General features: G+C 40.1%; 1 protein-coding gene and 1 long non-coding RNA gene across 11 annotated transcripts; both read left to right on the forward strand.

The window, feature by feature from the left end:
• The first annotated feature begins 9,959 nt into the window (after window positions 1–9,959).
• LOC308691655 (uncharacterized protein) lies at window positions 9,960–49,373 on the forward strand. 10 transcript variants are annotated; one of them, XM_081367106.1, is made up of 18 exons: window positions 9,960–10,163; window positions 11,134–11,160; window positions 11,286–11,339; window positions 15,814–15,872; window positions 16,571–16,631; window positions 16,883–17,068; window positions 17,623–17,676; window positions 17,755–17,911; window positions 18,338–18,396; window positions 19,102–19,162; window positions 19,520–19,678; window positions 20,079–20,125; window positions 20,216–20,282; window positions 20,498–20,701; window positions 20,818–21,011; window positions 21,090–21,126; window positions 21,286–21,344; window positions 25,550–26,324. In XM_081367106.1, exons 7-17 carry the CDS (start codon window positions 17,662–17,664, stop codon window positions 21,339–21,341), a joined length of 1,056 nt encoding a protein of 351 aa, XP_081223232.1. In that variant the 5' UTR covers window positions 9,960–10,163; window positions 11,134–11,160; window positions 11,286–11,339; window positions 15,814–15,872; window positions 16,571–16,631; window positions 16,883–17,068; window positions 17,623–17,661; the 3' UTR covers window positions 21,342–21,344; window positions 25,550–26,324. The 10 variants fall into 10 exon arrangements, with proteins under 10 accessions (XP_081223232.1, XP_081223227.1, XP_081223234.1 ...); XM_081367101.1 differs by having other exon boundaries at window positions 10,022–10,163; window positions 17,623–17,911; window positions 25,550–26,459; XM_081367109.1 differs by having other exon boundaries at window positions 10,051–10,163; window positions 11,286–12,250; window positions 17,623–17,911; window positions 20,672–20,701; window positions 25,550–26,410.
• Window positions 49,374–53,196: 3,823 nt separating this feature from the next.
• LOC308690960 lies at window positions 53,197–57,679 on the forward strand. The gene is made up of 4 exons (XR_014030218.1): window positions 53,197–53,519; window positions 55,294–55,369; window positions 56,111–56,216; window positions 56,843–57,679. It is a non-coding gene; the product is annotated as an uncharacterized lncRNA (long non-coding RNA).
• Window positions 57,680–64,898: the final 7,219 nt, after the last annotated feature.

The following is a 64,898-nucleotide window of genomic DNA, read 5'->3' on the forward strand; positions in this document are numbered from 1 at the left end:
CTTCTTTGCAACTAATTGAATCAAAATGTTTGTATTTTGTTAGTCTAATAGAATATATTCTTATTCACTCAATGTTGGTGAAGTAGGCTACTTCAATTCAACAAAATTCTGCCTTGTTACATCAACTTGTTAATGTCTAGTTCATGTATGGTTTTGGTAGTTTAATGAATATCTATCTTGTTGTTTCAATTAGATTTGTTTTAGATGACAGCACTAAGAAGCATGACATTACCAAAACTTAAGTAATCTACAAAAAAAGCACAGAAAACATGTAAAATTATTTACAAAAAAATTTAGTAAAAATTATTTTTTAATTGGGCTTTAACATGCACCAATTAAGTTTAAACAGCTTTCTTCACTTTAAGTCTCTGTAACAGAAAAGAAACATTTAGCTAACAAAATCTTGGCTCTTGAGAAAACTGATCCCCAAGCAATGCTTGTAGGACTTTAACGCCCTTTTGTTCTTAAAACTTCAAAAAATACATATACATATACATAAGAAACTCCAAGTGCATTTTGTTCAACTTAAAAGTCTTGTTCAAGGTTACTTGCTCCAGAAGCTTGTTTTAGAGAAATTGTGCTATTAATAACCTTTGTCCACATATCTACGGAACACCAGAAACTGCAGAACTCCAATAGTGCTTTCTGTTTGACTTTTCTGTCTTTTTCAAGCTCACTTACTCCAAAAGCTTGTTTCCGAGAAACTGTGCCTTTGATGACAACATCTGTCCATTTAGCCTAGATTTAGAAAGATCTTTTGCAAGACTTCAAAAATGCATTTGAGCTCTGGTGGGTAGCTCAGGTTCAAATAGTATCAGTCCAAAAAACAGAGCACAAGCCTGTGCAATGCTACTCAAGTCACTGAGGACTTAGAACCACACTTTCAATTAGGACACCAATGTCTGCTGGGTCATCGTCAGGCAGCGCTCCCTCCTTCAGTATGACATACACTCCCATCTCAATTTGCTCCATGGTACTTTGTGACTCAATGTCTGAATCCTGTGGGACGAAATACATGAAAGATCACAAACTCAAATATTTATTACAAGAATTGCACACTTACACACTCACTGGCCTCTTTATTAGGTACACCTGTAAAGTAAACTTCAATCCAATACAGGAGCTAATTCTACTGTACAATGTTTATTATTGAGGTCACAGTGGGTGCTGGAGTGTTATTGCAGTGCATTATATTATAAGATCGTTGCCTCTGAGTGAGTTCACTTAATGTAACAGGCATCACACACTTGCCCAGCGTTGGCTAATAGTGAGCCTACGTTCTGACGTACAACACAGAAGCGCTGCGCTGTTACACTGAACTCACTCAAGAGGCCCACATAGAAGAAAATTAATAGTTAAATAAAGTCATTTATTTTTATTTTTTTGTGCACAAAAAGTGTTCTTGTCGCTTGATAAACTTTCCAACCTGATGACGTAATGCGTGGCGCATCTTAGAGATGGTACAAGACGAGCATTTGTGGTTAAAAAGTATATAATTATCTTTTTTTATTTAAGAAAATGACCGATCGTTTCGCTAGATAAGACCCTTATTTCTCGGCTGGGATCGTGTCGAGCCTTTGAAGCTGCATTTCTACTGACATTTGGACCTTCAAACCATTGTTGGTTGCCATTGAAGTCCATTATATGGAGAAAAATCCTGGAATGTTTTCCTCAAAAACATTAATTTATTTTCAACTGATGAAAGAAAGACATGGACATCTTGGATGACATGGGGGTGAGTAAATTATCAGGAAATTTTAATTTTGAAAGTGAACTAATCCTTTAAAGGTGCTCTAAGCGATGTTGGGTGATGTCACTTATTGTTGACGTTCTAAGTATTGTCAAACAAAACCCTCCCTCCTCCTCATCCCGTCCCCACCCTCCCGTGCTTCTTGAAACAGTCATGAACCATTTAGAAAAACCAAACTGGATTTACACACCTGTTCAGCAAAAACAGATTCACCTGAATGTCAGATTGGAAGCCCTTCTGCCAGCAGAGTTCTCACAACGTTTTGAACGCGTTTCCGATGTAAATTCGGGACTTTGCGTATTCCTTCTCCTTTTCCCTATTCTTTGTTATGTGTTCATCGGAACGTCTTCTCTTTGGTTGTGTGTCGGCCATATCAAAATTCTCAAGAATATAAAATTTTGAACTGTGAGAGGTTCAACCAGGCACTCAGGTAGAGTCAGAGGAGTTTAAGATAGCTGCTCTTGGGGTAGGGAAAAAAATCCAAAGGAAAACAAAAGCAGGTCCCAGGCACTCAGTCAAAATAATCAGGAGAAGGATCAGGTTAAAAAGCCTTTAATGAATGTGGCTTAAGTCATTTTAAAAATATATATATGCACCAATATAACATTTTAACTTAAGTCGTTTTCGTTGTTTAGGACATCTGTCCTCTAGTTAACTTCCCTCTTCATGCATCTCTCTCCTCCAACGCCCCCTCCCCCTCCCCCTCCCCCTCCCCCTCCCCCTCATGTGCATGCGCACTAACCCCACAACCCCTATTATTGGCTGGAACACTGTTAGTTATGTTTCGTGGTCCAGGCTGGGCCAGTTTGTTTTTCTTGCCGTTTGTGGAGCCTGGGCTGTCTACAGAGACCGCGTTTTTTTACAGTGTGTTCAGGGGGACAGGCAGCTTGCGGATAGTGAGGAGATGTTTGCTGTATGCGACATGTGCTTCGGCCTAAAAAACACGTGACATCGCTAAGAGCACCTTTAATGGACATGACTCATGACTGCTCAGGCTGTTTTCTCCCAGTCAGCAGGAAATGACTACCATTATCATTCAGTCCATCTTACATTTTCTAACAGCCATGCATAAGCTAAGAGTGAAATGAATAATTTAAACCTAAAAGTATTTATTCCAGAAAAGATGTTTCGTATTACTATTGACCTGCATTATTTTGACTGTGATTGCAATCACTCACACCATTTAATATGCATCATTTGCATTTATATGACAGACTCCTCTAGATTTCTTCTTTGTCCCCATCTATCGAAGATGACAATGCATGCGCCTGGTTATAGTCATCATTTAGAGCAGCGGAAACTGAGCATTCTTTTGTTTATAATGGGCTACATTTAAATGATCTGCCAAATAGGAGGCTCCACACAAATAAACCCATAACAGCTTATTGCTCTCTAAATGCACCACTCTAGCATTTGGGGGTGTTTATATGTTGGTTTCTGGTTATTTTGGGGTATTTAATAGCACAATTAATGTCTGCTGTTCTTTGCATTTAGTGATCAGACTCATACCTGGTCTCTATGTGAACATACCTGGTCTGTACTGCCATCTAGTGGTGTGGGGAAGCATAAAGTAAAACAAATTCTTTGTGAATGATCACATATGGGTTGGTATTGCAAAACCACCAGTGTGTTTATTTGTATTTTATTTGGTTTAACCACAGTGCACATCATTGCTTCATAAATGCAATCCCCCCCACATTTTCTTCATTCACAAGTGAACCACTACTCTGTGCACCTATGCTGCGAGTTGCCCAATGATCTGTGACTTTGCTTTAGAAGTTTAGCTGGCAGAAAAAAATTAAACATTGTTCTGTGTGACATTAATGTTAATACTTAGTGTTAATGAAATAAACTCAGTGTATTGCTCAAAACAACAGACTGCTGCTATGAACTTCACTACAATGTAAATACATTCTCTCTGCACTGTGACAAAACAGGCGGTGTGCCAAATATGTAGGCTATGGGTAGTTGTGACAGCAGATGCCACGTATTATTATTGAATACGATAAATAATATGCTCTTCTCAGTAGGCTACTATCTAGATAAAGCCTCCAGCATCCACTGCGGCTTATCATAATAATGTTACTGTCATAATAATCAACCTGATGTCTATCCACTGTATTTACAACTGTGAAGTCAGAGAATTCTGGACTAAATGACACAATAATAACATGACACAATAATAATAACAAACATTTTATTTACACAATTACTCTGAATATAAATAAAATAAGATTCATCCTGCCTGAATTGCCACAGTTTGACGTCTTTTTGCAAAAAGGGTCAAAGAGTTAGTGACAGTGGCACTCTAAAAAACACTCTGAAATCATTGAAACATATGATAGCCATGCAGGAAAAGGATGAGAGGTGTGTTTGACAGGTCTAGATTTAAACATAATTTGAGATAGATGAATTTTCTGTAGTTTTTACCTTTTACTTTGTTCCTGGTGGTTCAAAAGCAATGACAGGAATGTGCTTTGCTGCATTTTTGGCAATGTTCACATTTTTAGGTTATGACACATCTCATGGGCCTAATCAGTTGACAAATACCTTATTTTTGGGGTTGGGCAGAGTGGAGATATAGAACATGGATGTTGGATGCATAGAAGTCATACACAGAATTAGGTCAACTTTAAAGTTTTTCAAGTTCAATCCACAAAACAGTTTCTGAAACATAAACTATCCAACAAGGCAAGCACACTGAAGATTAAGCAACATATCAAACCAGGCATCCAAATTCATTTTGAGTTGGCTAACGAAACCCCTTTCATTCTGATGAAGGACATTCAAATAACCTGATGAAAAAACAGATAAATAGAAAATCTCCTACAATGAATGTGAGGATATAAACAGCTGAAGCAAATTGCTGTTTTATATTCTGGGAGTGCAAGTGAAAGTAAGTGTACTTTCAGTAAAAGTGAAAGAGATTTGAATGCTTAACTAGTGTGACAGGGTTCACAGTCAACAGCAGGAAAGGCGAAGACTACTCTGAACAATTACAACAAAATCACATACAGAATATATAAATTATATAAACAAAACTCAAAGTTTTTTTTTTTTTTTTTTTTTTTTTTTGGACACAAAACTTGTGAGAGCTTCAGGTCCTCTGCACATTATTCAACTGAGACTGGAGATATTTCGACAGAAAAGGTAAAGCAACAAGCCCTGGGTCTGTTCACACACACGCACACACACTCACACGGTGTTCTGTTTAAAATATGAACGAATGGAAAAGTCTTTAAAAGCAGACACTATACAACATCTTAAAATGTGGCGTAATTGTGTGAGACACAAAAAAACTATTCTGTCCATGATTCATGATACAAACATTCTGCTGTTAACAATATAATAAGACTTATTGTGTTACTGTGACAATGATGTACATTTCAATACTTAAAGACTGTAATAATAAGCACAAAACCGGTCATAAGCAGACAATTAACTGATTTTATTACTATAGTTGTTGATATTAGTCGTTGATTAATTCAACAAATGTCAGTATTCAGATCATTTGAAATATGAAGTAATTTTTTTGTGATGCTGTGATTTTGCGTGGTTGGATGGAAATGTTTTATTTCTTCAACAGCTTTGTTCTCCCTATATTTAGGAGAGAATAATGGCATCTGCAAGCAGCAGTAAGGCTTACTATTCTGTCACATGATATTATTTCATTAACACACAAAATATAGCATAATTTAGGTCATGTACACAAGTCCATGTGTTTCTCTCTTCCTTCACAGACGAGTTTCGTCTTATTGTCCCTAATGATTCTCAGAGTGCTGAGGTCAAACTGGGGTTTGATGTCACCATACCATGTCATCTGTCTCCTGAAATCAGTACTGTTGACATGGAGATCAGATGGTTTAAGGAGACAGACTGTGCTTGTCTCTATAAGAACAGAGAGGTGATAGAAGGAAGGAACTACGAGGGCAGAACAGGTCTGTCCACTAAAGAGCTAAACAGAGGAAATGTTTCCTTGAACTTCAGAGAGTTCAGAGAATCAGACATAGGGGTTTACCTGTGTCAGGTCATCAGTAAAGACAGAGCAGAGGAAATAACAATAGAATTAGAAGGTGAGCATCCCATAACTTCACACATCAGCTCAATGTCCTCAACATCTCCTACCAGAAAGAAATGAATCTAGAGGTGATCAGTCAACTGATACACCAAATCCAATAAAACACATGCTCATGCTTTAAATTGTGTCTTGTTCCCTCAGCAAGGGAAGATTCTGATGGCAAACAAGTAAATCAGCCATCAAAGACTCAAGGTAGACAAGTTCATCTGACACTTCATGAGGTAAGTCCACTTAAGAACTACTGTACATTAACCATTAACATATTGTAATTGCTTTAATGCATTACTGTTTCCCAGACTTATACTCAGTTTTGTATAGCTTGATTTGATTTAATGCACAGGGATCCTAAATCCCACACAAAATCCATTATAAGCAGCTGTTTTGCTGTCCTTAATAGATTTTTATTTAATTTAATTGTATGTGCCCAGTATTTACATACACTTTGTATTGTAAGCAAGTGTAAATCAGGTCATAAATGTGATCTAATAAGACATGATTGTTTGACATGATTGTCTAAAGTACCAAAAGTAATATGAATCAACTCTAATCAGAAGTGACTCTAAAATCAATAACATCAGCTCTATATGGTCATCATAGTATGGTCAAGACATTTTTGGTTACTGATTCCATGCGTAACTGACACAATGGACTCTTAAGACTCTTTTTTTCTTTACTTCCACAGTCAAATAGAAAATGTGGGGAGAATCAGAGAATGAAAATGGAGGAATCTGCTTTAATGACAGGTGAGTGTTGTTAAAGTTCACTATGTTTGTGTGTTATAAATCAGGACAGACACATTAGGGAGTGTTACAAGGTCTGACAGTGCTGCTCCACCACAGCTCTCAAGAAATTAAAAAGAAGTTTGGGTTTAGAACATAGAACCCCACAGACAGGACAGAGGTACCCAGAGTCCCATCTCCCACTCTGAAACTTATATATACATAAACCTCCAGGCAAGGAGTACAATTAAAGAATACGTTTATTTAAACATAACTTGATTAGGAGTTCAAACGGAAAAGCTTTTGGAGAGGGAAAGGCAAAAACAAAAAACAAAAGTAGCCAGGTAACAATGGTTACACATCTTTACTACACATATGAGAGAATAGGAAAACAAACAACATGCTTACCTCGCTGGCTAACCACATAACTGGAGAAAGCATGGTAAAAAATAAACAGATAAACAGGCACCCTTCTCACTATAGTGTTCACAACACCGGTGTTCACAACACACTTTTTTTTCCACGTTTTTTTTTTTTTTTTTTTTTGACATTGCCTGAACTAGTCATATACATTTAATAAGTTATGTATCAGGGATATATTAAATACCATCTGGTAGATAAATGTAGACGTCATTATGTGATTTCCTTTTTCAGAGCTTGAAGTGAATTATGTGAAGGTACTTCACCAAACGATATTCAGGCTTTTCAAAAATCAAGGGAAAAAACTGGAACAAACTGAACTACAGTTAAAGGCATCCAAGACTGACTTGGAAAGAGTCTTACAACAATTAGAAACAATCAGAGAAAAGTCAGGTCTCCAAGAAAATAAAAAAGACCTTGATATGAAAGAATCACAGATGCAACAAATAGAAAAACAACTGCTACAAATAACCAAATACATTGAAGAGAAACAGAATCAGCTTGAAGAGAAAGACACACAACTGGAGGATATGAGCAAACAAATTAGCGAGAAAGAGAAACTGCTGGAGAGCACAATCAAAGAGATGGAAACCAGTAAACAACAACTACAGACACTGAGACAGGAGCAAATGAGACAGCAGGAAATGCTGGAGAAGAAAGAACAGTTGAGGATTTCAGGTAAGAAATTTGATCGATATTTTACGTTTTAAAATTTTATCAAGAACATATTAATATGGGTGTTTAAGGACAAAACCTTTTTGATCTAACATATGGGATTGTGTTTTTGCTTCTCTCAGAGTTTAATGAAAAATCCAAATGTCTTGAAGAAACAAAATCTCTTCTAGAAGAAAGAGATGGAAAGATTAAAGATCTGGAGAAGGAGAAAGACAGACTTGATGAAGAACTTCAAGACAAAGACAGACGTCTTAAGGACATTAATGCCAAACTGATGCAAACAGTCAGAGAGGTTGAAAAGAAACAGAATCAGCTTCAGGGGAAACACACACAACTGGAGAACATGCACAAAATGATGAGTGAAAAAATGAGACGCCCAGAGAACTAATCGAAAGACCTGGAAGCCAAAAAATGTCAACCAGAGGAACAGGAAACTAAAAGCACACATCTGGAGAAATGACAGCTGTGTTTGAGCCAGATTTTTTATTTTTATTTTTAATACTACGGTGGCAGCTCCATTTTAAGGACATGCATTTGGGGTAGTGCTTTTTAAAATAATGGCAATAATTGCAATGTTTCTGGTTGTGTTTATTCTGGTGGTGTGTATTTCATCTGTGGGTTGTTTTCATACTTTATCTGCTATACTGCGTCTTTCCTATAAAATCTCAGTAAATGTGGTGTATAATGGTAAATGTGTGTGTCAGTGTCTCCCATTGATCTATATTAATGACAGTTGTGTGTCTCCTTTTATTTTACTTTTGTACATGTAACATGACATTGTACATGTACATGTAACATGACATTGTACATGTACATGTAACATGACATTGTACATGTACATGTAACATGACATTGTACATGTACATGTAACATGACATGTACAGGTCAGATGACATTCCTGAATTCAGGGCATTCATGCAAGTCACTGGGGTAGCAGCTGTTTAGTTTAATTGTATTGCACATTTATGGAGCAACAGATTTTGTGTACAAATAAACCCTAAAAGTGATTTATTTTGTTTACATTTTTTATAAATGGAAAACCCTCACCCTCACATGGGGTGAAAGGCTCACCAGCATGGGTCAAAAGGCACACAGTATTGATACAAATACTTTGCCTAAAATAATATATTTTTAATAGCTAATGTCTTAAGTTAATACTTGTTCAAAACAATCACTTTTGCAAAGTTTGTACTATTTTCTGTTTATTTTGAAAAATAAAATGATTAATTTTTGTTCAACAAATATATACTGTCAAACCTAAGTAAAGTTTCTGAAAGCATTGATGGAGAAAGATCCCATAATAATATAATAAAGATTTACAGCAACAATAAATTATATTTTATTATATGATATGATTAATATCATTTTTTGTGTGTGTGTGTGTGTGTGTGTGTGTGTGTGTGTGTGTGTGTGTATATATATATATATGTATATATATATATATATATATATATATATATATATATATATATATATATATATATATATATATATATTATGATTTCATTGTAAATATGGTGATTATCTCTAAGGTGGACACCCATCTTAATATATTATTTACCATCTGAATGTAACCATGTCATGTCAACAAATGGAAAACTCAACCAGCTATTTATTATCATGTGGATTATTGTGCCCTTCGCACCAACAGCAGGTGTGCGTTTTAACACAGTTACTAGGCCTACTTTAACATACTCTTCTGTTATTGAAAAACTGTTGCTTTAATTACTTTGAATAAAAAATACTTTGATGAAAATCATGAAGACATTTGCCTCAAAATATATTCAATAATTTTAGCAATTCTCATTTGACTTAAATCTATAACATTTTTAAAAACACCAAATATTAAAAACTGATGTTTTGGAAAGTGCTGCGGTAAATTTTTTGTTTCATAGTTTAGAGGGAAATAAAATCAAAGGCGATCAAAAATTAAAAAATCATCTTTTATTTTCAAATCATTATATGATACATGTTATTGGTAGAATGAAGCCTAGTAGTTGTCAAAAATACTGTATGTGTTATTAAATGCATGAGTCTGTTTCATCATCCTTCTTGCAGGGTCAGGTTATAGGCTACAAGGATGATACCAAATGTCCAAAAACGGAGGGTGAATCCATTGGACCAAGTTAACTTGTTTTTTTAGTGTCATTCATTCCATATGTAACAGATGGCAACATCTAGGCCTATGCTTTATTATTCATATTAAACATTTCTCTCTCTATGCCCAATTTATTTAGTCTTAATAATTCATTTTAAAAATGCAAATGTGTTGTGCTGGAGTCTGACAATCTAATAGAGACACCCAGGATAAAGTTATGTTGATATAAAAAGCAAAAGCTATACGTGTCGGTTTGCAATTGAAATAGTGCGTGGGAGGTGTTTAACAGTTACAAGAAAGTGAAAGTGAAAGTGAAAGAATTTTTCCTCTGCGATCAGACCAGTTTGACGGGTTGTTCCCATAGGGTTGTTCCGCTCAGAATCAGTTCTGCACTGCACTTCAGCTGAGAAGATTTGAAGATGGGTAAGAATGCTAACATACATGCTAACCATACACAACATGTCAATTAACAACCGAAATCTACAAGATAGTTTTCGTTTCATCAACTGGTGTGAGGATTTTAAAATACACTAGGCCTACATCTGGCACAGTTTCAATCCTGGCTGGCAGCATCAGCCACTGAAAGTTTGGTCAGTTAAATAATCCTATCTATCAACAGCCTCGTGTAGCTGCAATGCTAGGCCATATATGGTAATATGGGCTGCAAACAAAGGTCTACTTTCGATTTTCGATTAGCAATGTCAAATCGTTTAGATGAAGCGTTTGACCGATTCACAAAACCTGTCTGAAATTATTACGAGCGCATCGCCAGTCGTCAACAACTCAACAGTCAACAAGCGGGTCTCTGCAATGCAGTGTCTGCATGTGGTTTAAAGGTGCAGCCAGTCGACTGTTGATATTTGAAATCGACTGTATTGTCCACATAAAATAACCCCCCAAACAGCTTTCAATATCAAACAAAAATAATTATGTATCATCATCAAGTCCTTTATCACTGTATATTAATTGTCAATCATCAGAGATAAACCACTTAAAAGTAGTTTTTAACAATTCCATGTACAATTCCATGTATTTGTTTTTATTTATTTGTTATGGGTCAGATAGGGGTCTGACTGAAAATAACTTAGTGTCTGTCCTTTGAAAAATTAGAGTAGCCTATGTCAGTTGTCAAGTGTATCCGTTGCAAGTTCACATTGTTTGACTTTTAAAAAATCACTGTGTGAACTGGTACCGACTATTTTGATTGTTCAGTCTGTGTAACTTTTAGAATTAGAATTCTATTCATAATAAAACATGTGAAATTAAAACGCCAATGCCAAATCAATATGCTCATGTTAGAAATCAGGGCTTCGCACCTCTTCTCATTACCCTTCATGGCACTTAAAGCTCAAAGCTCATTCTGTGTCACTTTGTGTGTCATGTTCCTGTTTAGGAGAACAAATGGAAGTTGATAGCAACAGTAAGTTCTGTTAAAATGTATTTTATTTTATTTTCCTTCATAAAAAAATAAATAAAATACGATTAATATGATATAAATATTAATTTATGTAAGTCCACATTTTTCTCTTTTTTTTCTCAACACAGATGAGTTCGAGATAGTTTTGTCTGAGGCAGCTCCATCAGATGGCACCATTCTGTGTAAGCTGTCTCCTGAAATCAGTGCTGTTGACATGGAGATCAGGTGGTTTAAGGAGACAGACTGTGTTTGTTTCTATAGAGCTGGTAAGTCCCGCCCCTTCCGCTAATCCCCCTGGACCTCTAGGTTGAAAAATCGTCAATGCAAGTGAATGGGAGAAAATAATTATTTTCTGGTCCCGATTGAATTTTGCCATGAATGTGAACATATGTTGTCTGTGAATTTTTATATAACTTTTCGTGTAAAGAATGCTACAATTTAGCAGGTAGAAGTTTGATACGGTTAGACTTTGTGTGAGAGCACTTTGTGGACTACAACTCTTCGCTGCTTTCGACGCGTTTGAAACGTCACCACCACTCGCACACGGACACTTCCGACACTAGCTCATGGATCCTGCTAAACATGGCTGTGTCTTTGGTGCACTTCACCGCCTTCTTTCAGGGAGAGGACAAAATCGTTGAGGTTGGCGAAAACCACGGGTAAGTCAACTTTATGGGGTGACGTCACATAGGCGACATGTAGTCTTTCTTGTTATGTCTTTTCCACAACTGCTAGCCGAATAATCATACCATGTACTATCAAACTCGTAACAGGAAAAGTTATATTAAAAATTCACAGACAACATATGTTCACATTCATGGCACAATTCAAACGGGACCAAAAAATAATTATTTTCTCCCATTCACTTGCATTGACGATTTTTCAACCTAGAGGTCCACTTGGGGTTTTACGAATGGGCGGGACTTACCAGCTCTATAAGAATAAACAGTTGATAGAGGGGGTGGGCTATGAGTGAGCGAGACTACCCAAGGAGGAGCTGGAGAGAGGAAATGTGTCTTTACAACTAAAGAAATTGGATGTTTGTGATTACCTGTGTCAGGTCACCAGTAAAGACAGATCAGAGGAGATAACAGTAAGAATAGGTTAACCTCATTCTACATCAGCTCTAATCTGTCAGAATGAACTGAAATGTAGAGGATTGCCAAGTGTTGGTTTGTCATGAGACCTATTGATCGAATGTATTTTTAAGACCAGAGTCGATCAGCCCTATACGCACATTACGCAAGTTGCGTAGGGCCCCGCCTCCCCCTCGTATCAAATCGCGTCAATAGACCTTATCAGAGCAGCGCCATGACAGGTTAAAGTGAGGCTGTGAGCCGGGATAGACTTGCCGTAATGGCATCCGCTGTAAAAAGCTGTAGGCTATAAAGCTCCTAGAATTTTTCTAGCTCCTACAATTTTCCACAGTTTAAATGTCGGGAGTTTTTTGTCAACTGAAATTTCTTGGAAAGATATTTTTCCAGTTTTTCATGAGCAGAACAATCCAAAAACACATTAAATAACAGTACAGCCAATTGAAGAGATACATGTCTGTCCCTCACAGCCCCGCTTTCATTCCTATTAAAAATCAAAGATGGCGTTGCTGTGAATAAGCATAGTGGTCTCAAACCGGTTCCACGGAGGGCCTAGTGTATGCAGGTTTTCTCTTTTACCTTGAACCAAACTGATTGAGTAGGTCACTAATTGGTTAAGATCTCCCCTCACCTGGTAGTCTAGGTCTTAATTGGGCACTAATTGAAGGGAAAGACTAAAAACCTGCATACACTAGGCCGTGTTTTTAACAAAAAAACGTGGAACTCCGTGGAACCGGTTTGAGAATAAGAAGTGGACAGAGCCATCTCATTGGATCTCAATTGAGACAAGTGAAGCCCATTTTTAGCGATTTCTTAGCACTTCCTTTCCTGACGCGCAGACTCAAACCGAGCAAAGCGTTACACGGACCACGTGAGCAACCCGTCTGTCTTCTAGTAGCTGTGCCAAGAGAAATCTGAATCATTCTCTTCCGAATCTTGCAGAGACGGAGAGTGTGAGTAGGAGCTGTTCATGAGCTTGGAGCAGGAGCAACTTTTGCTAGATATTCTGATTAATTATTTTGTCATTTTGGCTCCACGTCCCCCCGATTACCCGCAAGCTTCTCCTCCCGTCCATACGGTAATCTCTCTACTGTGCGACAGAGAGTTGCGTGGTTATGACGCAATCGTTAGCCTACTTTTACAAAAACTGCTTCTACGGGGCCATTACGTAAGCTACAAGGTAATGGAGCATTTTATACATTGTCGTGTTTCTTTAGAAATAAATATTGGACAAATGGAGTCTTTAAACTCCTCAGATGTAAAGTTATTCGCTGTCAAAGTGACGCCAAAATAAATGGGAGTCAATGGGATGCTAACAGCAGGTGAAGTTCTGCTACAAGATGGTGGCACGCGGCCGGCTTCAACTTCCGGTCGACTTCCTTCCCGCTTGTGAATAAGGTCTATCAAAGTTTACAACAGCGATGAGAAAATTAAGCGGAACTATCCTTCTGGTCAAGAAGAGAGAGAGAGAAAAAAACACAATGAGAGTGAATTGCGGGAACAGCAATCAGGACTAATTCTCTCTTCAAGTTTGATGTCGGCAAAGAACAGTTAAAGGTGCAATATGTAGTTTTTTTGCTTTAAAAATAGCAAAAATCACTATATCTATATTATATATTTTTTTTAGTTGTGTACTTACATTATCCCGACTGTTTCCAATAACTTTCAAACCAGGAGAAATTTGTAATTTAATTTGAAGACACGGACCGTTTCTTTATTTCCGTTTTGTCGCCGTCAATGGCGTCATATCCGCGTTCTCCCTGGTTTCCGCTTGTACTGCCATAGTAACCAGAGCCCTCTGATAGTAACCAAGGTGACAGACGTGGACAACTGTGTCTATCTGCACGCTGTTGTTGTTTCCTTCAAACATTATGGACCATGGCAAGCAGACTTTGGATAAAAAAGGAGAACTAAAACGAGAATCAATATTAGCGCGGTGTTTTCTAGATGCCGAGAGCTCCACGTCCGAGACTTCGACCGCTCCTATATGTACTTTATTAAACAGGTGAGCACATTTACATAAAACTAATCAATGTTATATAGTTCAACAATGATAAAATGTCAGAATATGATCTGTATGTTATTCTAATGTTGATCTAGCTTACTGCTAGTCTCATACAGACAAACTAACACATAGAATAACACAAATTTCAACACATTCAAATGCAGTTTAGTGTAGTGTAATGTTAGACCAAGTGAAACAGCGCTGCGTTACCTCACAAGTTTAATTTGTCTAATAAACTGACCTGTGAGTAGTAATTCTGCACTTGCGTGTAGTTCGGTAGAATGAAATGTCCATATTCCTTTTATATCCACGGGACTCGCGTCGCGTGTGGAGCAGATAGCTGTCTCTTAGCAATCCCGAACTGCTTCATATCACAGTAATGATAAAAAAATTGATGTATTTACTCATCCATAAACATTATTAGATTGGTCGGCTTGACGTTGACGACAAGATCCATAATTCTTAGCAAATGTTGCGTCATCAAACTACGCCTTTGTTATTGTAAGAGGTTAGCAACCCCTAGCGGCAAAAAAATTCCATATTGAACGTTTAAGTTGATGTGCTTCTCTCTCTAGTAGTCTGTCTGTCTGTCTAGCCTAGCTGGGCAGTGCATCTTTTGGTCTTTCTGTCTTGCTTGCTAATGCTGGCCACTTCCAGGGCTGTGTTCTGTGACTTTGTGCCTGACAAAAAAGTCAAATACAATTATTTATTACGTTTAATAAACGACAAAGGGCAACGGGAATTGTTTATAAACTGCAGCTCGGGAAAGATAACCGTGTCGCGCGTAACATGGTTCATATGCACGGGCAAGAAATGAAACGCGCCCTTTCCAGCAAAACATCTGTGGGAACCAGACAATACGGGCGTGATGGCACTCCTCATTATGCGCATATACTTTGAAAAAAAAAGACAATGATTATCTAGACTCCAAGTCAGTTCAGTCACAACTCTGTAATAAAGCAAGATAGAAAGCAATGTATTGACATTGACTATTGATTTATAGGCTATATTGCAATTAAAATATTGATTGGCTAGACATACTGGTCAATATGGATGCACATCCCTCAGTAAATAATAACCATCAAGTATCAAGTATTGCTTTTATCATTTAAAACACAGTAACATGCTATGGCAAGCCATTTTAGCTTTTATTCATTCACAGGATGCATTTTTGATATCAATAACTAATTTTGTACTATTTAAAATGTGAATTCTTGATATTAAGAATGTACTTTTTCTAGTAACAATGTCTATTTCTGATATCAGGAATGACATTTTCATTAGTACTAGTTAAAGTAGGAGGATTGTAGCGGAGCACTGGGGTGTCAGGTGTGACTGTGTGGCAATGGCAAATGGTTTACATGGCTCATGGGTCAGGTAGGAGGGCCCCTTAACAGGATTTTGCTTAGGGCCCCAGGGAGGCCAGGATCGGCTCTGTTTAAGACTAATGTGTCAAAAAAAAAAAAAAAACCATTAATAAACCATCCAATGACATGTCATTTTTTTCTGATTACTCTATTACTTTAAATGTTTAATTGTGATTTCACTGTGACTCAGCTGTGACTCATGAAGATCAGACTGGGCTGCCACAAACAACCAGACTATGTTCCGAAAAGGTAACAGAAAAATATACTACATTTTACTTTAAATACAGTATTTTTATTACAATATTTGTATACATGAATACAGACTTTTTCCCTCTTAGTATTTATGAAACAAATGTAAATAATTGAAAGTATATTTTGTAGTTCACTTAGCTCCAATAAGAATTATTTAAATAATTCTCTTTACAGCTGTCGTTGTAAAAAAAAAAAATCTGCATTTCTTAATACAAAACCTCAAAACCTTTTATTGATTATAATCATCCAGAGCACGTTAAGTAGAACATTGTTATTGTTGTCCAATTTTGTCTTCTTGGATTACTGTCAAAAACATTTGCAGTTACAGCTTGCCACTAGGGCAGTACCCTTAAAGAGGCAACTTTGTACCTTATCTACACCTAAAAGGTGCATATTAGTAGAGTAGTGTAATGGTACGCCATGAGCCTTTGAGGGGTAAATCAGGTACAAAGATGTACCTTTAAGGGTATTTAACACGCTGTTGCACCTCTGAAGGTAACGTCATTGCACATTTTTTTCTAAGAGTGTTGGATCATCAAACCAAGTGGAATTTGATTACTCACTTGTATAGTTGTCAGATTATATTCTTACTATATTCAACAATACTTGTATCATCAACCTAAATGGTCATATGAGTATTTCACACAGTTCATATTTGATAAAAGGTTGTTGGACAATGTTCTTTTCTTCAACAGATCGACAAAGAATGGACTGATGAGGAGAGAATGAAAATGGCAAATTCTGCTTTATTTGCAGGTAAGATCTGTTTGGACTAATATCATATTTTTTTTGTCAATGATCATGACAGACACAAGGAACTCATTAGACTCCATCTGAAAAACAATAACAAAGCTTAAAGTAGTTTGACAAGAGGACACTTGATTTATTAAATATAGAATAAATAAAATGTGGTTATCTATCTATGAACACTTTTTAATGATATAATATGCTTGATTTTTTTTTAAATCGGGAATTATATGTATAGTTTTCTATAATCTAAAAAATAGATGCACAGAAAGAAGATCAGCAGACAGAGAAACAGGCACAGACTGAGGAGAACGACAGTGAGAGACTCCGAGTGAACACAGTGAAAGGGATGGAAACCAGTAAACCAGAGGAACAGGAAACCAAACCAGAAATTAAAATAACAGATCAGAAAGAGTTCTGTTCAAATCAGAAATTACTGGACAAAGGTGGGTCTTTATGTCACATTTATAGTTTGTCAGGATACATCTAAATAAATAATTTTTATGTATTCCAAAGTTAAATCTTTACATGAGCATGCATATCCACATGAGTAGATAACAAACAATGTTGCACTGTATCACACATTCTAAAATGTATTTATCATATCTGCTAGAAACATACTGTCATTTTAAGAGCAATCATTAGAGTAAATGATAGAAAGACAATGTTACAGATGTCTTCAGTCTTAGTCTTGCCACATGTTAACAGACACAGATTAGCTAGTTATGTAATTTAATTTTCATGGGAAAGAAAGTTCACATTGTTTTACTTAAAAAAAAATGACTGTGTGAACTGGTACCAGCACTTAAAGCTCAAAGCTCATTCTGTGTCACTTTGTGTGTCATGTTCCAAAAAAAATGGAAGTTGATAGCAACAGTAAGTTCTGTTAAAATTTATTTTATTTTATTTTCCTTCATAAAAAAATTAAATAAAATACGATTAATATGATATAAATATTAATTTATGTAAGTCCACATTTTTTCTTTTTTTCTCAACACAGATGAGTTCGAGATAGTTTTGTCTGAGGCAGCTCCATCAGATGGCACCATTCTGTGTAAGCTGTCTCCTGAAATCAGTGCTGTTGACATGGAGATCAGGTGGTTTAAGGAGACAGACTGTTTGTTTCTATAAGAATGAACGGTTGATAGAGGGGGTGAACCATGAGGGAGCGAGACTACCCAAGGAGGAGCTGGAGAGAGGAAATGTGTCTTTACATCTAAAGAAATTGGATGGTGGTGATTACCTGTGTCAGATTACCAGTGAAGACAGAACCGAGGAGATAACAATAGGTGAGTGTTTCATATAACCTCATTCTACATCAGCTCTAATCTGTCAGAATGAACTGAAATCTAGAGGATTGCCAAGTGTTGGTTTGTCATGAGACCTATTGATCGAATGTATATTTAAGACCAGAGTCGATCAGCCCTATACGCACATTACGCAAGTTTCGCAGGGCCCCGCCTCCCCCTCGTAGACATTATTCAGAGCAGCGCCATAACAGGTTAAAGGGTCATGAAACCCTAGACCAAATTTTCTGAGATTTTAATGGCTCAGGATTTTGCTTAGGGCCCCAGGGAGGCCAGGATCGGCTCTGTTTAAGACTAATGTGCCAAAAAAAAAAAAAAAATACATTAATAAACCATCCAATGACATGGCATTTTTTTCTGATTACTCTATTACTTTAAATGTTTCATTGTGATTTCACTGTGACTCAGCTGTGACTCATGAAGATCAGACTGGGCTGCCACAAAAAAACAGACTATGTTCCAAAAAGGTAACAGAAAAATATACTACATTTTACTTTAAATACAGTATTTTTATTACAATATTTGTATACATGAATACAGATTTTTTTCCCCTTAGTATTTATGAAACAAATGTAAATAATTGAAAGTATATTTTGTAGTTCACTTAGCTCCAATAAGAATTATTTAAATAATTTTCTTTCCAGCTGTCATTAAAAAATAATAATAAAAAAATCTACATTTCTTAATACAAAACCTCAAAACCTTTTATTGATTATAATCATCCAGAGCACGTTAAGTAGAACATTGTTATTGTTGTCCAATTTTGTCTTCTTGGATTACTGTCAAAAACATTTGCAGTTACAGCTTGCCACTAGGGCAGTACCCTTAAAGAGGCAACTTTGTACCTTATCTACACCTAAAAGGTGCATATTAGTAGAGTAGTGTAATGGTACGCCATGAGCCTTTGAGGGGTAAAGCAAGTACAAAGATGTACCTTTAAGGGTATTTAACACGCTGTTGCACCTCTGAATGTAACGTCATTGCACATTTTTTTTCTGAGAGTGTTGGATCATCAAACCAAGTGGAATTTGATTACTCACTTGTATAGTTGTCAGATTATATTCTTACTATATTCAACAATACTTGTATCATCAACCTAAACTGTCATATGAGTATTTCACACAGTTTATATTTGATAAAAGGTTGTTGGACAATGTTCTTTTCTTCAACAGATCGACAAAGAATGGACTTATGAGGAGAGAATGAAAATGGCAAATTCTGCTTTATTTGCAGGTAAGATCTGTTTGGACTAATATCATATTTTTTTGTCAATGATCATGACAGACACAAGGAACTCATTAGACTCCATCTGAAAAACGATAACAAAGCTTAAAGTAGCTTATACGCGTTGGTGTTTTTTACATTTTTTAGCCCTCTAATAAAGTGTTTTGTATTACTTTTTGTATCTACTGAGTGCCTGGACTTGGATTATTTCCTACGTTTTTTTCAAAGCTTAAAGTAGTTTGACAAGAGGACACTTGATTTATTCAATACAGAAAAAATCAAATTCGGTTATATTGTATATAAGAGCACTTATTAAGGATATAATATGCTTTATTATTTTTTTTAAATCGGGAATTGTGTGTATAGTCTTCTGTAATCTAGAAAAAAGAGATGCACAGAAAGAAGATCAGCAGACAGAGAAACAGAAACAGACAGAGGAGAACGACAGTGAGAGACTCCAAGGGATGGAAACCAGTAAACTAGAAGAACAGAAAACCAAATCAGAAAATAAATTACTGGACAATGGTGGGTGTTTATGTCACATTTATAGTTTGTCAGGATACATCTAAATAATTATTTTTTTGTGTATTCCAAAGTTAAATCTTTACATGAACATGCATATCCACATGAGTAGATAACAAACAATGTTGCACTGTATCACACATTCTAAAATGTATTTATCATATCTGCTAGGAACACTGTCATTTTAAGAGTTTAAGGAAATGTTACAGATGTCTTCAGTCTTAGTCTTGCCACATGTTAACAGACACAGATTAGCTAGTTATGTAATGTAATTTTCATTTCAAGTCACTTTTTAACAGCAAATATAACCTATATGATTTAATCGGTATTATTTATGTTGCTAATCATTTTACATAATTTCCTAATGATTTTACCACAAAATGTTTTACAAACCCATGGCCAGGACAAAAACTAAATCAAGAAAGGGAAAACTCACACGAATCAAATAAGGTAAATTTTAAACTGTTACATTTCTCTGGTAACATTATGCAGTTTTTATCCAGATACTGTGATTACATTTACCATAAATTGTGTCTGTAGCATGAAGGTGAATTGCAGGAAGTGGATAAAAAGAAGCCGAGAAGGGAGAACCACAGTTCTAGTGCAAGTAAGTTTATCTTATGATGGATTACACAACTGCTTGTTTAGTCACACATTACATTCTTGACTTTTTGATAATATATCAGAATAACTCATCTTTCAGGACACCATTCCAGAGAATGGAATTGATTTTTAAAACTGTTGTTATTATCTTGCATTATTTTTATGATCTTATTTGTACATTCCCCTGTTTTACTTGATTCATCCTAATTCATTTTCCAGAGTGGGTCAAAGTGTTCTCCATTTTGGCTGGAAAGACAAATAACTGTGACAAGAAATTTATTGCCATTCTGGGAAAACGAATTGAGAATCTGAAGGAAGTTGGTAGTGTGGACGAGAGTAACATAATTTTGATTTTCTGTCCAATTGTTTCTCGAACTGGAACTGACATCGAAGCAGCACTGAACAAATTCAGTCACTCTACAGGTTATTTGATCATCACACTTTTGTAAAAAATGCTTCTTCTTTTTTTTTGACTCAAGGTTATACATTTATAAGTATTTCAGATGAATTCATCTCCAATATGTCTGTTTCCTGAACAGACTCTAAGCTGGTTGTTCTTGTGGTGCTTCATCACACGTTTGACCCAGAGAAAACAGTACCAGACAGCAGCAGATGTGTCAACAGGACAGACATTCTCACAGTGGACCTCCTATTCTATGAGGATACAGGATTACTGAAGTGTCAGAAGAATTCAGATGCAATTGACAGAGCTGTGAACTGGTTAATAGAGCAGGTATTTAACAAGATGCTCTGAAATGTTCGAACATGTTACTGTTGACTAATTAAGCTCATGTTGCATTTTTTTTTATAGGGAGAGGAAAAACACATCCCAATATCTCCATTTCAAAGTAGGTTTACGTCACTTTTTATCAATAAATAAAACTATATTTAATCTCAAGAAATATCTTTATATTTTTAAAATATTTTTAAAAACTATATTATATTTTTAAAAACTATATTTTTCACAGGAAAACAATAATTGTAAAACTGTTCTTTATTTAAAACAGACCAACAGGGAGCCTCCAGTTTCTTTACAAGTTTTCCACGTTTTCCACGTTTTTAACAGGTAAGAACAAACTCACTTTTGCTTAATACTGAAATTTACTGTCTAAAAACAATTCTGTAAAACAGATCAAGTATTTCAGAACATACAACAGCTTTCTGAGGTCCTAGTTTGGCATGAGGAACTGATGTAATTTAATAAGTTGTCATGTATAAGATTACATTTTAAATGAACAAAATAGAACAAATGATTTCACTAAATTAGCTTATTAATTTCACACTATATTAACAGATTGTGATTATGACTGAACAAAGACTGTCATAAACAAACTGTCATTATCAATATCTAACTTCACACTGCACAACGAATCTCTTATTTATGTTGTCTGAGCTTTGCTTGTTATAATAAGAGGATTTATGAGTGCGTAGAACTCGATATTTTAAGTTCAAAACAGCGAATTTCGCTGAAAGGGGACAAGCTTGCATGTTGCATCCCTATAAAAAATGTCATGTGTGTCATCTCATTCATTTTTAAAACAAGGTGCTATTTTTTTGTACGTCATACGAGTGGAGAATGTAAATTCCCCCCATTACGTTACTGAAATTTATCACAATGAAAATAACTGTTCCTTTGTCTCTGTTAAGCAAAGAAAAAGATCCATTTGCACGCAATGGACTTACAAGTGGTCTGAGGCTTTTTATTTTATTTATATCACACTCTACTTCGATAACATGACTTTTGGGAAGAGATTAAGTGCAAACTTAGGCTTTCCTGTAGCTCAAACAGTAGAGCGTTGGCGCTAGCAACGCCAAGGTCATGGGTTCGATTTCCAGGGAAAGCAAGAATTGACAAAATGTAAATTGTGTACCTTGAATGCAATGTAAGTTGCTTTGGATAAAAGTGTCTGCCAAATGTGTAAATGTAAGTGCAAACTTTCTACATTTTTACAAAAATTCTACTTAGTGAAAACCTGACCCAGACAGGCTTCATAATAATATAGTGTGAACTAACAACAGGGGCTGTGTGAGTGGACCAGGTATGTATACAGTATTGTATTTACATTAGACTGTACTGTGACTCAGTGAGATGGAGTCAATTTGTTTAGCTCGGTTGACTATTGCATGCAACTGATTAGAGTTCTCAACGGGCCTGAAAATTACAACCCGACCCGACCCGGCCCGTGGCTTTTAAAGCCCGGACCCGATGTAACCCGACACATAAACATGAATTATCTGCCCGAACCCAGAGCCATAGAGAGAAAGAGTTGCGACACTCTTTGATGTCGCCGCTATGGCTGTCACGTGGTTCATGTAAGCCCCAATAGTTCTAAAACATACGCTGGCTGTCATGCTCTTCTATGGGACAGACAGCAGCGATTGCATTATTGAACGGTAAATATAAAATAAAACACACACCCAAGTACTTTTTCAGCTGTTATTGCATTATTGCATTTTGTTAATGTCAGTTTTGCATTTGGAGATAAGTTTTAGGCTATATTTTTGGAGGGAAAAGCTCAGTGTTCATGTTCGCATGGGTAGTAGCACTGGCTTTAGCGGCTCCAACTTAACTTTTCCATATCATTCATCTGATGATGGACGTCTCATGATATTTATTTTAGCACAACTGGGCTGTATTAGGCTATTGATTCCCGTGATTTTGCTTATAAATTTTTATTCAGCCATTAGCCTACCTTCGTGATCACGCAAAGAGGTCTGCCGTGGCGGTCCGTTCAGAGTTCGCTTAAATATTTTTTATTAAACAATGACAGACAACAAAAATGTGTGCTTGTGTGGGTGTGTGTGAACAAGGAAAACAAAAACCAGGGGCAGGTGATCCATGAAACAGACAGGACTGGTGATCCCATAACAATCCTAGAGGTCCAGCATTGTTCTCACAAGCCACTTCACTCAAGACAATAAAACATAATGAAAAGTTAGTATTTCCCAAAAAATTTAATTAAATAAAAGTTGCTATAAAGGAGGTAGTGATTCATTACCGAACTCTTAAGGCGAGCATACACTGTGCGATGTCTGTGCGATTTCAGCAAGGAACCTACTCACACTGAACGAGTAGATCGCATGCGATGTAAAGCCAAAGCTCAGGATTTATGTGCTCACACTGTACGGTCCGAACGTCGAGCTGCGACTTGACTGCTCACACTATACGTGTGAAATATGCGCGAATCAGCGCGATAAATCCTCGTGCCGGGTTGCGCCTATGGACGATATCATGTAGCCTATCCAGAGATATTGTCAAAACAAGCATCAGCTATCAATATCAAGAAGATTTAGCATTTCCAATTTATATATTAAATTATTAGTAGGCTTGTATTATTATTATTATTATTAGGGAAGGCTACTTTTATTATTAAACTGATAGGCTATTATAATTACATAGCCACGCAACAATTTCATAGCGCATCACCGCATAACTAACGCGCTGTGAGGATAATAAAATATTAGCCTACATAGAAGCTTTACTTCTCCTCATTAAAAATTGTCTAAAACATTTAGGTCGATTACAATGAATTATACATATAATTAATTATTAACAGTCTATAATATGTCCGAACACTGCAATAATTCATCAATGAAAATTAAAAACAGCTTTATTTCCAAACATTTTTTTAATAATAAAAGAGGCAAAGTGTAGGCTACATCGCAGGTGGCTTGGAAGAAGTGGGTAATGGTTAATCCATTTTGCAACACGAACTGGAGGTAAGCAACAGTAATAGCTTTGAACTACAGAACTTAAAGATCTCCCTTTTTTCGTTAGGGTTAGGGTTAGGTTTTTTTTTTTTTTTTTTTGCTGCAGATGAAATTGTTTTCGCGCAGGCGCAGTGAGGGAAAAAACACTGAGTTTAGGGCAATCGGTTCGTAGCTCTGCTTCAACTGTGCGATATAGTCACGAGGAGCGACCAAAATTTCTAACATGCCTGAAATTCATCCGACCATCCGATTGCCGGTCGTGAAAGGTTAATCGCCTCTCTTTTCCCCCTGTACACTGCACGAACACTGCACGACAAACGACGCACGACAAAGCTGAAAATCGGCCCGACCCGAAAAAGAGTCGCACGAGTCAGAATTCGGCTCAAAATCGGACGAAAATCGCACAGTGTATGCCCGCCTTTACTGTCACAGCTGACGAAGTCGCACTAGCTAGCAGGCAGTGCTTGAAAATTGGTTGAAACAACCAACATAAAATATAAATAATTACGCTGTGCATGTACAAATGAAGACCAGTATAAGCATCGCAAAGGGCCTCTGATACAACATAGACAGTTGACAAATCAAAAGAGGTCGATATTTCAGCAACTTAACTCTAGAACAACTCGACGCGCAGCAATGTAAGTGAATGGTGTCCAACGCCAAAATGACAGTGTTTAGAACTATTCCGATCTTCAAATCCCGGAAGTAGGCGGTTAAAAGCGCCGCCATTATTTACAACGGAGGTCTATGGGAGTGTCGCAACTCTTTCTCTCTATGGCTCTGCCCGAACCCGACCCGCGGCCCGACGCCGCGTCAGTTTTTTTTTTCTCTCATACACATATTATCATGACCAGCAGACGGGAATTCAAATCAACCTTTAATGTTCACGCCTTTCAACAATACAAACAACTGAAACAATACACTTTAAATATATAATTAGGCTGTAGTAGCGACGGTGAATTCACCTGCGGCAAGTTTACTTCTCACCAACTCCATCTTCTTCTCCAGGCTAAAGGCGTGCACGCAGCGGCGTTAGGTCTGCCCCCGCCCCTCTCCATGATGCACGTTACACGCAGCAGCCAGACTTTCTTTACGGTGACCAGCAGCGATGATTAATAAATGTTTTTTTTTTTTTTTTTTTTTTTTTTACTGAGCGGAAAAGATTAAGCCCGAGGTCCGACCCGAGTGATTTGATTATATTTTCGACCCGAACCCGCGGGTCCCGTCAGGTTTGTCGGGCCGACCCGACCCGTTGAGAACTCTACAACTGATATCATTGTATCATGGGTGTTTGGGGTCTTCATTGATGATGAAGGACAGTGAAATGTTCATCTTATTCAGTGGGACACAGAATTAATAATATTTAATAGCAATTATCTGAAAAAAATCTAGTGAGGGAAAATCGAGTGGCTGCCAAATAATCTCAAACTTTCTACAGCAGATAAGGTGACCTGATTTTATAGAATAAGTATTATCTATTGCAGACTTTAAACATAGTATGTTTCAAATGGTTAATTGTACATCACAATAACAGTTAAGTCTGTGCTTTGTATATTTTAGTGATCTTTAAGGAGGGGGAGTAGAATGAGACTCAAGATAAATATACACCTATCGCTCCATCCACCATTCAGAGAGATCCTGTGCCTCTGCCACTGTACATCCTATGAAAAAAGTTTTTATCAGATGTCATTGTCTCATTGTCTTTTGTTGACTTATAGCATGTGCTTAAAGTTGTGTAGGCTACAAATGTCCACTGTATTGACTAGCATTTACAAACTATATATACTGCATAATTCACACGTCCTGCTGGTTACTAGTGCATGAAAATAAATAATTAGTTGAAATAAATTAGCTGACAATGACTGTACAAAAGAAGTAAAACTCTCGCCACCTTGCAGCTTGGCAAAGCTCTTGAATGACCATCAAACCAATGTTCAATTCTTTTGTCAATGCAATGCTTCATGTTCATATAGAGGCAAATACATATAATTTGTTTGTTTTTTTGTATTTCATTGAGAGACTTTCATTGAAGTATCTCTGTGGTGTCCATTTTAATATACTATATCATCTGTTCATCTGTGTGGTGTATTGATAGATTCTGTCTGCTAATGTGCCTTTCCTCTAAATCTTTGCCTGTAATAAAAAAATACTGATCATTACAAATCACTGTAAATAAGGTGTATAACTGTAAAAATCTGTTTGCGTCTTTTGTTTAACTGTGGAAATGTACTAAGGTGTGTATTTAATGTGGTGGTTATAGTAATAATAATAATGTTTAAATTAATAATTATTTGTAGACCTAAAATGTACAGATAAATTCTGACTTGCCATTTTTTAAAAGTTCTTTTATATCATTCTGTTTTGGAGCATTGCGTGGGTGTAGCTTTGTTTTTCCAATACAAGACGAAATTTGTAATGTAGACAAAAACCAAGCCTGTTATTTTACAATTTAAATACATTCTTGAATGAGACCGTATAGGGTGTAATTATTAGACAATTTTAAACCTCTATGCTATGAGACTAATTATGAAATCACAGCTAGAAAAAAATTATGATTTTATATTTTACATACATTTAGGCTAAAATCATATTCCAAAATTAATTTTCAAAATCTGACCTTTGATCTTTTTTTAGGGTTTCGTCATTCATAACTTTGTCCTATTAGGGTAAATACTTTGACAAATTGTCTTAATTTTCACACACATTCAAATGCATTTTCATTATCTGAAGGTAGTGAAAAGGTGTAGTGTTTCAAAAAACATTAAAAAGCTTTATTAACATTCTATTTCATATTGTGCAACGTCTCGGTTACGTATGTAACCCTTGTTCCCTGAAGGAGGGAACGAGAGACGTTACGTCGATGTGACAACAACGTAATTGGAATCATTTCAGGGAGGCCTATCATCTTCGACTGTCTACAGAACGAGTCAATAGACCCTTTTACAGTTGGAAAACATGGTGGACGTATTTGTGTGGGCGGGGCTTTGCTGGAGGCAGAAAGATACCTCTGGCCGCTTCACTAACGTTAGTTTGCCAGTTTTGTTAGCTTGTTTTTTAACAATGACTGGAGAAAATCCAATTTTATCTTAATGTGCAAGGTCACTCACTGTCCAGGGCCGCGATTGTTATTTGCAAAAGTTAATTTTAACGGACGGAACCAGATTGGCCGACCCGTACACTCAGTTAATGGATGGACGATCTGACAGGATTAACGTTAACGCTACCTCCGGTTGAGAAGCCTGCTCTACACCTGCCCGATAGAGAAACTGAGCGTAAAGAGAAACTGAGGGCATATACATCTTTAGATGCCTATAACTATGTGCTGAATGGCCACGTACAAGACTTGTGTGGTACGATCTGCAGTTCTGCCTAGCCAGCGCCAAGGCCAGAGAGAAGACGACAATGTAAAGAGTGACATTACGGTGCAATTGTAATTATGTGAATATTTTCTTGACATAAAAATTCCAGATACAGCATATTCATTTTTTAACTATGTATTTGATTACCCTTTCTTACCAGGTTCTTCAAAAAGTCTAGTCACAATCAATCAAAACAACAATCATAGATGATTCACAAATAATCACAATCATTTAGAAAACATTATGCGATAAAATGTAAAATTGGAGCCTGTACTCCGTCGATTCTAGAACCCAACAACACAACAAGATGACATTTAATAATAAAAATAGTAATTTAAGCTCCTTATTATGTAGTCGAATCTGTGCTGGTTTGTATTGGCCGCCTCCAGTTATCACTCTGTTCCATTTCGTGGTCACTCCGAGTTATGTCGGATGACGACGATTGGGGTTTCGCTTAGAAAGCCTCTCACCTTCGAGTATATAAAACGAGCCAATGGCAATGAAATGCCATGGGTCTGCGGAATTTGCATAGCGTATCTCCGCCCACCGCAGGGGGTATATAAGGAAGTACGCTGCAACATGCAGATATGTTTTCGCTTCGGAGCCAAGTTCAGTACTTCACTCCACAAGCCTTTTGAGTGTTATCTCAAATCTCTTCGAGACGAGCGGCTCTTCAGTGTGTTGGTGTGACGGCGCTTTCCAGCGAGATCGATCGCATTTCCTGCTGCTGATTTGTGCAGTAATCTGCCGACAGTGAGTGTGTTTCTCCCTGGGCGCTTCAGCACTCTGCTGAGCTTTTCCACTCTCTAAAAGAGCTGCACGCGGCACGTCTTTTTCAAGACGGTTCGCCCGTGTATTTTCTGGATGTGTGTGTGTGAGTCATCTGCCTAACGGTCGCGAGCGCTGTTTTGCGTGTTGGGCTTAATCACGCTCGGCAGCGCTCGTTGATGAGTCATGTTTTCATTGCGCGAACATGACCATCGCGATGTTTATAGATCAAGACTCAATGATCTCCATGTGAGTAGAGTCCCCTCTGCCACACCCCAATTTATCTCTTCCTCGAGAAGGGATACTTTGGCTGGTGGCCAGGGTGATCTGAGGGTTTGGTGTGGCACAACAACCGACGAGTCAATTCCTCGGGCCACACCCCCCTCCACATCGCAGACCATGCACTCACAGCATCACAAGGCGGGCTTGATTCCTCTGGAAATGAAGTTTCGACTGCGTTGCCTCCCACGGGAGTGCCATCGTTGCCGGGACCGATCCAGAGCTGTCAGCCATGCTTTCCCGGGCGGCTGAAAGCATCGGCTGGAGTGGCCCCGCCCTCCCCCCGAGCGCTGTAAGCCTCTCCCGGACGTGCATCAGGACGCCTGCGTTGCGCGAGACTCCACGTGACTTTCGCGGCCTGCGGGTGTCCTCCGCCTTCGCTGCTTTCGATCGCACGGCGATCATGGTCTGTATGTTCCCTGTCACTATCGTGGCACTGTCATGCAGTGCTGTGTGTCGCCTGCGCCTTCGATGCAGTGCTGTCCCGGGAGTTCTGTCGAACCGGCCGCAGTGGAACGCTAGTCCTTCCCTGGCCAACCCTGGCAGAACACGGAAATTGTAACCACGCCCCATGCTGGGACGCTATGCCACCCATGCCCGGCCTGGTTTGTTCCGCCACGCACACTGCCGACCTCGCTCAGGCGACATCAGCACCTGCGTGATCCTGGGTCAGGTGATGTCCACTAGTGTGGTCCAGACATGGGCTTAGCCAGGTTGATGTGGGGGTGTCTGAGAGTTCATTTTCTAAGCTCCCCCATGTCCCGGGCTGGGCTCTTTGGCGGTGTGGCTTCGACCACCTGAAGTAGACTTGGGTCCTGCACCGATGGTCATCCATCTGTGTGGTCTCCTTAGTCTGCTTCCCGCCAAGGCCCCCTCCATGTGGTTGCTCCCCTCAGGGTCTTCACCGGCCCTGAGCAGGAGCAAGTCGCAGGAGGGCAGCGCTGCCCGTCTCCGCCCCTTAGACTGCCACGCCAGCCTAAGCAGCACTCTTGAGACGGGCAGCGTGTGGTTGAGGATTGCGCCCAACAGTCTTCGATCACTCTATAAGCAGGCGCAGGACCTTCTGCACCGACGGTCATCTGTCCGTGCGGTCTCCTTAGCCTGCTTCCCGCCGACACCGCCCCTCTGCGTTCCTCCCCTCGAGCCTTCACTGGCCCACAGCACGAGGAGGTCGCAGGAGGGTGGCACCGCCTGTCTCCGCCCCTTAGCCGGCTAAACGCCATGCTAAGCAGCACTTCTGAGACAGGCAGCTTGGGGTTAGGGCTCAGTTCTTCTCAGGAGCTGGTAGCAGGGCCACTCCTTTCCCCGGTGGAGGGCCGGGGGGGAAATTCTTGTTTCAAGAACAGATGTCCCTTCCTCCAAGCCCCAAGAGGCTGTGGATGACAGCACGCGCCGCCGACGGGCCACGCTCCTCTCATCCCCCTCTGTCGCCAGACCCCTGCCAGAGCACGCCCCCGTGGGACGCGTGCCCTCCCCTGGCCTTCTCTGGCAGGACGCGGTTAATGACCGTGCCCCCGCACAGGGCCGCTATGCCACCCTCGCCGGTGCCGGTCATTCCGCCTCGCTGCCCCACCGACGGTGCGTCTGTGGTTCGTATGACCCCTCTGGTGCACTTTCTGGAGGCCTAGCTAGAGCTTCCCAGACTGTCCCGCTGGGTCGCGAGAACCATCAGATTCGGCTGCACGATTCAGTTCGCGATATCTCCTCCCCGCTTCAGGGGAGTCCGCTTCACTATGGTCGGTGGCAATGCCCCTGTCATGAGAGCGGAGGTCGCCACCCTACTGGCGAAGGGTGCGATCGAGATTGTCCCTCCAGCCGAGATGAAGTCCGGCTTCTACAGCCCTTACTTCATTGTACCCAAGAAGTCCGGTGGGTTACGGGCAATCCTCGACCTGCGCGTCTTGAACCGCTCCCTTCACAGGCTGCCGTTCAAGATGCTAACGGCCAAACACATCCTCCAGTGTGTGCGGCCACAGGATTGGTTTGCAGCGATCGACCTGAAGGACGCCTACTTCCATGTCTCCATTTTACCTCGACACAGACCGTTTCTTCGGTTTGCTTTCGAGGGGCGGGCATACCAGTACGCGGTTCTCCCTTTCGGGCTAGCCCTGTCTCCTCGCGTCTTTACGAAGGTCGTCGAGGCAGCCCTTGTTCCCCTCCGGGAACACGGGGTTCGCATCCTGAACTATCTCGACGACTGGCTAATCCTAGCTCACTCTCGAGACCAGGTTTGCGAACACAGGGACCTAGTGCTCCGGCACCTAGCTCGTCTGGGCCTTCGGGTCAACTGGGAGAAGAGCAAACTCTGCCCCGTGCAGAGGATCTCTTTTCTCGGTATGGAGATCGACTCGGTCGCTTTGTTCGCACAGCTTACGAGCAAGCGCGCGCAGTCACTGCTGACTTGTCTTCGTCAGTTCAAGGGCAAGAGTGCGGTTCCACTGAAACTTTTTCAGAGGCTCCTGGGGCATATGGTATCCGCAGCCGCAGTAACGCCGCTGGGATTGCTTAATATGAGACCGCTTCAGCTTTGGCTTCGCGATCGAGTCCCGAGGTGGGCATGGCAACACGGCATGCTCCGAGTCCCATTGGCTCCAGCCTGCCGTCAGACCTTCACCCCGTGGACGAACCTCAATTTTCTATGGGCCGGAGTGCCCTTAGAACGAGTTTCCCGGCATGTTGTTGTATCAACAGATGCCTCCACCACGGGCTGGGGCGCCATGTGCAATGGTCATGCTGCCGCAGGCTCTTGGACAGGACCCCAGCGCCTTTGGCATGTCAATTGCCTCGAGTTGCTGGCTGTACGTCTCGCCCTGCACCGCTTCCATGCGCTGCTCAAGGGTCAGCACGTACTAGTCAGACAATCAGACAATACCACAACAGTAGCGTACATCAACCATCAGGGTGGTCTACGCTCCAGCCGTATGTCGCAACTCGCTCGCCACCTCCTCATATGGAGTCAGAAGCATCTGAGGTCGCTTCGAGCCATTTATATCCCGGGACGCCTGAACCAGGCGGCCGACGAGCTGTCTCGAATTCAGCCTCTCGCTGGAGAATGGCGACTCCATCCCCTGACGGTCCAGCTGATTTGGGATCAGTTTGGCGACGCACAGGTAGACCTGTTTGCCTCCCGCGACTCGTCCCATTGCGACCTGTATTATTCCCTGACCGAGGGCACGCTCGGCACGGATGCACTGGCGCACAGCTGGCCGCGGGCCTACGCAAGTATGCGTTTCCCCCAGTGAGCCTTCTTGCGCAAGGTCAGGGAGGATGAGGAGCAGGTCATTTTGGTTGCCCCGTATTGGCACAACCGGACCTGGTTCTCTGAACTAGTACTCCTCGCGACAGCACCTCCCTGGCCAATTCCTCTGAGGAAGGACCTCCTTTCTCAGGGACGGGGCACCCTTTGGCACCCTCGTCCCGATCTTTGGAACCTCCACGTGTGGCTCCTGGACGGGACGAGGCAGGTTTGAGTACCCTACCACCTGCGGTGGTGGCTACCATCACTTCCGCTAGAGCAGGGAACGGCAACTGGCGGCCCGCGGGCCAAAACTGGCCCGCCAGCAATATTTTCTGGCCCGCCGGATTATTATGGAAGTCCTAAATGCTGCACAAAACTCTTCCAATACTTGAGAAAAGCCGTAGTCGCGCGGCGATTTCACCGCCGCATACTGTGTGAAACACACATAGGGAATCATGCGGCGCGGGATTACATTTTAAAGTATAACTGTACGTTCAAACCGGACGCGAATAGCGCGTCAAATTCGCGCCTGCCACGTCTAGTTACGCTTGACCACTTTGTGTCCATTCGCGCGTCAAAAGACTGTAGCGGTCAGAACTCTGGTGTACTTTGGACGGAGCGGGCGGTCTGACTGACAATAGCCCATTCCAACACCTTTTGACAGCGTATCCGCACTTAATTCTGACCACCTGTAGGCTACACCTAGCTCTGAGGAGCTGTTTGGTACTGAAACCATTGTCAGCCAACAACATTCTTTTTTTGCAAGGATGTTTGAAATAGTTCGGCAGAAAATAGCCTACTTCATTTGTCAGTAGGGCAATATGATTTTCGTTTAGGTTGCTTAGAAATTTGAGTGATAGGCTGCTTTTGTCCTATTTAATTTGTGTTATTTATATTTCATAATTTTTTTCTTTGGCATTTTTTTCTCTGCTGACAGTAGGCCTACAATGTTAAAATAGCGTAATATTTATATTGACAGACCTCCTTAAACCTTAGGTGTGTATGTGTGTGTCCCGAATAAATAATAATAATAAAAAAGGAATAAAGTTCCAAAGTCGGACTGTAAGCGAATGAGGCATGATTCACACCTTTATTAAAATGGCTGTAATCTGTTACCACAATAGTACTTGATCTGTTTTAAATTATTTCCTTGATATATGCTTAAGGTGTTAAATTCAAAATAAAAAATCAAAATTAAAATTAGTCTAATCCAGTAATAATTTTTTTCTATTTTTGATCTGAGTACAATCAGAAAACCCGTCGTTATTTGTTTTTTCATTTTAGTTCAGGAAATAAATAATGGAAAAACAAGTAGTTTTTCATCTTTTTATTTTTGGTTTTAATTTGAAAAAACGATTGAACGAATGATCCACGGACAGTGACGGACCCATCATATTCTGCGATTATAGGCCTATATAAGAGTATTTAATTTGTATCCATAGGCCTACTCTGTGTAGCTGGCCCTCCACCTACTGGCAAAAAAAAATATTGGCCCTCGGCCAAAGTTACTTGCCGACCCCTGCGCTAGAGCATCGTCCACGAGACATCTCTATGCGTTGAAGTGGAACCTCTTCGTCAACTGGTGTTCTTCTAAACATCAAGAACCCACGAAATGCCCGATCAGTTTCGTGCTTTCATTCCTGCAAGAAGGGCTGGAGCGAAGGCTGTCTCCCTCCACCCTGAAAGTGTATGTTGCCGCCATTGCCGCACATCACGACGCAGTTGATGGTAAGTCTCTGGGAAAGCACGACCTGATCTTCAGGTTCCTGAGGGGAGCGAGGAGACTGAATCCTCCTCGTCCTCCCCTCGTACCCTCTTGGGACCTCTCAGTGGTTCTAACTGCCCTGCAGAGTGCTCCATTTGAGCCTTTGCAATCAGTAGAGCTTAAGTTCTTGTCTATGAAGACAGCGCTCCTGGTTGCATTGGCCTCCATCAAGAGTGTAGGGGACCTGCAGGCATTTTCGGTTGACGAAGCGTGCCTGGAATTCGGGCCGGCTAACTCTCACGTGATCCTGAGACCCCGGCCTGGATATGTGCCCAAGGTTCCTACCACACCCTTTCGAGACCAAGTAGTGAACCTGCAAGCGCTGCCCTTGGAGGAGGCAGACCCAGCCTTGGCACTGCTCTGCCCAGTACGCGCCCTTCGTGCTTACGTAGACAGAACGCGGTGTTTCAGGACCTCAGACCAGCTCTTTGTCTGTTATGGTGGGAAGCTGAAGGGAAAGGCTCTCTCAAAGCAAAGGTTGTCTCACTGGATAGTGGATACCATTGCTTTGGCATACCAGCAGCAAGGTCGTCAATGCCCCCTTGGTGTGAAAGCCCACTCCACTCGTAGCCCACTCCACTCCTCTTGGCCTCTAGCGCATGGCGCCTCGATAACAGACATTTGTAGAGCTGCAGGCTGGGCGACACCCAACACATTCGCGAGATTCTATAATCTTCGAGTAGAGCCAGTTTCTTCCCATGTACTCGCTTCAACCAGCTGGTACTAGATTCTGCTCAGGTGTCTTCGCTTGCTCGCCATTCCTCTCCACAGACGGGATACGTGCGATTATCTTCTCAGGTGAGTCTGATAAGCTCTGAGTTTCCTCCAGCACTGGTTACGTCAACGCCTGACTTATGCCATTCTGCCATAACGCAGCTTTTGCGCTTGACTAGGTGCCTCCATGTGCATGGTCCCCCCTCTGAGCGACCCCCACATGTGTATTCCACTGTAAGTCTCTTTTTGAGCGTGTGTCTTTCCCTTGGCAAGCCATCTTGCCACTCCTGGGGTTTAAATATTCCACCTGCGGTTGGACACCCCAGTGATACTCCATATGCAGCCCTCTGGGTCATATGTGTATTCCAAGTCCCCCCCTTAGGGTTGGGCATAATTGCATATTTCCTCTGAGATATGCTTCCCAGTGTACCTTGGTATTCCTGTGTTAAGTAGGACTCCTTCGTTCGTGCTAGTCTTACAACAGGGAGCTCAGACTTACGCAGGGCACTGGATGACAGCCGAGGTGGCGTGATTAGACTGGAACCCCAATCGTCGTCATCCGACGTAACTCGGAGTGACCACGAAAGAGAACGTCTCGGTTACGGATGTAACCCTCGTTCCCTGAGTAGGGAACAGAGACGTTACGTCTTCCTGCCACTTCCGCTGTATCGCTGAAAAACGCCTGAGTTCAGTCTCGGCTCCTCAGCGAAGACATATCTGCATGTTGCAGTGTACTTCCTTATATACCCCCTGCGGTGGGCGGAGATACGCTATGCAAATTCCGCAGACCCATGGCATTTCATTGCCATTGGCTCGTTTTATATACTCGAAGGTGAGAGGCTTTCTAAGCGAAACCCCAATCGTCGTCATCCGACGTAACGTCTCCGTTCCCTATTAAGGGAACGAGGGTTACATCCGTAACCGAGACGTTTTGCCTCCAGCTAGCGCCGTGACGTAACTGTGACGTCGGCGCAAAAGGGGTCTATACCCGCGCTGCGGGGTACTTCACTTCACTTCGGGGTATATACTTCACTTCAAAAATGAGGGATGGGCAAATGAAGCCTCATGAAGCACTGAGGCTTTTCCCTGAATGTTTCGGGAAAAGATTCGAAGCATCAAGAGTGTCGAAAACAGCGCCATCTTGTGGCAGGTACAATTTATAGCATGAGCAGCTGAGTGCGCAGCTCCGTCGTTTTATCCATTAAGCACAAATAAAAGCCTGACCACGCTAAATGTTCAGTTTTCTGATAATATAATTCACATATTAAAGTGTGGCAATAAAATAAATGTAACAATTATATTAATAGTAGGCTACACCGAAATAAAAATACCAACAGTTGCTTGATGCAAGTAAATGTTGGTCTAATTATGTTATGCTTTCTATGCAGTTATGTGACAGAATATATGATCATGTAACTTAGGCTGTAGGCTTATATATATATATATATATATATATATATATATTTATATATATATATATATATATATATATATATATATATAAAAAAAAAATGTTAGTAAATGGACTTAAACTTCCAAAAACCTGTAGAGTGGTCTGGGTTCAAACATTCCGACACGCAAAGTGAAGCATTCATGTGACTGGAAAGAAAGTGAGGCTTCGTTTTTTGGTTGATTAACGTTACGTGTTTCTCTGAAAACAATACGCGCTTCGGCACGGAGCTTAAAGGAGAACTCCGGTCAATTTTAACATTGAGCTAATTTTTTTGTACATTTGGAGTGCTGTCAATACAGAGAACAACGACAAAAAACGGTGTTGCCTACACCGAGTTATTCTATTTTTAAAACTTGCAACCTGTTGACTTCAATGGGGCAAGTTTTAAACCTGCTTTTAGCCTCTTAACATCCTTCATGTGTCATTATAGTGCACAGAAAATGTGAGTGATTCCTTCAGAGTGAACACGAGTGAATCTGACTGCAGTAGATGTGAAAGGTATAAAAATTATGTTATTTAAGCCAGCGCAAATACCTGTGTTTACATCCTGTTTTCGGTTGTAGTCCAAAGTAGTCGATTGTCGAGTTCACGCGCATCGGTTTAGTTACCTATGATCACGCGCGTGAACTCGGCAATCGACTACTTTGGACTTCAACCGAAAACAGGATGTAAACACAGGTATTGACCGGAGTTCTCCTTTAATGAGAAATTGCGCTGCAAACTTGATACGTGCTTTGAAGCTTCAGTGTCAAATATTTAACCCTCTACTGCACGGTGTTGCCATATGGCAACATACCCTTTCTTTGGACATTTCTTGAAATTTGAAAATAAATTTGAACTCTAATTGGTCTTAAATTCATGGTAGGACCTGGTGGTAACCGATGATATGCTTTGATGACATCACATGACACTACACACTCTTGCACTGTCATTCTTTTCACACACTTTTGATGACTCCAGTTGCTGAAGAAGTGCTTGTGAATATGTGTATGTGAATAAAGATTATCCTCAATTTTTCATATTTCTTCAGAATTTAAAAATTACATCAAGCATCTGGGGCAAGGTCTAATCTTTTTTCAATCATTGTCACATTGTTTTGATACTACTATTAACTTTTTAGTCAATAAAATAGGTATGTTGCCATATGGCAACATTGTGCAGTAATGGAACAATATTTTGCCCATGCTAATGCAGAGTAGCTTTGTATGAATGACAATGTATGGATGCACTGATATAGTTGGATGGTTGTATTCTACTCATATATTTATATATATTTGTATGTATTTATAAAGTAAAGTAAAAGTAAAGTATAAAAGTAAAATATATATACGCTTATTTTGTTTAGAAAATGAAGCCGTCAGTGTTCTATGGCAAGGCTGAGAGGAGGGCTGAAATGTACAGGGTACAAGTGGTTATACCATCTCATGAAAGTGAGGATGAGCTAGGGATCAGTGATGAGGAGTATGAGAGGCAGGCAGAATTAGGCCTAGTAGACTCAGGACGAAGAGACAGGTATGTATCTAGTATTCCGGTATGTTCAACATTCAGGTTACATGTCGTCCTTTGCACAGTGTTGAGCTGATGTTGGGAAAGGTGTAAAGTAGATCAAGAATTTGAGGTTTTTGTCATTCCAAAATCTGTATGGTGAACAAAAAATAACCACATACACAAGTCGCTGTGCAGACCCCATGTACATGTGCATGCACACACACACACATGCACACACACACACACACACATGCACACGCAAAGGCACAAACACATGCATGTTCTATCATCCTAAACTTGATGGCAGCAGTTACTAGTAAATGTTGTTGAAATAATACTTTGAAAATTTGTTTCATATTTTGTACACAAAGCTCTTAAAAACATTTCAAATAATAAAAACTATTTCATTTCTAAAAGACAGGTCTGTAATCATCTATGAATTTCATGTCATTTTAGGAGAAAACACATCAGGTTGTTCCATTCGCACAATGTTGCCATATGGCAACGCACCCAAAAGTACCCCCCGAAAAAAAAAAAATATATAAATATGTTCATTTGAGTCTATTTTATAAATAAAAAAACACTATAACATTTTTTTCCATGACTGCATAATAATGCGTGCAGTAGAGGGTTAACGGCTACCGCTGATCGCGCCGTCACGCCAACACTGGAACAGAGTTTTCTTCTGATTTTCAACTTGCAGAGTCTCTATAGCAGCACTCGTGAAGTCAAGTGAAACTACTTGGCTCCGAAGTTAAAAGACAAAGATGTGTGCGTCTGCTCCGTGTTTATACCATAGACAGTATATGAAATGGACACAGACTTCAATGGAGAAAAGTGAAGCAAATTAGAAGCACTCACTTCCTGATGGCTGAGTGTGAGCGTACTGCGCAGACTCAAACTGAGCTTGATGACGTAAATGTGACGTGAACAACCTGTCTGACAGTTGTAAGTCTTCTAGTAGCTGTGCCAAGAGAAATCTGAGTCATTCCCTTCCGAATCTTGCAGAGACGGAGAGCATGAGTAGGAGCTGTCCATGAACTAAGAGTAGGAGCAACTTTATGACTCTATGGGCTTCTCCCTTGACTTTATCGGACTTTTTGCCTCCACGTCCCCCCGATTGACTGCGAGCTTCTCCTCTTGTCTCTACGGTAATTTCCAGAGAGTCGCGTGGTTATGACGCAATCGTTAGCCTATTTTTACAAAAACGGCTTCTACGGGGCCATAACGTAAGATACAAGGTAATGGAGCCTTTTATACATTGTCGTGTTTCTTTAGAAATAAACAATGGACAAATAGAGTCTTTAAACGCCTCAGATGTAAAGTTATTCGCTGTCAAAGTGACGCCAAAATGAATGGGAGTCAATGGAATGCTAACAGCAGGTGATGGCTTGTTAGCCAATGGCAGCCACCGGGGGTGGTATGCTTTTCGGGCGCTGAATTGCCCCCCTGGTTTATACCCGCGCTGCGGGGCGGGGCACGTGACCAAATTCACGCACGTCAACGTTCATTGGCTCGCTCTGTAGACACTCGAAGATGATAGGACTCCCTGAAGTGATCCCAATTACGTCATCACGTCAGCTTAACGTCGAACGTGATCGACTGAAAGGGAACTGTATTTCATTTAGAACTCAAAAACTTGACACAAATTCAGATGCAACTTTGCTGCCTGGAAAGTAGTGAAACCATGTCTTAGTGATTTAAATTTTTTTATCTTGTTTCTTTCTTTGAATTCCAAATCAATGATTGTAGCACAAGTGAAAACCAACAAGACTCTTCCTTTTCAGTGTACCCCCACACTTTCCACAAGTAACTTGATTGTGATTCTTGATTCCTATTTAGTCATATTTTGATAATTTGCTTGTCAGTGTAGTGAGGCCAATAGGCATCTTTCCTGGCCTCTGGTTGTAATATCACATCTTCCAAACTGGCCTAATGTACCAAAATGCCTGACTTCCACAACAATCTATGACTTATAAGTAATATAAATATTAGAATATAGAATATAAATATTCTTCATCTCTGCCATCACAATCACTGCTTCCAGGGCCGTCCCAAGCATGGGGCGTGGCCCAGGTAGTCAGTCTGTTTGCGATTGCATTCCTTGGGGAACTTATTCCGTCCGTTCACCGCAGGATCCACTGGTGGCACTGCCCAAAGGACGACCTTCTTCCATTACCTTATTTTCTGATGCACTGCCATCACTATCATCAATACTTTATGGAAAATGTCAATCTTTTCCTCTCTGTCTTTTATAAAATGTACTAACATCAACCTAAAACGCAGGCAAAAAGGTTATATCCCGCCTGTCAGTATGAAAGATAGAACAATAGTGCTGCTACACAGAACCTATCTATCCCATTAAGGATGTGATAGAGGACTAAGGACTTTGTCATTTAAGCATAACACACAGATTTTTTTGGTCTTTAAGTTGATTTTACAAAATGTTCACGCTTGCTTACAGATCTAAATCAAAATGTTCACGCTTGCTTAGCCTACAGATCAGAAAATATTAACGCTTGCTTACAGATCTATCACAGGCTCAGCTCCCTCCTACTTTCACTCACTCCTACGAGTCTACATCCCTACCAGAAGCCTATGATCGGTCAATGAGCGACGTCTCGTGGTTCCATCACAGAGAGCCACAAAATCACTTTCCAGAACATTCTCATTCACGGTTTCATGCTGGTGGAATGCTCTCCCTACCCTCATCCGGAATAAAGAATCCCTGACAACATTCAAAAGACAGCTGAAAACCCATCTCTTCCGTGAGCACAAAAAAAAAAAAAAAAAGAATTATTTCCTTTTCCTTTAATCCTCCCTTATCAGGCTTATGCTACTCTGAACAATGCCTGAACTTCGTATTTTGAGCACTTCTTGGCGTTGTTTTTGCCTCTTTACGATGACTTGCTTAATTTAGTCCTAATTTGTAAGTTGCTTTGGACAAAAGCGTATGCTAAATGTAAATGTAAATATAAATGTTCATTTAAAAAATGACCAAAACCTTTAGAAAACACATTTGGATGTACAATTATTATTATTATTATTTTTTCCTAGTCTAAACTGAACTCACAATGAAGCCAGCATGCATCTAGATCAGAACTCCGACACAAACGCGATCAATACCATAACCGCTAGAGCTCCTTGAGTAGCCATAACCAATCAAACGGCTTATAGTTGTCACTTAAACATCTCAAAATGTTTAAAAGTTTTAATTTATTGAATGTTTTGATTTGTTCATTTATATGCTCGTTGCAAAGTACAAATGCAAATGGCTGTGCATTTTTTGTGCTGTAGGCTGCTGTGTGAGTTAGCGTGTATAACCATAGGCCTATAGCCTACCTTTAGCATGGCTTAACCTTAAAAATATTTCCCCATTCCACTGCCCTACTTTTTCATTCTTTTTCTTTGTAAACATGCGCTTGAAGAACATGTTTTACCGTTGCGCAGGCGTCTCGCTCGGCTGTGTTTTTGTTTTATTTTATGCTCATAAAGCTGCAAGCGTGCTTTTGCAGTGTTGCCATGTCCACTTATTCTAGGCATCTTTGTTTCCATATTAATAGGTGAAGTGACAACTTAGTTCAGCTAGAGTGTGTATATGGCCTATGTGCCAGTATCATAGTTTATTGAACGGAGAAAAGTCAGCTGTCAATGCTGTCAAAATGCTTGCGCAACAGGGGTGTCCGGAGGGGTGGCCAGCCAAGTTTTAATCAGGAGTGGCACAGGCCACCCCGTAGGTGGAATTGGCCGTGGGAGGTATTTAACTGCAGTTACAGAGAACGTCAGTGAAAAAGATTTGAGCAAGTGAAAGATTTGTCCCCCTCTGCGATCAGACCAGTGTGACGAGTTCTCTGAGCTGCACTTCAGCTGACGAGGAAGGAGATTTGAATAAGAAAGGTAAGTAAAATTCATCATGCTCACCATTCACAAATTGTCAGTTAAGATCAGAGCAGTGTGACGGCTTGTTCAGCTCATATTTAATTAATATGGTTTATGATTTAATTGATATATAGGCCTACAATAACAACTGCAGAATTTTTTTAAAATAAATTAGCATTACAATGTCCAGAAATCAATTTCAATAGTAACCTACATTGAGTTGAATGTATTGACACAGAACTCATTAATTGACGCTGAAGTCATATTTGTGATGTTTCATCCTTACATCTACTATCTAGTAGGGATGTCCCGATACCACTTTTTCACTTCCGATACCGATACCGATGCCGCAGCTTTGGCTATTTGCCGATACCGATATCAATCCGATATTTTTATTTTATTCTTGAACTAATACTACTAATAATAAAATATAATGGAAGCACTTTCCTCAATTAGCCACTTAAAAACATCTCACTCAAATGGAGAACAAATACTTCTCCAGTATATAGTCCACAACAACAGTTGATAATGAAAGACTGCCAGCCTTTATTCAAAAGACCTTGAGATATGTTTGGTAACCTGAATGAATTTAAAATTAATTTGCTATATTTCAGATCAATATATTTGTTTCCTTTAAATTTTAATTAACTTTAATTTTATTCTCATCTGAATTATAAATAATTTATTTCTGTATAAAATAATACTACTTTTAAAAACACATTTGATTTTCTTTTTTATTCAATGTAGAATGTGTAACTTAAAAATAAACAGATGAGTGCTCTGTTTTAGGACAAGAAATGAAAACCAATGCAATGATGAATGTCCAAAAAGATTAGATCATTTTTGCTTTTAAACAGCGTGTGTGTGTGTGTGTGTGTGAGATTTTGGTTGGGTGACAGTTACAGTTTGACAAGAGTTTTTCCAGTTTTAATGATGTCCTGTATGAAAATGACGGAGTATGTTTTTTTGTTTCCACTGTTCGATCGCGCCCGTGCCTCGATCTCTCTGACACACACACACACACACACCAGCATTGCAATCTTGACATCGCAGCCTGTTCATTTTGCTGCGTTCACACCAAAACGCGAATAGAGCGTCAAATTTGCGTCTATCGCGTCTAGTTCGATGCTTGAACAGTTTGAATCCATTCGCGCGTCCAAAGCGAATAGGACGCGCCACGCGCGTATAATGATAAAGTGAGCGTTTGAAGCGATATAGACGCGCGTTCAGAGCTAAGGCGGGCTACAGATTAGGTGTCCCTAAAGAACCCGCATATGCGCGTATCTAACAGTAACGTTAGTTTCGTATTACATTAATTAATGTGCACGCGAGATTTATTTATTTTTATTCCGTGTATTCTCTGTGTAAATCCATGCAACGAAACGTACGTTCAGTACGAATACGTACCGTTCCACCCCTAATGGGTATCGGATCATAGGTATCGGATAATTTTTTTTCTCCCCTCCGATATCCGATCTAGCGTTTTGGGCCAGTATCGGCACGATACCGATGCCGTGGATATCTAGGCCTACAATGTTGTTAGTCTCGAGATTCTTCGCGTTAGTGAATAAATATTCGCATGGAATAATCGTGTGCTTTAAAGTCCCCATGAAATCAAAATTGACCCTATTTACTTTGTTAGCGCATATTACTAGTCTTGTGGTGAACAATTAATCCGTGCAAGAAAATATTTAAAAAAAAAATTTTTTACCATGGTAATCTTTAATCAAAATCTGAAAATGCCCCTCCCCTCTGCATTGGAGGACCTTCTCTGATGACGTAGGTTTGAGGAATTGGTTTGGGCAACGCTTAACCACTCCCCTCAAACCGTTAGTCTGCTATGAGCAGAGATGGAGAGGAGGAGCGCTAGAGTAAAACCCTGCCCTCTGTTCAAAATTCCTTTTCACTGGGAAATACGTCACAACACTGGAGAAAAGTCGTTTGTAACTTCCGGTTCACGGGGACTTTAATGGTCTGTGGTAGCCTAGAATTTATGTTAAGCGTGTCAGAGGTTTTGGATTCTAATCTGCCCTTGTATAGTTTTTCTTCTCATAAAAGGTGTTCATCAGTAAATGTATATAAATAGCAGGGACACGTTTGTGTGCATTTTGTTTTGTGATATTTTGTGAACAGAGGGTCTTCGCAACGGCGTTAGACAATATCTAGATTGAAGTTACGCCAACAGAGTGGCAGCAGAGGGTATGCATTGACGTCACTTTTAATAGGGAAACAGCGAAAACACGAGTAAAACAAAAGATTATCAGTTTAAACTAAAGGTTGGACTCGATATAGTGTTTCTTACAACTTACCAAAGATCCAGTGATCCATGGTTATTACTGACATGCAGCCAGGAATCGGACATAATTTTGACACCTGGAAATACATTTACATTTTTTCATTTAGCAGACGCTTTTATCCAAAGCGACTTACAAATGAGAACAATAGACAGTGGCGGATTTAGCAAATTGGGGACCCACGGCGAAGGTATGGAGTCCCCCCATCCGATCTTTAAAAGAGAACGAAAAAAATGTACGGACTGAATGGTGGATAGGCAGGTAAAGCTAATCTACGGGGAAGTAAAGGTTGGAGAGGAGAAAAAAACCTTTCCCTTTAAACCCCGCATACACTTCTTAACTGCAAAATGAAGATGGAAAGCAGAGAGCACACAAAGTGTAGCACTACACAAGCTAATAGTAACTATGGAACTCAACAGAGAATAAGGTTTCAGATAACACCTGTCTCTGCCAAAATGCCAGGAAAACCAGCACTGTTTATTCTTTTTATAAGATCAAATCAATATCAATATAACCAGCAAGACAAGTAGTTATAGGGTAAACCCCCACAAACAGTCATATAGTAAAACATCACAAACTAGATGTACCGCATCGCGGTACAAAATATGACCGCCGCTCAGGCCTGCACTGGTTTCCACAAAAATAAATAAATTAAAATAGCCCCACATCATCACACACCCTTCACCATACCTACAGTAGAGATTGGCATGGTTTTATTTCAGTTAGCCTAATAGCTGCTTTGATTTGCATTGAGAGATGATCTTATGGAAAGTACTCCATGCCAATCTCTAGTTATGGTGAAGGCTATGTGATGATGTGGGGCTATTTTAATCCCAAAGGCCAAGGGAACTTTATCAGGATGCATAGTATCCTGGATCCATGAAGTAACTGGCCTTTAAAAATAAAAATCTGCCTGCCTCTATGGGAATTTAACATAGGGGTGTCCAGACTTATGCAGCCTGTATTTTAAGGAAGAACATTTTTGTATTTACGATACATTATTCATTCACAAAGAAAATTGGTGTCCTTAAAGGTTGGATTTTTCCCAAAAAAATTAAATTAAGGCATTAAGTTCAATTTCCAAAAGATGATTTTTTATTCCTCTTTTTAGTCAACTTTAGCATGGGTGTCTAAACTTATGCATAGCACTGTGTGTATATATATATATATATATATATATATATATATATATATATATATATATATATATATATATATATATATATATACACACACACACACATACACACACACACACACACAGTCAGTTACTCAGTCACTCAACTTTTGCACCTTGTTTTGCACAGATTCAGTTTAGCACTTGTGTGATAGTTGTGTTTAACTGAAATTGTACAGATCATACAGTGATTTACAAAAAATAAAAAATAAAAATGAGTGGGGATTGAATTGATTTCTTAAACCTCTGTGCATAACTGTATGCCTATCACTTTCCAAAGGGTGGAGGGCCTGTTTTCTGTACCAGTTAATTTTCCTGTAGTTTTGTTTGGCTCAGAGGCAGGTTTGAACTGGAAATGGATGGATTAGGCTAGATTGGAATGTGTTTCTAGTTATGTGGTGGTAAGGAAAGCAATCAAATGAAGCTACAGAAAAATGAACTGGAACAGTTGAAATGAGACAAATGTTATGAACAGTGCAGTATAAAAGCAATGTCTGCACCTCCAGAGGTCCTCTGGACGTTAATACAGGACGTTTGTTTGACGACTAAATAACACGTCATTTGGCGTCACAGTCTGCACCTTTAAGATATCAAAATGGGACGTCCACAATGACCACATTTGGAGTACAATTAGCCCTACACAGAGATCCGATGGACGTTAATACAGGACGTTTGTTGGACGACTAAATAAGATGTCATTTGTCTGCACCTTTAAGGTACCAAACTTGGAAGTCCTCAATCACCACATTTGGAGTATATTTAGCCCAATCCAGAGGTCCTCTGGTCGTTAGTACAGGACGATCATTAGACGACAAAAAAAGACGTCATCTGGCGTTACAGTAAGCACCCATAGGGGACCAAAATGAGACGTCCACAACGACCATATCTGGACTACATTTAGCCCTTAAAGCAGCGCTCAGTAAGACTGGCTGTTTTCTCGCAGGTTTCTCTCTCGAGCCCCCCCCTACAGTTTCGGAGTATATATATTTTTGAGAAAACTGTCGTTAACTCGTTGTCAACTATCCCCCCTCCCATCTCGCACAGGCCATGCCATGTGCATTTGTTTTCAGAGAAGCCGGCGAACAAACGGAGCCATGTCAACTGAAGTAGGCTATGTATGATTCTCACAAGAATCATATAAATGTTGAGATAGTGTATATTTTTACAGTGTTGCCAAACGTCAGTAACATTATGGCAAAAACAATACTATAAGAAATATCTCCGCTATTTATTTATTTTTAGTTTAGACTATAGCTATAGCTACTTAGGTTATGCATTATCAAAATAAATGTTACACATTCTTTTATCATTTTGACGGTGATCCGAGTTGTCCATCATAACGATTGACCAAACAAAGTCAAACACGTAGCCTAGTTTGTTTATTTATTTTGCAAGAATACGTGTACTATGGTATAAGGCTATAATTTATTCGTTCAAAACGTTTGGTTTGAAATTTCATAAGTTGTATTGCTAGCTAGCATCCTAACATAGATCTGTGAACATGCAACATACGTTATTAATTCTGAGGCAGCCGGCAAGCTAAACTAAAGCATAATTTGAAGAATTTCATATCGATTTATAGGCGATCTCAGTAACACAAATAAAACCTGATAGAGGAACGGAGAAAACACTACAGAAAACAAACACGTTTGTTTACTAATGAAAATGCTAACATAAGTTACAGTATCTAGCGTACTAGTAAGCCCGTAACAGACAGCGACCATAATAAAAACCTAAACAGACAATAGCAAACATCCCGAGGTCACAATTACAAGAAATACAAACATTAAACACAGTTTATTCTAAAGATACAAGTGCAACAGCAAGAAGGGCAGGTCAGCATCGGTTTTGCCGGCTTCGGTTTCTTTCAGTTCTCTGAAAAAGCCGGTCCTATATTAACTCTAGTCTGACTTCACGCTCGGTCAGTCTCCCGTTTCCCCTTTCTTTGGTCCTCTGACAAAGATTTTCTAGCTTTCTGCTTCTTTTTTACATGTTCAGCCATTACGAAAACTTGAAGAACTCAATATCTAGCGTTACCTTGTTCTTATAGCTAGCCGGATACTGGATGGATGGGGGCGTGTACGCGTGCAGTGCCGTAAAGCAATTCGTTACCTCGCGAGTCCTGATATCACACGATACTTCCTAACACTGAGGCCGGCGGCCCGCCGGCCCAAAGTTGCAAGGGTGGTTTTGCGGCTCACAGGCACCAGGGGGTGCGAGACGACCACCATTCAACCCGAAATCAGTAATATAACCATTACAATGACTCCAAAGCTGTTCGGTTAAGGTAAAAAAGTTACTTAGTTCACCTTTAAACAGAAGTCCTGTGGAAGTCGATACAGGAGGTTCGGTAGACGGCGGAAAAATACGTTGATTGGCGTCACAGTCTGCACCCTCCTGATACCGACATAGGACGGACAAGCACACCGTTGAAAATACGTCATCTGGAGGTAACTTTGAGCAGGGGGAAGATACAGGATACATTAGATTTGAGATTGAACATTGAACATTGCAGAGCGCAAGTGTCTGGATGGCACGTAAGTCTTAAGTAATGAGTTTAGGTAAAAGGGAGCAGAGCCAGTTGTTGTTCTGTAGGCAAAAGTCAGTGACTTGAATTTGATGCGAGCAGCAACTGGCAACCAGTGTAAAATTATAGGCCTACGTTTCTTGTCAAATCTAGCTGTACAGTCAATCGCAAAGCTCTTTCCTGTTTTAGATGTGTTTTGTGTGTTTTTTTTCGCAGCATTCAGCTACAGAACACACTAAAGAAAAAGGAAAACATGAAACACATATGACATTATGTCATACACAAAACACGTTTGTTTTTGCTTTGAAAACCGCGAGACGCTGGCAGTGGAATGGGGAAAATACCCAAGGCTTCCAGATGCGTTTTTTAAAAACTTTTTTAACTTGAGCACCGCGTCATGCGAGAGACAGTGCAAAAGATGCGAGACACGAGCACAATGGTCAGACATGTCCATCTAGCGCGTGTTTACTTCGAAAAATAATAAAAAAGTAGCGCAGTGGAATGGAAAAACGCGTTCTGTGTGAACGGCCCCATAAGCTGTCAAATGCGGTTTAGCCGAGCTCAACGGCTCTGGCCGTGAGCTGAGATATAAACCAAACGCTTTTGGCAATTTTTTTTAAAGGGGAGGAGCTGGTAGATAGGCTATGTCCCGCCCTGTCTTCCTGTTACAATGGAAATGATGTCAAACACATTTAATAACGCTGTGCATTTCAAGGCACTTCAGTGAGTAAGTTCTGCACTGCTCGTCAGCTAAGAGATGTGAAAAAAGTTAAAATGTAAAGTTCATGTGAACATAGGCGCCGATACCGTGGGTGCTCCGGGGCTCGAGCACCCACGGAAAATACCGAGCACCCACGGAAAATACCGAGCACCCACGTGTGCCAGACTGCCAGTAGGCGCTCTGTCTACATTCATTTAAAATTAATCATTGCAGTCGGTGATATGTGAAGCGTCTGTCACACTGTGATTGGTTATGTCGCAGTCAGTCGAGTAGTATCGCCCATAGATATCTATGGTATCGCCTGCTCCATATCCACCAATCACAGCGTTTCTCGGATGAAAAGCCTCTTTAGTGACCCTGCTCTGTACGCAGCTACAGCGCAGTTCTTTTAATTCTGTTCCTTCTGAAGAATTAACCGCAATGGTGAGTTAACAAATCTAATTTTTACTGTGTGGACTTGTGTGACAGAGTCCTGCGCGGGTTCGGGTAGCCTACCCGCAAATTTTGCTCAAACTGGTGCGGGTCGGGTCGGACACGGGGGAAACACGGGTCTAACTCTAAACATGGGTTTAAAACAATCATGTGCAAACGTACAAATATATGCACATCTTTAGGAACACATCTACAAAAATATGCCCGTATTTCAAGTTAAAAAAATAATAATTTAAAATCCACATCAGTTTATTTGTGCCCACGCCCTCCCAACTTTTAAAAAGTCATCATAACCGCGCGCGCACGCGATCTGCTTGCAGTTGTCGAGATGGATGCTGATGAGTTGAAGAAAAGAATAGCTAGATGGTAAAGTTGTCGACAAAACTTTGCTGCATGCATTTTCGTGTTGGATAGCCGCAAATGTGGAACTTTATCGCGGAGGAAGAACGCAGATAACTGTTACTGTGGTAACAAACCAAGCAGTTCTATCGAACAGTATTTTTCAAATTTAACACTGTTAAGTGTCGGCCGCTGTCCATTTCCTAAGGTTCTGAAGTGCAAAAAAATTGACTTTTTTTTTTTTTTTTTTTTTTTGTACGCCCATGAGCACCCACGGAGGAAAACATAAATCGGCGCCTATGCATGTGAACACACATGCGAAACCATACACAAAATGTTAGTTAACAAAATCAGATAATATGTGGTCAGAGGAGACTTGATGTATATGGAGTATCCAGCTGGACTACTTTTTATACTATCGAACATGGACCACATTATTACGTAATCGAAAATACAGATTCGACATTTCTCTTTCCTAGTGCAAGTCTCAGTTTGCTCAGCTATTGAAAGAAAAGGTGAAATTAAAGCTCAAAAGCTTATAGGTCTGATTATATGAGGCTACTTGTTCAAGCTGTGTGGGCTAACAGTGAAAGGTGTTTTTTTTAAATTAGAATATTACACATTTTTTTAAACAAAGCATATTAAAAACTGAAACTATAGGCTTTATGAATGTGCTTGTGTCAGTTTCACGACCCCTAGCCAAAAGGTGTTCTCACAAATGAAAATCTTCTGTAGCAGACATCACATCAGTAATGAAAAAAAAGCTGCTTTTTACAATGATAGACAACAATGGTTATAAAAATTCATGTTTTTCTGTATGTTGTAACAAAAGAATCTTGTGGAAATGAAGTCAGTTATTAGGTGATGTTGAGTTTAAAAGTTCAGTTTAAAATCATTCTGTTCTCTCATTAGGAGTCTTGTGTCCCTGTTTAGGAGAGAAAATGGCAACTAAAAGTACTGGTAAGTTCTGTTAAAGTGACTGTAATTTTATTGTCCTTAATTCCTTTGTGGGTTGTCATCAAAGATCAAAGATGACTCTTCCTTTAAGACATATCCCATAAATTATCAAAATTATATACTACATGAAATATGACTGCAAATTCATAACCATTTTTTCTTTGCTTTTGAATTTTCTAGAGGGAGTAAAAGTGTTCACTCTTTTTACTGGGAACACAAATGAATTGCAAAAAATACATGTGGATTTTATTCACACTCTGCAAGACCAAATTAAGAATGTGAGAGAAGTTTCTACAGTGGATGAAAGTGACATTGTTCTGGTTCTCTGTCCTATTGTTTCTCGAACACGAACTGACATTGAAGCAGCAGTTAAAAATGTCAAAGACAACACAGGTTGTTAGGGTTCACTGACACTGTTTGCTTGTTGTATTTTTCAGAATATTTTGGAGTGAAAAATATATATTAATCATAGTTATGTTAAACAGATTTGTCTAATATAAATTTGTCTATATCCTGAACAGACTCTAAGCTGGTTGTTCTAGTGGTGCTTCATCACACGTTTGACCCAGAGAAAACAGTACCAGACAGCAGCAGATGTGTCAAGAGGACAGACATTCTCACAGTGGACTGTCTGTTCAATGAGGAAACAGGATTACTGAAGTGTCAGAAGAATTCAGAGGCATTTGACCAAGCCGTGGACTGGTTAATACAGCAGGTATATAACAAGATGCTTCAAAATATGAAAACTGCCATTAAATGTATAATTTGATAAACATGTCACTCGTAAGATCATGTTGTAATCATTCTTTTACAGGGGAGGTAAACAGGTGTAAAAATATATCCACGTCAAAGTAGGTATAGATTAACTATGATCTGCGTATTATTTAAAATTACTGAAATAAATAAAAACGGATGCATATGATTTCTGTTTGCTGTAAGTCCTAATGCTCAGTAACACACTTTAAACTTTAAAACTCTTGTCTTTTTTAACAGACAATGGGCAAATTCCAAAAGGAAGTGAGGATGCCCCACTCTCTTCGAATGGCTTGTTTGACTGGTTTCTTTGATTGGTGCAACCAAAGAAAACATAATTTCCTTATTATTTACACCTGTGATGTTCCCATGACAATGCAGCATGGTGTCCATCAGCTGATTAGCTGTACTTACAACAGAAATTTCTTATTATTGCTGTTAACAAAACTTTTGCAAATAAACATACATTTTATTTAAAAAATAAAATTATTTAAAATTCGCCTTCTCATCTTTGGACCCTGCATTACCTAACACATTTCTTACCTATGAAACTTATTTAAACATAACATGACAAAAATGTGTGAAATATATCACAAACAAAACAAAACAACTTGAATTGCTGATTGTGAATTAACTCGAACTCTTCCACCATCTAGCTTTAAAATGAATCACAAGTATTTACTGGGTCACATGACCATAAATGATTTAGTTAAATTACTTCCTTGAAGCAACCATCGCTTGTATCCTTTGCTAACGGCCTTGTGGAAGGGCCCTTCGTGAAGAGATCCAGTTTTTCTCTTTCATTTGGAACACACCTACAAATGGCGTCCCCTTCCCGAAGGGCCCTTCAAGGGCACAAAAATGCCGTTTGGAATTTGCCCAATGAAGAAGTTACACCGTGACTAGATGTTAGCTTTAAAATGTAACAGAGACACGGTCTCTGTTAAAAAAAAAACATTCTCTCTTTATCTGTAGGCCTATACCTCACAGTCATGTATTTTAAACATGTTTTTTTTTAATGTTATATGTGAAGATTATTATTATTTAAATATAATGGTACTTTAAAAGTGGACTGTAACGTACTCATTAGTAAATGGCCAAATTTTGCAGTTAAATTTTTATAGATGACTAATAATATTAATAGATTAATATAATTTAAACACACCTGCAAATAAGACAAAGTCACCAAAATCAAAACACCACAGCACACTGATATATACAACCTGTATTTATGAAGTAGTGCAGATATCAGTACATAAATGATAAGTGATCTGCTCATTTCACTAATTTCTCCATCTCTATCATCATCATCATCATCATCATCATCATCATCATCATCCAAACCCAGTGCTTTGCTGAAGATTGAAACCCTTTTGATAAACATGCACAGCTGTTGCATAGAAATCACCTCTATATTCTCTTTCATGCAACTTAATAGTTTTTCTTTAATTTAATGTGTGAAACAACTGACTTTGAATGAAGAAAGGCAACCCACAATCTCTGTCTATTTTAGGGCTTGAATTTTTTTTTTTTTTCATTCTTTTAGAAATTTATTAAAATATAGACTTGCTGGTGAGGTCAAGCTGGGGAGATAAGCGAGTAGCACTGCTAAAGAAAAAAAGAAAGGCTTGGCAAACCAAAAACTGACCACACGGTCTAAAAATCACAGATAAATATGCAGTGTAATAATGACCCTGTCTGTCAACGTTTCTGGGTAAAAAAAAAAAAAAATCAAAGAGTTCTGTTGGAAAGTTTTCTTTCATCGACGCAAGACCAGGAGACGTTGGGATAAGCAGAAGATTTATTGGGATCTTCGCTGTGTGTCGTCTGTAGTGTTCTTCCAAGTCTAACTAAGTGGACGTTCTCATACAGTTTATATAGCCTACATTTAGGGGCAGGAACCAAAACTTTGTGATGAGACAGGTTTAGGAACCTGTTTTAGACTGAGAGTGCTGCCCATCCTAATCCACTCAGCATATCTATTCAAATGCTGAGACCCGAGTACAGGACTGGCAGGACTCTCTTGCTAAAACACAAGCTCCAAAAGCCATTAAGAGTTCCAGTAAAACAGACTGACCGGAGTCTTTTGCTAGAAAACTCTGATAATAATAATTTATACCTAACCTTAACATGCTAAATTCAATGTAAACCTAAATTAAACATTTTAATAAATTTGTACAACATTTGCCCCTTTGAGAGTTCTTAAAAACTCTCACAAAATACAAATTTAGACACTTAAAAGTTCATTCTTGTAACTTGAAAAAGTTACAGGCACATAGCAAGTTCATTCTTGTAACTTGTGTAAGTTACAGGCACAGGATTCCGTGAACTTGTGTAAGTTACACTCACAGGATTCCGTGAAATGTCCACGGGCCCTTAACTCAAAATCCGTGGAGCCATCACGGAATCGCCCCAAATTCCGTGATGCGGCCACGGATATAACTCCAACGCAAGTCAATGACACTGACCTTCCGTGGTCCACACCAGGGGGGCAGCGTTTCATATTTTATTGAAGGTTCCCCGGGCGCCGCCATTGGCTATCAGACCATCACCTGCTGTTAGCATCCCATTGACTCCCATTCATTTTGGCGTCACTTTGACAGCGAATAACTTTACATCTGAGGCGTTTAAAGACTCCATTTGTCCATTATTTATTTCTAAAGAAACACGAAAATGTATAAAAGGCTCCATTACCTTGTATCTTACGTTATGGCCCCGTAGAAGCAGTTTTTGTAAAAATAGGCTAACGATTGCGTCATACCCACGCGACTCTCTGTCGCACAGTAGAGAATTACCGTATGGACAGCAGGAGGAGAAGCTCGTGGGCAATCGGGGGGACGTGGAGGCAAAATGGCAAAGTAATTAATCAGAATACTTAGCAAAAGTTTCTCCTGCTCCAAGATCATGGACACCTCCTACTCACACTCTCCGTCTCTGCAAGTCTCGGAAGGAAATGATTCAGATTTCGCTTGGCACAGCTACTAGAAGACAGACGGGTTGCTCACGTCACATCTACGTCGTCAAGCTCAGTTTGAGTCTGCGCAGTACGCTCGACCATCAGGAAGTAAGAGTTTCTAATTGACTTCACTTTCCTCCGTTGAATCCAATGGGGTCGCTGTGTCCAGTTTATATACTGTCTATGGTCCACACACGGATACCCGTTTCAATGACGGAATACAGAACTCACTCAACGGACGTGCTTTCTCATTTGGAAACGCCACATTTGAAGTATTTGTTTCTTTTCCGACATCAAATGCCATAATGACGTTAACCTGTCTGTTATTGTAGCTATTGCATTGTCCTGTCATCATAAAATTTCAGTTAGCCTAACCAAAGTCCCGTGATGGCACCACGGACCTCAACACCCGGACCTCACTCATGGACGATGTAATTTTTCTGGCTTGTTTAGGAACTTATAAGCTTTGGGTCAACTGTGTTGCAATGGCATGTAATTAACTTGACATTTTGTCTCGTCCTGTCATCATAAAATCCTGCTTGATGGCGTTTTACACCTTGCTCGCTTGGCTAGTCAGAACTAAAATCTGTGATAGGAGCACGGAGTGAGTCTGTGGTGAGACCACGGATAACTCCAACGCAAGTCAATGACACTCATCTTCCGTGGTCCACACACGGATATTTGGTTCAATGACAAAGAACAGATCTCACTCAATAGACGTGCTTTCTCATTTGGAAACACAACATTTTAAGTAGGCTATTTATTTTCCAACACCAAATAGCCTACCATAAAGACGTTAACCTCTGTGTTATTGTCCTGCCATCATAAAAATTCAGTTTGATTCTGTTAGCCAAACTGAAGTCCCGTGATGGCACCACGGACCTCAACAACCTGACCTGATCACTGGATGTTGTAATGTTGCTCACTTGTTAACACTTAAAAGCCTTATTTCGACTGTGTTGCAATGGCATGTAATTTAGTTGACATTTTGTCTTGTCTTGTCATCATAAAATCCAGTTTGATGGCGTTTTACACCTATTGCTTGCTTGGCTATAGTCAGATCTAAAATCTGTGATTGGAGCACGGAGTGAGTCTGTGGTGAGACCACGGATAACTCCAACCAGAGAATAGGCTTGTTTGAGATGCGCCTTGCCTCGCCTGAAATGTAGTCGAGAGTAGGCGGCTGCAGTGAGAGGAGGAGTGAAAAAAGCGCAGGCAAGCCGGACAGTTCTCTATTCTCGTAGTGGATCTGACACATGTGAGATCAAAGACGGATATCGCGGGATTCACGCTCGTGCACAGTGTTGATAATAAACTGGATGGAATTTAAGTTCTGTTGCTTTTATATGAAAATAAATATGATAAACAAGTCACCCAAAGTAGCCTACTTATTTAATTCCATTCCAAATACATGTTTATCAATCTTTTTTATTTAATACAGACATATGTGTTTATTTTTTTTTTTTTTTTTAAATTACATTGCATAACCCAAAGAGATCGCACTGTCAGATAGTTTGGGAATATTCACACATAACGTATACTCATAAAACATGATATCAGAGTTTTAAAATCAAACATTTTAAAAGAGAACGATACATCACGGTTGTTTAAACCAATGAACATTAAGCTGTGTCGTCAGCAAGTCGTTTCCCATCATGCTTTTGATCAGCGCAGTCGGTGGAGAGCAACTGCGCTCGACTGCAGAATCCGACAGGTGCGCCTTGCGCTCGCGAGAGATTTTTGACATACGTCAGCATGACATCAGAGCAAGGCGGGCCGCACTCGGACACATTTCTAACCGGCATGCATCTCGCGCTGATCACCGGTGATCGATTCTGCGCAGATTTTGCTTATCTCAAACAAGCCTAATGTCTCTGCTCCAACGCAAGTCGTCTTACGTCAGTTCGTGATATGGTCACGTAATTTAATCTTTTGATTCGTGCCACGTTTATTTATTCGTTTTATTTATTTACGTTTATATTTTCATACAATACCAGCACGTTTTTTAAACTAATGTATTGTCAATGGGAAGCGTCTTTCGTGATCACAGCACTTTCTGCCTGTCGGCTGCAGCTGTTTAATCATTCACGAGATCTTATCTTATCATGGTTTATGTATTTTTTAATGTTATTATTTCGGTCTTATTGCCAGGGAAGATGGATTGTTTTGCTGTTTATTGATATTTTTAAAATTATATTTTATCAGTAGGAAATCGCGCTGAAGAAGTCTCGTTCCGAATACATCGCGATATTTGGCATTAGGTCACGTGTGTCAGATGTTGGTAAGTAGTAAATACCTAAATACGTTGTCTTAATACTGTGTATACTGTCTTTTCTGTTGGTCGATATTAATCTGCCATTATATCTGCCATCTCCACGGAGACTTTGCGTTTCATTGCTTTCTAATTCAAAATAGGGTGATTAAACACTGCCTCCTGTCACGTGACGTGCTATAGGCCTAGATATTCATATCAGATTAAAAATAGTAGGCCTACAATTAGTTCCAAAGCTGTATTTGTAGTAGAAGCACAGTAAAAACAACACTTACCATGCTTTTACCACAGTAACATTAGTTTTACTGTGATAAGTGTAGTAAAAAGACAGTAATCACAAAACTTACCATGCTTTTACCACACTATTGGTATATTTAATGTGATACTTATTGTAAATGCACAGCAATCACAACACTTACCATGCTTTACCACAGTAACCCTAGTTTTACTGTGATAGGTGTGGTAAAAGGACAGTAACCACAAAACTTACCACGCTTTAAACCTCAGCAACCTTAGTTTTACTGTGATTGGTGTATTAAAGGACAGTAATCACAAAACTGACCATGCTTTTACCTCAGTATTGATAGTTTTAAAGTGATATTTGTTGGAAATGCATATTAACCACAACACTTGCCACGCTTTTAATGCTTTACAATGTAACATCCAACATTTGTAAGGTAAATCAGTACTTTTTCCTTTAAATAATCCTATATATTATACATAATGATATTTTCTTTTCTCTTTTTTCAGCTGAAAAGACCAAAAGGGCCTTTCGGACTCAGTCAGCCCATTATTGTTTGAGGAGAAGTAAACGGAGGAGACGGACAGCTGCAAAGGCAAATATTCACAATGCTGTGTATGTGTTGGTTTTAACCCTAAATCAAACATTTTTTCAAGCATTTGTTGTTTCTTAAAACTTTTCTCACAAAACCCATAACCCAATCAGTACAAACATAGTCTGAAAGTCTTAATAATTCACAAGGTTTAATAAGTTGTCAAATTCGTATGATACTCGTACATATTTGTATACTCGTACACAATCCTGCAGCTTTCATTCCTAGTGCTGTCATTGGCTACTTCCTCAATTCCTGTACATATTTATCACGATATTTAAGTTGCGCCACTTCTTGGAAAGTTGTCGGATGTCACACACACTGTCAGAAAGTTTATATTAATTGCAAATTGGTCCCCGTCTGTTAATGTTCCAGTGATACATGATGTTTCTCCACACCTCATAACCTACCTCTGTTTGCAAGAGTGTAAAAGCTTATCTGACTTGTCACATGACATCAGATACTTGATTATTTTGTCATAATCAGATCAGTTACACTGCTAATAACTGTCCCGTTTGCATGTAAATCATTTTCATATGATTATTGTTTGCTATTAAAGACATACTTTTATTCATAGAAATGCCCACATATCAGTGAACTTATAACATAAAAACGTTTTTAAAATTTAATTATGCAACGCTCTTTACAGAAAACATATCCCACAGTTATGGATAAACTCGCAATGTCATCAAGTGCTGTGCTGGGCACGTTGGGCAACAAGTGTCCTCCAACGTATTCGATCCGTGGCCAAGTTCTTCACATCTTCCCATAGGACACTGACATTCTTCAGGTCTTCGTGAAACATCTGTCTCCGTGTCTTCCTTGGTCTTCCCTGTCTCCTGCATCCTCCTGGTGGTGTCCACTTCATCACTGTGTTTGGGTGGTGTTGTTTGGGCATGTGTAGGATGTGTCCAGCGAGGTGCACCCTTTGCTCTGTCTCAGTTTCTGAAAGTCTTCATGTGGAGTCCCACTCCTCCTCGTGATCTCTTTGATTATGCTGAACCAATATTGAAAATAGTCATTTATCTTTTTCCATATTGTTAAAGCATTTTGTTTTCTCTTTCAGCTTCATAAACTGTACTTGATATCTGCCTAATGCCTTTATAAAAAAGGGTCAGTGCTCATCAGGTGTTTTGCTAAAGGACATAATCATTGCATAGTTACATTTAGTGACCAATAATCACAAGGATATAGAATGAAAGTTGAGAATGTAAAATGTTGTGCTTATGTTTTTGCCTATTTGTTCTTTAAAGCGAAGAAACAAATGTATTTTCACATAACAAAGTTGAATCTCATCTCTTGGTTTGTAAAAATATAACTTCATCATAGCAATTTTTTAACGTTAATGTATGTGTCACTATAATAGATTGCCCCTGTATCTGGATATTTTTAATTAACTGATTTTTATTCTGTTGTGCAGTACTGTTGTTTTGGCGCTACATTTGTCTTAAAACAGTTTGACATTAAATATTGGAATATTGCTTTCAAAATTGTGTCCATTCATTGTGCTTTTGTTACATTTATATAAATATAATTGATATACCTTTAATATACTATACATACACTGTAAATGTTAGAAGCACTTTAGTACATGTAATTATCTTTCATTAAAATACTGCAAAACTACCCTGCTGTAGGCCATTGCTTAGAAAAAAGTTTACCTTTCAAATGTATTTATGCATCAGTCTAATCAAATGAGCAAATTTGTGTCATTGATCATGTGACCTCGTTTTAACCACACAAAGGTAACCACACAAAGGAGTCTTTTGTTTTTAAATACAAGTTTTATATTAATAATTTAATTAGAAGGAATACATGTTTAACAGCCTAAATATAAAATATTTAAGGTATCTATCCCTGCAGCCGGAACCAGAAGAGAGCTGTCATCATTTACCATAAATGGGCATGTAAGTGTGACGCATCTGTTCAGCTGGGTTGTTATTGGCTGTGACTTTATCGCAGAGCTCGCTGTGATTGGACTATCGTTTAACCCATATAAAACGGCGCTTCATGTTACAAAGTATGGTTTGGTGTTATTATTACGTTAGTTATACATTAAGCTAACTATAAAGTGTCTCTATGTTGTGAGAAATTACGCCTTTACCGAGATACTAACCCTAACCCTAAGCATGTCTGCACATTTCAATGAACTACAGCTCCATGCTTCCTGTTTCATTGATAGAATGACAGAGATATCTGGGTAATGTAGTTTAAAACGTTTAGTAATAAAACAATAAATGTTAAATAAATAATATATTTAATGGACAACTGGATATCTAAATTTGTTCATTGTGCAAACCTTTATGACATATGAGGGACAGACTGAAATTTTATATTTTACTGTGAGCACTTTAAAAATAACCTTTATGCCAGCTTTCCATATATGTCTGAAAGCTGTGGCCAATATTATTTATTAAACATAGCATAAGTAGTTGTCCAGCTGATTTTCTCTTTGATACATTAACCGAACTTTGAGTTACAGTCATTTGAAATGTGCATTTGTTTGCTCTTCTGGGGGCCGTTGCTTGGCCCCTGGGGGTGGAAGGGCAGTATAATCTACACAGATCTACACACACTATTACTATTACACACACAAGGATAATGCACCATTCAGTAAAACAACAAAAAAACAGTGCCAACATTTCCTTTTCACCCCCTCTGATTGCTGCTTATATGCCTGACATCAGTGATATATGCTTTCATTCGAAAAGCAGTAGTAGATGTACTAGAATGATCAACATGGATCATCTTCAATTAAGTGTTAAGTATTTATAGCAAGATAGCCCACTGCAGCCTCTTCATGCAGGTGCATTCACTTCATTCACATAGCTTTCTTTTATTTCACTGCTAACTGGCATACATGCAAGTATGTATGTGCAACATTTGTTGCATTGTTGTCCCAAATATCATTAACCAGATCTACATTTTTTATGTCCCAAGTAAAAGAATCATGATCATTAATTATATGTAGTTATTTATAAGTTATTACAGTTTTTCTCAGTCGTTTTGGTGCATTTCTCATAACACTATTTACATTTGCACAACAGTTAATGCAGTTCTCAAAACAATTAGTACAAACTGCAAAACCTAGTTGATAACCTGCAAAACCGTGTCACTTGCTCAAAATGGATAGCCCATTCCTCAAAAGCAAGTATTTATGTCAATGAATGTGTCAGTGTCATCAAAATGAAAAGTCCTGACACCATCGTTTATGAACAAGATAGTCAAATGGCTTAGACATGTTTTCATTATGACAGTTTACTCTATAAATGTTTTCCAATGATGAAAGTCAGATCTTGGTGACACTACCTGAAAATGCTCAATACAGCACTAAATACTATTTGCACAGCCATTTGAAAAAAATACAGTAAAGTTACACATTACTGTATTTATGAGGTAACTGAGTACAAGACACTGAATATGTATGTTTCACATTTTTACTGCATATGCTCTTTGCAATTCTAATTTTTTCACAGCATTGTGCAAAAGAAAAAATACACCATTATTTACAACAAACATAAACTCCCTTTGGGTAGAGCTGTGCACAACTGTACACAATATTGCAGTAGGCCTACTGTATTGGAACTGAACATACAACATACATAGGACTGTAATCATTCATGCACATCCAGACGTTCCTCTCTGTCTGGTCACATAATTTCATCTACATCCCAGCGAATATCATCTCTTGCTCAATTGCAAATTGTTCAATTTAGGAGACTTTTTCAGGATTTTTTTTTTTTTATGACAGATTTTGACAACTAGTTCAACATTTTTGTATGTAATGACTCAAGCAATGAAATGAGGACTATAAGTTTTATATGGAATGACTATTCAGTATTCACAAGTATAGTTAATTTTGACTGACATGACTTAAGCAAATGATAATGTTATCAAATAGCAGAGAGTTGTATGAAAGCAACTGATGCATGTCCAAAAGCATTTGCAATTTGTTGGAAGGAATGAGAAACTGCTACTAGGATGTGCACAAATGACTAAATGTTGTGGAGGTTGAACTAACTGTTGTGCAAATGTAAATAGTGATGTGAGAAATGCACCAAAGCGACTGAGAAAAACTGTAATTATATGTAGTTATTTTTAAATGAACCCATGTATGGTGTTCAGGTCTGTTGGACCCGTTTTCATTTTTTATCAAAAGAAAAATTATACGATTAATTATTTTTTCAACCTCAGGCTCATTGGCCTTGGCTCATTTTCTGTGAAGAACATATATCAGAACACATTTTCAATGACCACACACTGTACACCCCCCCCTACACATTTATATTACACAAAGGATGTTCGGGTCCACTGGACCCGGGACTAATAAAAGTGTGGAAATTTTTAGGTCCGGTTTACCTATACTCTGTCCTTCTCCTGTCAGGGCTTGCTGTTATTGTGTATGTGTGTATGTGTGAGAGAGATTTGAAGTGTGAGAGAGTGTGAGTGCAAAAGTGAGTTTTGTTTCTACCCCTGCCGTTCCCGCACAAGGCTGCAATTCTCAAATGTGATCTCACAAAGCTAAAGAGGAAATATTAACCATAAAGGCTGTTTATATTGCTTGTAATTGGGATGAAGTAAACATCTGTTGAGTATTTTAACATAAATTGTTTGATTATGTTGAATTAAAAAACAAAAAATGCAGCGGGTCCACCAGACCCACAAACACTGGCTGAATAACAAAAATATGAACACCACACAAGGGTTAATTAAACTAAAGAAATAAGAAATTAAAATTTCTCAAATAAAAATTTATATTGACTGTACCAAACACCACTTTCAATACACAATAGACACCATACTTTATTAAACACTTTATTGGAGGACAAAGCATAAAGTTGATAAAGTAGCATAAAGAAAAATGAGATTCAAGATAAATAAAAATGTGTCTTCAAAATTATGTTAACATCATATGAATCCATTCACAGCTGCTGAAGCCACAAAACGAGTGCCAGATAATCATATTCAGTCACCTATGATACAGAAAACAGATTTGATATTGTGTTGGAAAATAATGATTCATTATCACAGCTAAACTGGTTTCTTGCTCTTCCCTGTACGTCTTTATAGTGTTCTTCTTCCTCGTCTAAACAGTTTGTTCAGTTGAAGAACAGAAGAACAGAAGATGCGATCACTGATGTGGTGTAGCTTTTTCTCAACCAGAGGAAGAAGTCTCAACATCCCACTGTCAGGCGTTCTCCAGTCCTGGTCTGAAAGTAAAACAAAAAACAGAAACCATTCAAATTAAGTTGTTTAATGGACAGTTGGGTCAGCTTATGTTCTGCGTTATTTAAAGCAGTGATGGTTTACTCTGGCCCTCAGTGTCCACTGTCCTGCACATTTAGCTCCAAGCTCAAACCCTCCTGCCTATTGTCTAGAAGTAAACCTGAAGACTTTGGTTAAAATTTTCAGATGTGCTTGATTAGGGTTGGAGGTTGACTCTCAACCTCAAAAAGGAGAACGCAAAAGGGCCAGAGTTGCCTGTTCCTTACATAAATTTACAAAGCAGCAGTCAGTACATGATATATTATACACATTGAAGTATTATATATATATATATATATATATATATATATATATATATATATATATATATATAAAATATTGCAGCACATAATATAAGTTAAGTACTGAACAAAAACAGTTCCCTTACGAGAACGTTCTCTCGTACTGCGTTGAAAACGCTGTGGGAAAAGTCCTTTTCTCGAGAATATTGAAGCCTTTATTTTAAAACGCATTGCTGCAGCACATGCGAGAGCTAGAAGCTCGCGTGAGCGTGCTGATTGGCTTGTGCAAAGCAACTGCACGAACCAATGGCGGAACAGCAGAGGAGCGCGAGCCAATCGGGGCGCTTGGCACTCTGCCAGAGTCAAGCGCGCGAAACTGCACGTGACAGAAGAGTATAAATACACAGAGAATCCGCCATTTGACAGATTTTTTCTCCTTCAGCTTTCGACTCACCTCGTCGCTGATTCTCTCCAGAGTGAAGCCGCTCGTCGTCGAACAGCCTTCCAGCGGAACTGCTTCGCATCTCGGCGTCTGCCAAGCTGAGCGTTTCCCTGTGGCATCCGACGAGTATCCTTTTTTCTAACTCAAAAGAGCATTCTAAGAGAGCAAATCGCTGTTTTCACAGCGCGCGGCGTTGTTTCAAATGCCGCTCACCGTGTGTGACTCATGCGGGGTCTCCCTGCACGCCTCTGACACACACTCTCGGTGTGTTGCCTGCCTCGGCCCTGAGCACGCCGAGGCAGCGCTCACTAAAGGCGGCTGCCTCCACTGTGACGGAATGCCTGTTGCCACGCTCCGTGCCAGATCTTCCGCCGCCTCGCTGAGTGTTCCCGCCCACCATCCATCTCCGGCGCCCCGTGAAGTAGGAAGAAGCGGCGCGACCAGAGGCCTCCTGAACGCGCTCATCTGGACGAATGCACGCCGGGTGTCTCCCCGCACGCTTCGCCCGCGCCTTCATCTCCAGTCCTGTTCTCCCAGAGCGACCAACGCCCCTCTTCTGAAGCGGCAGGTCTCGTCTCTTTCGGTCTGTCAACAGAAGAACTGGACGACGCTGTTTCTATGGCAGCATCTGAAAGTGAGGAATGGTCGGGCTCCGCGGACCCCGCCCCCCTCTCTCAGCTGGATCCCACTGACACTCGAGCGAGTATTGACGCCGAACTCTTCCGTGTCATGTCTCGCGCTGTCGAAGAACTGGGACTCGACTGGCTTTCCCCAGCTGAGCCTACCAAAAGCCGCCTCGACGAATGGTACCTGCCGGGGCGCCAACAGGCCCCTCGTCAACGTGCCGCCCCCTTTATGCCCGAGGTCCATGATGAGCTCACTAAAAGCTGGCGCGCGCCCTTTTCAGCGCGAACGCGCTCTTCAGCTTCTTCAACGCTCTCCTCTGTCGACGGCGCTGAAGAGAAGGGGTATGTTTCTCTCCCTCCATTAGAGGAAGCGGTCGCTGCACACTTATGCCCCCCCACTGCTGGGAGTTGGAGGGCTAAAACCGTGCACCCCTCTAAGCCGTGCAGGACCACTTCGGCTCTCGCCAGCCGCGCTTATGCTGCCGCCGGTCAAGCCGCCTCTGCACTCCACGCTATGGCGACCCTGCAGGTGTTCCAAGCTAAGCTCCTCCGCACTATGGACGAGTCTGGCCCGGATCCAGACACCTTCAAAGACCTCAGGAGTGCTACAGATTTGGCGCTGAGGGCCACGAAGACCACCGCACAAGCACTGGGCCGCAATATGTCTAGCCTGGTTGTCTTAGAGCGCCACCTGTGGCTCACTTTAACGGAGATCAGGGACGCTGACAAAACTGCCTTCCTCGACTCTCCAGTCTCTCCATCCGGTCTCTTCGGCCCTTCTGTAAGTGGCTTCGCTGATCGCTTCACGGAGGCTCAGAAAGCTTCAAGTGCTATGAGGCACTTCCTGCCCAAGCGCTCTAGCTCGGTCCAACGGCGCCCCAAGAGCACGCCGCGACCGGAAAAGCCCGCGTCTCAGGTTCTCCAGCCCCGCCCCGCGGCTGACACCACTCAACGCCTGAAGCCTGCAAAACGATTCCCGTTTCCCAGGCGCCAGGGCCCTCGACCGAAGCTGACGCTCGACCATGAGCCCAAGAAGCCGTCCTAACCGGCAGAAAAAGGGGTCTATGTCCCGCCGCGGCCGGACCAGCCCCGAAGATCGCTCGAGTGCTTCTCACAGCCCCCTCTTCAGTTCAGGTGGCTGGAGCAGTTGTGTATGCAGACAATGGGCCCGTCACGTGTTACGCACCCCTGCACCCAAACGCTGTTTTAACGGCAACCCACACAGAGCACAAAACGAGCAAAATTTCTCCCCTGACTTCATATCAGTTCGAGCCCCCGTCTCTGGGCGTTCCAGATATGATGATGCCTTTGGCTCTTCGGGCTCTAGCCTGGCAGGCTATCCCAGGAGTTTCAAAATGGGTGATAAACATCATAAAGCACGGCTACTCGCTTCAGTTTGCACGCAGACCCCCGCGCTTTCGCGCTGTGGTTCAAACCTCGGTCAGCAGCACACTGTGTCATGTCCTCCGCACCGAAGTACTAAGTCTGCTAGCAAAAGGGGCTATCGAGAGGGTTCCTCCTTCTCTAAGCGAGTCAGGCTTTTACAGCCGTTACTTTCTCGTTCCGAAGAAAGACGGCGGCCTGAGGCCCATTTTAGATCTCAGGCATCTGAACAAGGCTCTCATGTCACGGCCGTTCAGGATGCTCACGACCAGACATATACTGGCGCAAATTCGCCCAGGCGACTGGTTTTTCTCAGTAGATCTGAAAGACGCTTACTTTCACATTCAAGTGAATCCCCACCACAGGCCATTCTTGAGATTCGCCTTCGAGGGGAAGACATACCAGTACACGGTTCTACCGTTTGGACTGGCTCTGGCACCTCGTACATTCACGAAGTACATGGATGCAGCTCTCTCCCCCCTGAGACAGCGGGGAATGCGCATTCTAAACTACCTCGACGACTGGCTCATTCTGACTCAGTCAGAGGCGGAGTCACATACTCACAAAGCCTGGCTCCTCAGCCATCTAGAATGTCTAGGGCTCAGGGTGAACTTTTCAAAGAGTATTCTGTCACCCAGCCAACGTATCATGTTCCTGGGGACAGTATTCGACTCCGTTCTTATGAGAGCATGGCCCTCCCCGGCCCGTGCTCTATCGATTCAGCGGCTCGCCGCATCGTTCACGGAG

The sequence above is a fragment of the Scardinius erythrophthalmus genome, assembly GCF_964197995.2.
Source record: "Scardinius erythrophthalmus genome assembly, chromosome: 5".
NCBI lineage: Eukaryota > Metazoa > Chordata > Actinopteri > Cypriniformes > Leuciscidae > Scardinius > Scardinius erythrophthalmus.

Coding starts and splice junctions, on each gene's coding strand:
- LOC308691655 (XM_081367101.1), top strand. CDS start 17,662: ATGGCACCATTCTGTGTAAGCTGTCTCCTGAAATCAGTGCTGTTGACA. Junction 17,912..18,337: donor AACCGAGGAGATAACAATAG/GTGAGTGTTTCA, acceptor ACTGTGACTCAG/CTGTGACTCATGAAGATCAG. Junction 21,012..21,089: donor TGAACTGGTTAATAGAGCAG/GTATTTAACAAG, acceptor TTTTTTTTATAG/GGAGAGGAAAAACACATCCC.